The sequence below is a fragment of the Phalacrocorax carbo genome, chromosome 4 (assembly GCF_963921805.1).
Source record: "Phalacrocorax carbo chromosome 4, bPhaCar2.1, whole genome shotgun sequence".
In the NCBI taxonomy this organism is placed as follows: domain Eukaryota; kingdom Metazoa; phylum Chordata; class Aves; order Suliformes; family Phalacrocoracidae; genus Phalacrocorax; species Phalacrocorax carbo.
The window spans coordinates 1458836-1522361 of record NC_087516.1 but is presented as its reverse complement, the minus strand read 5'-3'; the positions used below and the strand labels follow the sequence as shown (position 1 = coordinate 1522361).

At 51.9% G+C, this 63526-nt stretch overlaps 1 protein-coding gene across 1 annotated transcript; it reads left to right on the top strand.

The window, feature by feature from the left end:
* Positions 1–18985: 18985 nt before the first annotated feature.
* LOC135313008 (cytochrome P450 26B1) lies at positions 18986–42694 on the top strand. Its single transcript, XM_064448798.1, has 6 exons — positions 18986–20088; positions 22228–22452; positions 35101–35376; positions 36414–36569; positions 37655–37936; positions 38886–42694. The coding sequence occupies exons 1-6, from the start codon at positions 19885–19887 to the stop codon at positions 39276–39278; spliced, it is 1536 nt and encodes a 511-aa protein (XP_064304868.1). The 5' UTR covers positions 18986–19884; the 3' UTR covers positions 39279–42694.
* Positions 42695–63526: the final 20832 nt, after the last annotated feature.

Below are 63526 nucleotides of genomic sequence, written 5' to 3'. Positions count from 1 at the left end.
TTCTGCAGCGCGGACACGGTCAGCCAGGCTCCCATTTAACAAACCTACAGCTTGGATAGTTACCAACCATGCAGCCGTGAATACCTAAGTGATAGTAATTAATTGTAATTGCAAACGTTCGTATTAATTTACAGTAGCGTCACTTTTAATTTTTCTTTTTTTTCTTTTTTTGCCAGGATGCTTATTTTTGCTGATTAAGGCCATGCCTGCCACAGCTGGTATTGTCACCAGGAAAGGCCTAATTCCTGGGAGCAGAGACAAGAAGAAGCCCTCACCTTTCCACCAGCTGGCGAGACACAGTCGGCTCCTGCCGTGCCTCCCAGCCCTCCTGGGAAAGCCGCTTACCCCCGAAACCGGGACCCGGCAGCGCATGTATCAACCGGCACCGGAGAAATCTCCGTCGCCACCCGAGGCTGCCCGAGCTGCCTGCTCCTGCTCCTCCCGTGCCACGCACCTCATAAAACCTTCATCCTTCCCTGGAACTTTTGATCTGCCCGTCTGCCGGGGAGGTTGGTTGGGCAGGCAAGATTTGCATGCTGGAATTGCAATGAGGAAGCTTCCCCCGTGCAGAGGGGGCTGACTTCTTCCTTGCTTTTTGGCTTATTATATTTATAGTTGTTTTTCTAGTCATCTAGCAGGCAATCATTTATTATCCCCCCCCACCGAGGACTACTAGAAAGCAGGTGAATGTGACGTGGGACATCCTTAACCCCCGAGTCATCCTGACCCTGTTCCCATGTAGATAAGCCGATGGTGAAAGCACGTCTTGGGCTTTCTGAGACACACCTAGTTGCTTGGCTCCCTTCTAAATATTTTTTTTTGCAGCCATCCTCCCCCCCCCCCCCCGGAGAAATTGCACCCAAGGGAAGCTGAGCCTGACTGCGTCTGGGTAATGCTATGCCCAGGAAGAGCCAGGGAGAACTGATGCTCAGGAAAACCATTCTCCTCATCAAAAAATCATGGCAGAGGGAAGGTGTGAGCTCGGTTCTGCTGGGCATGGTCCAAGCATCCAGCCTCTCTCTGCAGCTTGGTGCCACTGAGCCCTCTGAGCCTGAATTTGGGGGCTACAGCGCTGGAAGGGCACAGACCTGTTGGAGGGAATCTGGAGCTGGGCTGCAAAAGAGACCAGAGGTCTGGAAATCATGGCCAAGGAAGGAAGATCAAAAGGCTTGCAGTTGTTTAGTTTAGGAAAACTTTATAACAGCCTACAAATATGTAACAGGCTTGTGCAAAGAGGAAGGGAATGAACTGTTCTTCGTGTTCACTAGGAACGGGACAGGAGGTAATTGGCCTAAATTACATCCAGAGAAGTTGAAGTTAGGAAGAACATTTTTCTATGGTGAGGACAGGCATTTCCATTGGGGGCTGCGGCGAGGCAGCCTCTCTGCCCCTGGAGGTTTGTGAAAACAGAGCACCAACGTGTGTCGGGAGCGGTTTGGGCTGGAGCAGATGCTGCGCGGGGACCCCTGCACAGATCTGGGGTGAGCCATGGGCTGGATGCCACGCCGTGCCACGCCACGCCAGAAAAATGCATCTGGAGGATTTTTGAGTCATTCTCAGCACTGCGGAGCAGCACAGGGAGGAGGCAGCTCAGGTCCCCCCAGCTTCGGGGCCGGGAGGTGGTGGGAGCTGCTGCCTTTCGGTAGCAGGGGCGCAAGCTGGATAGTCGAAATAATCCAGAAACAGAGTGGTTTTAAACACTGCTTTCAGGGTTTTCTTTCTTGTTTGTTCAAGCAAGAGCTTTTCAGTGATCCTGTGTCTAAGCCAGCTGGGAACAGGGCTTCTTAAATCAGTTTTGCTGCTGCAGGCGAGTAGGATCATCACCCCCCCTTCCCTTGAGTCTTCCCCGACATGCACTTCCCTTTCACAAAATTAGAAAGTAAGCAGTTTAGTGCTCTGCTCATGAAATCTGGGGCTCCCTGAATGAGGTTGCCTTTGAGGTCCTTCCAGCCTTATCGCAGGGGTATAAATGAGGGGTTTGCCTGTCCCCGGTAAATGGGTTCCAGCTGGACACTGGGCAAGATTCAGCTCCCAGAATCCCACACCTAAACATAGAGCTGCAGATCAGTTGCAGACATCTCCGAGAGCAGAGCCGGTTTTGGAGACCCGGGAAGCCCACCTGGCCTCCGGTTGTTGTTCGAGGAGGACACAGTTTTGTCCCGGGGGTGCTGGGCTCTTACCATCGGCTCCATATCAGCCACCTGGATATCCCAAGCACCTCAAACAGTGCTTCGTACCTCTTTGTGGGCAACCGCGACCTGCCTTCAAGATCTACTCTGTGTAATCAACGCAGTGGAGAGCTACCAGCTGCTGAAGCGTAGGTTGGCATGAACTGAAGACCTCCATAGACTAGGAAATACCCCAGGAGGTGGAATAAGGAGGAATTTGCTCCTACCTGCTGCTTTGCCCATGACCACGCTCACCCATAAGGTAGCAGGAGCATGGGGTGTGGAGAACCCTCTTAGACGTTGTGTGGCACACAGAGGGCCACCACAGCGCACGCTGGTTTTCTGAGCGAGGTGCAGCCACCCTGGCACGGAGATACGCCGCACTTGGGGAGGTTGCTGGGGCTGTCAGCATGAGCATGAACACGGGGCTGAAGGTCATTCTTGGTCAGATAACTACTCCCAGCTCTTTATGCGTTGTCTGCAAAGGAAATGCCATATTCAAACACGCTCCTCCATTGGCAAACAGGAAAAGAAAAGAACCAAAATAATGCTGCTTGGGGCTGGGAGTGGAAAGCTGCAATGGCTTGACAGAGTTGAACGGCTCTGAGGTGGGAGGGAAGGTAGCAAACAAGAGTAAGCCTTCAGATGCATTGAGTGGTGGCTAGCATGGAAGTAGCTATACATCCTTGCACCTCTGTCCATCATCCCTCCTCCCTGGTAGCACGCACAGTTACAAAACTCCTTGTTTCTGTGAACAGAGCGTGTGGTGTGTCCTCGTCTCTCCCGCAGGACTTTGTGAAGCAGAGAGATGCTCGAGCCATCTTTGACCCCAAGCGCAGATGAACTGTGAGAGAAAAATTCATTTGCTCTGTCCCATTTCTGAAGCTTTGAGGTGGGGCTTTAGGTAAAAGCAATATTTTCTGGAGTAGAGTTGGACATGTTTTCAGGCACGTGAACCTTTCTGTGGGCCCAGAGTAGAGCATGCTTCAAGCCAAGTCCTGGCTGAGGATGACTGAGTATGACTTAATGATGTCAGCTGGGCAATTAGGCAAAAAAGGTGGTTGTCAGGCAGAACGATAGGTTAGGAAGGGCAGAGGTGATATGGTCATCAATCCCATAAAACAGAGAGAAAATAGAGGCAATAATTACCTGTGAAGCAGAGGAGCTGCTCTCAGGGAAGCCTGTAAAACGGTGTGAGAGCACTACTGCTCTTCAATCCATCATCTTTAGTGCCCAGCAGTTACAAGCTGTATTTTTTGGTTTTTTTTCTTTCCAGGGTGTGTTTGCTGGTATGAACAAAGCTGAGGGGTGAGCTGGGATGGTGGGGCAGAGGGGACCGTGGTGATTCTTGTGGTGGCCAGAGCAGGGGCTGGTCCTCCTCAGGTCACCCAGCCCTACCCAGGGCTGAAAGGGAAGGGATCACCCCTTTCTCCACGCTTTGTGTACCCCTCTGCTGGGGCTGGTGTTGGCATATGGCTTAGGACCCCCCAGACAGAAGCAGGGGAGGAAAAAAAATCTGAGAAAAATGGTCCCAGGACTGATGAGAAGGGATAATATCCACCCAATTCCTTCATTACTCTTGGGAAGACGATGCCTGTGTGTTGAGGACCCTGAATCCTGCTTGCTCATCTAAATGTGGGAGAGGGACTAATCTCACCCAATGTTAGACCCCTGGGATCTTTCTAGAGCTGGAGGTTAAGAGTAGGCTTTCCCACCTAGGATTCACCTGACTGATTTTAGGTGGCTAAGTCAGAATGAGATGACTTGTGTCACTCTGAGTACAGAGGAAGGCAGAACAGATGCTTTCGGGTGAAATGGTTATGTTCAGCCAAAAGAAACCCGTATGATGTGAATCTTAATGTCCTCCCAGTGAATGTCCTTGCTAGACCGGAGAGTGCTGCAGTCTCCTATCACACTTACTCCAGAGTTCCTTCCCCCTTTATCTTCTTTTTATTGCCTTCTCTTGCTGAAGTGGGGCTGTGCCAGGCCATGAGGCACCTCCAGGGAGAGATTCATCCCGTCCTAAGACACGGGCACTTCCATGGGAGAATGGATCCTGCACCTCTGAAACACCAGACCTGGGAGGAGATGCCTCTGTCTCTGAAAGTACCAGGGGACTTCCAAAGTCAGACGCCTTGTTTGCCGACAGCTCCACGTAGGTGGGATGAACCATGCCCACTGTCAGCGGTGGGCTCCCCTTGGGATTTCTCCAATGTAAAGTGATTCCTCCAGCTCATGAAATGTGTTGCCGTGTGGGCTCCTCCCATTTCAGACGCTGTCTTTTTGATGCTGAGAGGACTGCTCTGACAGACACTGGAAGAAGCCTTACAGAAGTGGGAAGTACCTGATGAAAGAAGAAATTGCTTTTTAGGTGTGATATTCTTGCTCTCCACCTCCATCTCCAGGGACGTTGCGAGACCCTAAACACAGGAACACTGAACCCCCAGGCAGCACAAAGTGTGCAAAGTGTTTTTAAAAATTTAGTCTTCTCCTTTGGTGGTGCAAAAAGGTAGGTTAAATTTGACATCTGACATCTCTTAAAGGCCTGGTCTCCCTGGTTAGTCTTCAAGGTGTTACTTGGCAACAGACTTTGTTGCCTCTGGAAGCCACCAAGGCTCAAAAATTTATCAAGGCTCAAAAATCTATCATGGCTCGAAGAAGAACTGTGTGTCTCTCTGGGTGATCAGGGAGAGCTGGGGCAGCTGCGGGTGCGTTTGAGGAGGGGGTTTCAGAGAGCTGCTGATGGGTTTCAGGAGGGATATGGAGGCCAAACCCGAGGTCTCTGTTCACGCCGTAAGTCCTTGACTGCCAGTACTTGGCTGCCAGGAGCATCCTTCACGGAAGAGGTGGGAGAGCATCCAGTGACGATTGTGTGACATCCCTGAGCAGGGCAGGCGGTGGCTCTGTTCCTCAGCGTCACACCAAGGTTTGTAGAGGGCTTTGAAGGGGGGAAACTTTCAGCATGTTCATGGGAGGAAACCTTGAGCAGAGCAGGGAGGGTGAAGCACCTCTCCCAGAATGAATCCCCTCGTCGGAAGCAGGAGTGGGCCTCCAAACAGCTAATGCCGGCAGGTAACATGGAGACCGGTGATGGGGGCTGAGCTTTGAGGCCAGACATCACCCATTTCATCTTCTGCCTAATAGGGTTCCCCTCCTCTTTAATCTGCCTCCGCTGATGGGTATCTCACAACATTCATTTGCTTTTTCCTCCACCCTCCCCTCGCTGCCCACTCCTCTCCTGGAGCTCGGCTTCTGCAAAGGAGCAGAGAAAAGGGGGAAAACCCCCAAAGCCCGTTTTTCGCTCTGCTGAGGGCAGGTGCTGAGCAGGGTCCCACCACCCCGGGATGCTCGCGGGGCCGGTGGCAGGGTGTGTGTGCGCGGGCAGGGAAGCCGGGGAGAGGAACAGTAGCTTTTTCTCTTCCCGGCGACGCCGACGTGGTGATCAGAGGAGCTGGCCAGAGTCCTAATGAAGATAAATGAATATCCCCTCTCCTCCGCTCCTCCGGCTTTTATTGATGGGCTGCGGGGTGAAAGGCGAGAGCCTGAATGTTCATTTAAGCAGACGTCACGAGTTTCTTTGGAGGGGAAGGTGTAAGAAAAACCGCCTTGTGCTTGAAAGTTACTCCAAGATGAGCACGCTCGGCTTTACAAGCCTTTCTCCATTCCTTCCCCATCCATCACTTCCCAGGAGCCCTTTGTAAATGCAAATTGCACTTTGATAGGAATAATGCACTGAGCCTCTATTAGTGTCTGTGTAATGGAGAGGGCTATTTTAATGCAATCATTCTTAAAAGAAGCTCCTCTGTGCCTTATTTTAGGCTGTGTATCAAAAACCAATCTGAAAACACGCTCCTCCCCTGCCCTCCGCTCCCTCCCATCTCTGGCCTTCGCAGGTGCTGGGATACTTTTTCTTTTGGGCTTGGGATTCATGGGGCAGCCTGGGGGTCTGACTGTGTGAATGAGAGCTCGGGCGGACACTTGGCCCCCAGGACGAGGCTTGGCGCCCCAGGCTGGGATGCCTGGACCACGGGATGGTGATGGTGAGCATAGCGGTGGGACAACCTGCATCCTTCGGAGAGCTTGCCATCTGGGGAAGGTCCGGCTGTGATTTTAGAGGGATGAGAGATGCCTCATCCCCTGGAGCCATTTCTTCCCAGGCTCTCGTGTGTGCTTCCTTTTCTTTCAGGAGGGAGCTTGCTCAGTCCCAGCTATGAACATCTCATCGTGTGATGGAGAGTGTGGATTTGCAGAGCAGCCCCCAAGATCCCTGGTGTGTTTCTGCACTCAGCAAACTGATTTTTTCTCATGTCCCAGCCTGATCTCTCCCTCCCAGGGTGTGCAGCAGCAGCTCCAGCACTGAAATCAGTTTAAGCTGCTTTAAAAACAAGAAGAAGAAAAAAAAAAAAAAAAAGAAAAAAAGGAACATTTTAAGCCATTGAGATCCCCCTCCACACACACACTTTGGGAGGTCAGAAAAAAACTGCTTTGAACTGTTTAAAAACAAATCTCAGGCATCATTCATCTTCATTAACGAGATATTTAACCGTTTCCTTTTAATACCTTTTTGATGCATATGCCAAATGAAAAAAACATATTTTGGTCTCATTTTCTGCTTAAAAGGCTCCATGCCCCTTCCCACCTTAACCCCTAAATCCCTTTTTTTTTCCTGGTATTATCATCACGCTCCCTCGGAGCGGCGCAGGCTCCTTTTCACACCCCCCATGTGCACCACCGTGATTTGTGCTGGCGAGGGTCTGCCCACCGGTCAGGGAAAGGAGGTGTTTTTACCATCCCTCCTGGGTCTTTGACAGCACTGCCGTGCAGGATTTAATGTCCTGGGGAGGTTAATCCCGGTGGATCTGGCTGTCAGCCTCCTCCTACCTGTTTGGGTGTGAATTATACTGGGTGCTGGAGTGGATTTTCTCCCACTACTGGAAATCAAAGCCATTCAGTAGCATAAATTTGAAGCCCTCTCCCAAAGGATAGCTCCAAAGGTGTGGTCCTCCAGCACCTTCCCAGTGGAGATGAAATATTTCATGCCAGTCAGAAACATCAGAGCAAGCCACAGAGCGGCTCTTCTGAACTCCGGGGTGGGGACCACCACTTTTTTGGGGGCCCTTGACTCCCAACAAGAAAGATACAGGGAGAGAAAAGTCCTTTCATAAATCAGAGAACAAAGGGAGGAAACATAGAAAGCAGGGGGGGTACTTTCCTCTTTCTCGAAGAGCAGAAGAAGAGGAATGGGGAAGGCAGCGTCGTTAAAGTGAAATCCCCGACTGGAATGACAAAAGGAAAAGAAATTAAAGCCAGATTTGTTCCCCTGGGCTGAAGGAAGGAGGATCCCTTTTGGTTTGTTCCTTCTTTCTTGTTTCCTTTAAAGACAGGAGATCAATTGCGGGCCTTAATGAGAACCGTCTAGCGCGAGAGGTAGACAATGTGAGACTGAGAAGGATGTCCCAGCGCCCTGCGGATTTTACAGCAGCTCTGAGCATCGGGATGCGTCCCTGTAAGCCACAGCCCATCTCCGGGCCACGGCTTTGTGCAATGTGAGCATCGCGCGGTGCTGAGCCCGCGCGGCCCGAGCGGGGACCGCCGGCAGCAATCCTGCTCCCTCATCCTGGAGGACCACCGCGTCCGTGGGTCCATCCTCCGGCGCACACCCACGTTGAGAGCTGGTGATGCAGGCGTAGGGTGGTGCAGGACCAGACGTGGTCCCCCTGAGCTGCCTGCACCATCGCTGCCCACGATGCCTCATCAGGATCCCCCTCATTCTCCTGGTCAGGAGGATGTGTCCGATTTGGCTCCAAATGCAGGAGGTTTTGGGGCACTGATGTCATGTTAAAGGTAACCTTGGGTGCAGAGTTTCTATCAAGAGCTGAGGAGTACTTGCCAGGATGCTACTGTGATGTCCCTCTGGAGGGAGGGGAGAGCTTCTCCTGGGGAAACCTCTCGGGGAGAGCATCCCAGGGAGCACCTCAGCACTCCTGGAGACCCTCAAGGGGGACAGGGGGTTCCCACAGGAGGCAGATGCAAATAAACTTGCTCTTTGCAAGCTAAACTCATGCCAACCCAGATGCCCCATCTCTCCTAGGTTTAAACCCCATCACCCATCAGAAGGCAGGGAAGGATGCGGTGAGGGGAATAAAATCCCTGATCGTTTCCCAACTCATCCCAGGAATCCCCACCCCCTTCCCCAGTTCCACGGGCAGCAGCAAGAGCTGGAAGCACTTGGGAATACGCCGTGCCTCTCCCGGCAGAGCAAAGCCTCCCGAATCAGTGCGGAGCCGCCTCTTTGGAGGCCTCAGTGCCCGGCCCTGGGGATGCATCCTCTTTCAGAGTGAATTATTTGCTCTGTCACTTGATAGGTCTTGAGCCCAGCACGATCCCTTGAGCTTCAGCAGGAGAGAGGGACCTTTCACGGGACAGGTAAGGGGGACGGGGCGGGGGACGGAGAGGAGGGGGAGCGGGTCTGCGGTGATAGCGCTGAACCTCGCTCGGGACTGTGAATGAATGCAAATGAACTTTTAGCTACTGGGTCACTCCGCGGTGTTTTGTGCAAAGGTTTTGTGCTCTTAACCGTAACCGTTCACGTGCCCGGCTTGAATGGCGAGGGGCACGGCGGAGGCTGAAAGGATGAGCAGGTACCTTCTCACACCAAAATGTTAACAACTTCCTCCCCACGCTGCTTGCCAGCTCTGGAGATTTGATACGGTTTCACCCGGGCCTCGAAAAACGCTTTGCAAAGGTTTTGGTTTTTTTTTTTTTCCTTTTTATTTTTTTCCTGGGGCCTCGTCACCCTGGCTGTTTAATCCTCATTTCTGGGTTTGCTCACCGTCGTGCAAACAGGAGGCGGGGATGCAGAAGGCGGGCAGTGCCTCCCAGTTATCCTGTCCCAGTGCAACCAAACCAGCCCAACGGGGCGCTCCACGAAGCACCTGCTAATTGCTGAGGCTACCAATTTCTGTTCCCTTCATAAATCCAGGCTATTTTATGCAGGAAGATGCATTTTGCCTTCTCAGAAAACCTAAATGTGGCTTAAACCGGGTATGAATTTCTTTCCCTGATTTTTAACTGGGAGCAGGGATCGATTTTGGGTTTAAGGTGGTTTTCCTTAAAAGAAAACTGAGTTCTGCGAGGGGAATGGGAAAACCTCCTTGAACACCTCAGTGATCCTCAGTGATCCTGGGATGGGCCAGAGAAACCGTCGGTGGGTGTTTCAGGAGACAGAGAAATACTCGGGGCCAGCATCACCCTGCCTCATCCGTGGGTGAAATACCATTTTATTCTGTGGGTTTCCTTTTATTTTATTTTTCATTTATTTTATTTGATGTTTTTTTAAATTTGTGTGTGTTGTTTTTTTTAAATTTCCTTTTATTTTATTTATTCTGCAGGTTTCCTTTTAATCGTAAGGTCACATAAGCAGTTTGCAAGATTCAGGCTGGTGCTGCTCGAAGGGCGCTGAAGCATTTTTGCAAGAAAATAAGCCGTGTTGCTTCGAGCTTCGTTCCATGTGTCCGTGAGGGAAGTGCAAAACTTCCCGAAACTTCCCAAAAACTAGAAAGACCTGTTCTGGGAAAAAAAAAAAAAAAAAAGAAAAAAAAGAAAAAAAGCTGTTTTCTTCCCCTTCCCCAAACCCTTTCCTCTCTCACGGACCTCCCTCTCATTTTCGGGCCACAGAGGGGGAAGATGTCCCTTCTTCTTCCTTTGCTAAAAAAAAAAAAGTAAATTGAAAACTGCTGAATTCTGAATTCTGAGGGAAAAAGAGCTGGTTTATGGCTCTTTTTTTCTCTTTTTGAAAAAAATCTCAACCACCTCTTGAGCCACAGTGGGACACAGGCCTGGCGTTGTCTGACTATGACAACAGACACCCATCCCTCCCCTCCCCTGCTTTTTGGTGCCACCTCTTGTCCCCGGGGCTGGGTGAGCCCCCAGCACCATCCTTCGGCCCAGGGGCACCATCCTGCACCTGTGGGCACCCACTTCTGAGCAGGTTGCAAACCCAGGAACCCCGAGTGGGGTTTCCACCCCGCGGTCCCCCTCTGTGCCACCGGCAGGTGCCTGGGTGCGTCGCCCAGAACTGCAGCAAAGGGGTGGCCCCATCCCAGAGCATCTTCCCTCTGTTTAAGGCTTCTTGGCCCGGAGGGATGCAGGTGCTGCAGGCTGGGAGGGTGCAGGGTTAGCGGGGGGTGTCCCTCACCCAGCGTGGGCTCTGCTGGGTGCCCTAAATGCTGGGTGCCCCAACCACCGGGCGCCCTAAACACCCTGACTGCTCCAGCCTGTGGGCAAGCTCTGGAGCCGGCCGCCGTTCTCGGATATTTGAGCCAAAAGAAAAGAAATTTTTAAAAGGTACGGAGGGGAAAAGGTGGGGTTTTTTGGGGGGGTCCTTTAGGAAAGCATCTCCTCGGCGGGGAGCCCCGCTCCGCTGCCGGGCTGTGTCTCTGGATGGCAGCGTGTGCCCGGCACAAGCCAAGCCCTTCATTTCGGCGCTTGGGGAGACAATGAATCCCACGCTGAACTTCCTCTCGTTTGAGGCTTGATGTGTTTTTCATTTGGGTTGTGTTTTGTTTTCTTTCTTTTCTTTTTCTCCCCCCTTTCTTCCCTGTTTTTCCCAGTGGGATTTAATAAGCGGAGCAGGCAGGGCTCGAGGGACGGGAGCTGGCAGTAGGGCATCGCCAGGGGTAGGTTAATGTGCGCAGCAGCTCCAGCCCTTAAAATCACGAGCTGCTGTGCAAAAGCTGATGGTCTCCACTGCTCTCTTTCTACGAATTATTTTTTTCACTCTTTTTCAAAGGATTTTGAAAGAGTTTGGGAGACGGGGAAGGAGCAGGGAGGGGAAAGGGAGACAGTGGGAATCTTTAGCATGGAGAGAAGGGTGAAAGTCTGGGATGATGGCGTAAATCCCAGCCCCCTTCACGTGCACCCGGCGTTTTTAGCGAGGAGAACCTGGCCTTAGAAAGAGGTTCCTGAGCAAACTTTGACTTATTCCAACTCAGCGTGTCCTTGAAATTGCCTCTTCGGCAGTGTTTTGTATTAAAAGGTCTGGGATAGAAATAGCGTTTCAGCAGCATCTTCAAAGTCTCATCTCTTGAAAATATATGCAAGCATACGTGTACCCCTCGCTCCCTCCCTCCCGGCCCGTCCCTGTCTCGGATTACCCCGAGACATTTTCTTTTGAGACGGAGAAACTTCAACGTAGTTTATTTTCCTTCAGAGCAGGGTAAGATGTTTCTCGTTATGCCTTTTTAATTTTCTAAAAGGCTGCATGGCATGTAGAATAATAGCGGCTGTATTCTTGCAATGATGCAAAAATCCTTCGCAGCCCACCCTTTTGAGTAATTATCTGCTGCTCGCAGAAGACCCAGGCAGGGGAAAAGCCAGATGGTTTTCAAAATGGGCTGAGATTTGGGAGAATTGGTTTTGCTGGTAGCAGAATAAAAAAAGGAAGTTTGTTAGGAAAGAGAGAATAAGTACCAGCCAGGGCTGGCAGGCTGGGTTGTCAGAAAGGCATTTAAACCAGATTTTTTTTTTTAGGGCAATGATTTTGCAGAGATACTAGAAAGGAAGATAAAATAGGAGATGATCCAGAAAGCAAGCAAGAAATTTGAGGACACTTGGGAAAAGAGTCTTTTCTTCTTCAAAAGACATTTCAAAGCAGCAGATATTTAAGGAAAGGCTCTGGATACCTGAGATTATTCACAACGTACAGAAAATATTGCCAGCTCGCAGGGAAAGGCGGTCGCATCCCGGCATATCTGACCCACCGAGGAGCTTAAATCTTCCTATTTTCATAAGTGGGGAGACAAAACATGCAAAATATTCCTAACTGAGCAAAAACCAAGGCAACAGAAGCTCAAAACTTGCTGTGTGCAGCCCCCGCCAACGCCCCCGAGCGGGGGTCCCATGGGGGTGCCTGCCCGGAATTCGGGATGCTCCGAAGGGGCATCGAAGCGTTTGGCCACTGGCTTATTGCCCCGGCGTTTGGTTTTGAAGAAGGGATGGAGGGCCGGGATGGCTTTTGGGGAGGTAGAAAGGGGCTGAGGGCGACCGCAAAAATGCTGTTGCAATGTGGGGGTGGCACCTTGGGGAAGAAAATGGAGCGGGGATGGGAGTGAAGCGGTGGGTGGGATAACCCCGAGGGGCTGCGGGGAGCGTGTTCCCGCGGGACCGCCCAGAGCTCGGCGCTGACAGCCCGTTACGAGCGGACCCAGACGCCCCGCTTCTCGCTCTGCGAGATGTAAAAACAAAAAACATGAGTCGAGGGATTTTATTTCCTTTGTGCGTGTCTCCGGAGCCACCCTCCCTAACGCCTGGAGTGGGACGAGGCCGCGCTGCTCTTCCTTGGGAGAAGGCGTATGCACAGAAAGGGGAATATCAACATGATCGCGTTTCTGTCTCTCCTCGGTCTCATATTGAACAAAGGATGGGAACAAGAAAGGAAGAAAAAAAAATATCACCTGTTCCCATCCAGTCTTAGAGCGATCGCAGTCATTATCTCGGCAGCTTCACGTTTCTAAAGGGGCTGCATTTTTCATTTAAACACTGGCATCTTGTTAAAAAATAAACGAGAGGAGGCTTCCCCCCATTTAAAGTCGTCCCCCCCCACCCCAAAACGGAGCGGCTTTCCCTTGCCCTCCCCACAGCCCCAACTTTAACACCTGGGAAAAGAAAGTCAAAAGGCAATCCAACCAAAACAAAAATAAAGGCCCCCAACCCTGGCTTTTCTCGATGGCGTTTCTCCATCTGACAAAAGCCTTTGGTTTTCTGTCATTCTTTTCATTTCCTTGATGGCTCCCCAATTGTCAAGCCTTCAAGAAAATGCACTTTAGCTCTTTGTCCCCAAATGTAATTTGATAAACTCTCTGCAGAAACATTCTGGTTTCGGAGGCTTTTCAAAAAAAAAAAAAAAGAAGGAAAAAGAAGGGAAAAAAGAAGCATTAAAAAAAAAAAAAGAACCCCCCAAGCGGCTCCTGCAAGGGGTGCGAGTGGGGGAGACGATATTTGAGAGCCTATTTGAGCTTTTTAAATAAAAATGAGGAGTTTTTGCAGCAGAGTGATGGAGGAGAGGAAGAAGCGGGCCGGAGGGGCCCCGGCCAGCGACGCGGGCGGGCGGGCGGCAGCGGGGGCTTGGGGGAGCACGGAGGAAGCTTTACATTGTCATCGTCCCTAAAAGCTTATGAATACTCATTTTCAGGCAGCACCCTGTGGGCGGGGACCACCCCAGCTTTCACGCTATAAAATGCTGCGGGTTTCCCCGGTGCGGGGAGCGGTCCGCGGGACCTACGGCTTCGGGGTGGCTGAAGTCAACTTGGGCTTCAAGGTTTGGTAAGTGGCAAAAATCATACAGATTATTTTATTTTATTTTATTTTATTTTATTTTATTTTATTTTATTTTATTTTATTTTATTTTATTTTATTTTATTTTATTTTATTTTAATTTAATTTATTTTATTTTAATTTAATTTAATTTATTTTTTTTTTCCACCCCCCTGATGGGAGCTGGTTGCTTAATCAGGTTTTCAGTACCAGGGAGCTGCACCCAGTCGCCAACGAAATAGCTCTTCCCCATCCTTCGCTGCCCTCGGGTTTTACTGAACAGCTTCTGCCCAAGGGGTTTGTTGTTGTTTTCTTTCATCTGAGGGGTGAAAAAACCAGTGATGACAACTTCGAAATTTCATTGCAGGGCTTTAGAGGCGCCTGGTTAAAAAAACAAAAACCAAAACACAGAAAACAAAGCAAAACAAAGCCCTAGACCAGAACCAGGGGCCTATTCCCAGGTGGGGGAAATGGTGTAACCCCGCTCCAAGGAGGACACGCTGGCTGCTGGGCGCCGGCTGCCGGGACCCTCCCCCGGATTCCGGCACACTTTTAGGGGGAAAATTACCAAAAGTGATGAAGGAGCAAAAGTTAAACTGCAGATTTGGTTGCAAAAAAACAAAATTGCGGATTTGGTGGGAAAAATTAAATTGCAAATGTGGTTATTTCCCCCCCCACCGCCTCACCCCCCCCCATTATAGCCTGGCAGGGGCTGTGGTTAAAATACAAAGGAGCTGGCGATGGGATTTCTCGGCCATGGAAAGCTTCCGTACGTGCTGGCTGTCCCGCGGTGCCCGTTTGCCGGCCAGGTGGTTGAGCGGTTAGAAAGCGTGTTGCGGTCCGTCGCAGCGAGGTTATCGAATCAGCTGCAAAAGGGCTGTCAGGGGAGAGAATATTAGCGCCCACAAGAAATAAAACACACCAGCAGCCTGAAAAATAAGTAGCAACATTTGTAGCAGAGCTTTAGCAGGGAGTCCCGGCTCAAAAATTATTTGGGTGAATTTGAGTTTTTAAAAGCAAATAGATTTTTAAAAAATCAAATAGATTTTTAAAAAATCAAATAGAAGGAGGCCCATGCACCATGGTGTGAGAGCAGTGCGATAAAACCAGTCTCTGAATGGGATATGAAAATCCAAAATCGCGCTTGTGCGTTTCCAGTTCCTCCCAGTTCCCCTTTCGGTGGGTTTTGCCTGCGCTGGGTGAGACAGGGACGAGAACGATCAGCGGGTTAAGAAAAAGGGATGGGGCACGAGCAAGCGTTCAACAGTGAGAAAAAGAAAAGGCAACTTCAGAAGCAGCTGCTCCCTTTGGAAAAAAAAAAAAAAGAAAATAAAATGTTACCTAGGCGTGCCTCCGGGATTATTTCAGGGCATCCACTCTGTCCGTGCGGCCGAGGCGGCTGCAGCTCGCTCTGCCGGGGACGGCAGCAGCCGTGGAAGAGGGGGAAGGCAGATGCACGTAGGGAGGTTATGTGTGCAGGGAGCAAATCAAGCACCTCTTTTTACCCTCCTGTGACAGAGGAGCCAGGGATGACCCGGAAAGGCAGAACAACCCCGCATTCACTAATAATGAGGATATCCAAGTAATGCAGCGTTGCATTTAACCTACGGGACTCTCTGCTGCTCTCTCCAGCCGGGATTTAACAGCGCCGGAGTTTTTCAGGAGCTGCAGGGAGAGCATCGGCCGCTCCGGGGAAGTCAAAACCCTTTAAATTTGGAAAAGAGAGAAATTTGCCGCTTTAGGGCACAGAGCGGCGTCAGGCAGCCGGGGAGCCCCGGGGGGAGCCTTGCCTGGGGCAGGTTGTTCCCTCCTTGCCCTGAATTTTCCTGCTTTCTCCTGGCGTGGGAAGAAGCGGGGAAGTTCATGGTCCCGTTTGTGTTGCAGAATTGGACTCCGGGGTCCGACCTCATGGGGAAGGTGGGACTGAGCCCCGGGATGTGGGATCCGGTAGCGTCGAGCCCCAAACCTCCTGCTGCTGCTGCTGCTGCGTTCGGGCTCGGCCGCATCCCGAGGCGATGGGTTCCTTGTGTTCGCCCCTTCCCGGTGGGAGCAGCATCTGTCACCCGAACGCTCCTTTGGGCTGGTTTTATCAAAATTTTATCAAAAATATCACCCGATGGCGCCGTCACCTCTCCCTTTCTCCTGAATAACTGCTCCTCCGTTATGTTCTTGACCCCATTTGCAATTTCACAGGCTTTTGGCTTTATTTGATGATAAAATTATTACAGTAAAACTTGGGGCAAAGCCGGGAGTGTCTGGGCAGGGCCGCGGCAGCGCCCTGGTGACCTGGTTTCAGCTCTGCCATTGACCTTGGAAAAGGCGTTTTTTTTTCCCTCTGGACTCTCATGGCTTTATCTCCAGAGAGGGGGAATTCTGCAAAAAAAGAGAAACCCCTAAAAACCCATTTCTTTTTCAGGCTTTTCCCCCTTATTCTTGAATTTCCACCAGCGGGAAAAGAAACAGTTTTCTTATGAAAATATGTGCTGGTGGCTTATTTCTGTCCCTCTCCCAGCCCCTTGTAGGGGCATTTTCACACACTTACAAAGCAGCGGGAGACGTTTCGGGACACGAGCTCTGTTCACACCCGCTGCTGCTTTGGGGGGGGCCGAGCCCATCTCGGGGATGGTGTTTCCCTTGGGAAAGGGAGGAGGAGAGCGAGGCAGACAAGGCCTCCCTCTTTGCTGGGCATGTCTATGGTTGGCCCTGCAGTTTGGGGGTCCCTGGGGGGGGTTCCGTGGCAGGTGCTGCCATCAGGGGCCGAAGCAAAGCTGTTGGAGGTGAATGTGCTTCTCTTAAATGTTTTTTTTTGTGACTCTCAGCCTGCCGTCCCAGCCCAGGTCTGGTGCAGAGCCTGGCGTCACGCTGGCTGTCACCGCCCTGGGAGATGCATGACATCCCCCTCTGCGCCGAGTTGGGGGGGACAAGGGGAGAACTGAGCCCTCCGTCCCCCATTTTCCTTGCTTAGTGGGGGGTATCTGAGCCCATTGAGGTGTACGGGCTGGCCGGCCCAGGGCAGGGGGTTCAGCTGGGCTGGCTGGTGGGATCTGGGGCTGCAGCTGGGGCTCCCCACTCTGGGGGGGGGGGTCCCGGGGAGCCCAAGGATCCCTGTTCCTTGCTCAGCGGGGCAAGGAACGCTGGGCAGTGCGGCAGGAGGAATTTGGGGAAGGTGCTTTCGGAAGGCACTTAGGAAGGTGTTTAGGGAAGGTGTTTTGGAGGGGCGCTTCGGGAACGGACTTCTGGGAGGTGGTTTGGGAAAGTCATTTAGGAGGATGCTTTGGGAAGGTGTTTTAGGGAGATGCTTTGGGAAGGTGTTTTGGGAAGGTGTTTTAGGGAGATGCTTTCGGGAGATGCTTTCGGGAGATGCTCTGGGGAGAGGTTTGGGGGGGGTGGGGGGCTTCGGGCCGACCCGGGGAGGCACCCTGCAGGGAGGGGGTGCTTCGGCGGGGTGCGGGGCGGTGCGGGCTCGGCGGCCACCTGCCCTCGCCGCCTGCAGTGCCGCCGGTGGCCACCGGGTGGGGCGACAGGGCAAAGAGTGAGCGCGGCGGCGGCGGGGGGGCGGGGGGCTGCCGGTCCGCACCGGGGACGGGTGGGGGGCTTCTGCACCGGCATGCAGGGGGATGGGGGGGGGGCAGCAAGGGGTGCGCGGGGGTGGGGGACCCGAAATGGTGGGGGGTCCCTGCCCCTGGGGGCGGGGGGGGGGATCGCTGCACCACCCCCGGGATGCTCCGGGAGGATCCCCGCACCCAGGGTCCATCCCCGCACCGAGACGGGGGGGTTGTAGGAAAGGGGGTCTAGTCTTGGGTCACCCCAAAGGAAAGGGGACCCCCACACACACCCTCTCCCGCGGCCGCAGCGGCAGGGGGGGCAGCCCCTCTCGGAGCTCCCCAGTCCCCCCGGGCACCAGACTCAAAGCAGCTGGGGAGGCTAAAGGGGGACGCGGGGGGGGGGGGGGCTGGCGGGGGGGTGGCGAAGGAGAAGGGGGGAACTCAATGAACTTTTGTTTTTCCTGTAATCTGAAGCAAATGCTTCGCAAAACTGCCTGTAACCAGGCAGCCCGGATACCTGCCTCCATCGCTGCTGGGGGGGGGAGCCGCGGGGCGGGGGGGTATTGCAGCCTCCTGTACAAATCCCCCAGCCCTGGGAAGTACCGGGGAAGGGGGGGTCAGGGCAATCACAGACAAACCCCCCCCCCCCAAAGAAAATAGGGGTGTGTGGAATATAGCAAACCGGACAAAAATATTCTGGGAGCAAAGGGTAAATCACTGCAAGGGGGAAATCACTGGGAGCAAATAATTGGAGGGGGGGAATCAGTGCAGGTGGGCAATCTGGGGGGGTGGGATCATTGCAAGAGGCCAAATCATTGCAGGGGGTAAATCATGGCGAGCGGGGAAGTCGGGGGGGGGGGGTGGGGTTAGGGGGTTGCAAGTGGGGAAATGGAGGGGTCCTGAATCGTTATGGGGAGGGTAAAGCATTGCAAGGAGCAAGTAATGAAAGTGGGGCAAATCAGAAGAGGGGGTAATTTATTGGGGAGGGGGAGAATCATTGCCGGGGGCAAATTATTGTGGGGGGTAAATCGCTGAAAGAGGAACTCGTCGGGGAATAAATCTTGGGGGGGTGGTGGGGAAGAAGTCATTACAAGGGGGAATCGTTAAAGGGTTGAATATGGGAGGGGGGCATTTTAAGGGGAGGTAGGTCTTGGGAGAGGGAATCATTACCGGGGGAAGTCATTTGGGGTTAAATATTGGGGGGTTTCATTGTAAGGGACAGTCGTTAAGGGTTAAATATTGGGGGGCTGATCACAAGGGGAAATCATTAAGGGTTAAATACGGGGGGATCACTGGAAGGGGGAATCATTAGGGGTTAAATTTTGGGGGGGCTCATCGCAAGGGGGGGAATCATTAAGGATTAAATATTGGGAGGAGTCACTGCAAGGGGGAATCAAGGATTATATACTGGGCGATCATCGCAAGGGGGGGAATCAAGGATTAAATATTGGGGGGTCATTGTGGGGGGGAATCAAAGATTGAATATTGGGGGGCTCATCACAAGGAGGGGAATCATCAAGGGGGGTGGGAGTCATTGCGAGGGACAAATGTGAAGGGGGGATCATTGCAAGGAGGGCATCACTGAGGGTTAAATTTTGGGGAGCGGGGTGATTTGGGGGGGGGGGGGTAAATCATCGCGGCGAGGGGAGCCGGGGCTGAGCCGCGCTTGTCTCTCCGCAGGCCGGCGGTGCGGACGGCGGCGGCGGCGGAGGAGGTGGAAGGAGGAGGAGGAGGAGGAGGAGGAGGAGGAGGATGAGGAGCGCGGCGTGACCGTGCGGCGGGCGGCGGGCCAGGGCTCGCACGCTCCAGCGCCGCGTCCGCCCGGCTCGGCCCGCCCCCCCCCGCCCCCCCGCCCCCCCCGGAGCCCTCCGAAGTGGGGGTGGGGGTGCGGGGGGAGCAGCCGTGCTGGCGGCCGGCCCAGCCCCGGCTTCCCCGCCTCTATATAAACACACATTGACTTTCTTTTTTTACTCAAACTCAACATCGAGAGGGGCTATGCCCAGCAGCCCTGCCTCCCGCTTCACAGGGATCTGTCGAAAAGTCTGGGGCTAACAAATAGCCGGCATATAGAGATATATATATTTATAGAGATATATTTATATATATATAGATAGAGATATAAACCGATCCGTCTCGCTCTGTATGTATAGATACATATATATAGCTATTTAATTCTTCCATCTCTCCAGGTCGTGGCTGAATTATTTTATGATTTTTTAATATTTTTTTTTTTAAATCTCGCTCTTCTTTTTTTCTTTCATTTTTTTTTTCCCCCTTCTGGTGTGTGTGGCTTTGCCTTGAAAGCGAGGGAGAGCCAGAGCATCCGCATTTGGACTTTTGGGGGTGTCTTTTTTTTTCACCCCCCCCTTGTTCTTTAATTTTCTCGCGTTTTTGGCTGCTCAGTTACCCCCCCACCCCCTTCTTTTGGGGGTCTCTCTTTTTCTTTTTTCCCTTCTCTTTTTGTGTTTTGTGCGTGCGTGTGGACTTTTTATTTTTCCCCTCCTGTGTCACTCTGTCAAGTTTATTCCAAACAAGAACAAAGTTTTCAGAAAGGGACAGAGGAGAAACAGCTTTTTGCCCCCCCTTTTTTTCCCTTTTTTTTTTTTCCCCTCCTTTTTCCCCCCAAATTTCCCGCTGCTTTTCTAACCTGCCAGCGGAGAGGGGGGCGAGCCCGGCCCCCCCAGAACCCCCCAAGCAGGTTTTTACCAATCTCCGCAATATCCCTCTTTTTTTTTCTTTTTTTTTTTTTCAAATTTTATTTTTTCCCACCCCGGGCGCGCGTGTGTGTGGGTGCGAGTGTGGTGCCTGTCAAGGGGCTGTTTCTCTCCCCACCCTCCTCCTCCTCCCTTCTTCCAAATATGCTTTTCGCAAGTTTCGACCTCGTCTCGGCACTGGCCACCCTCGCCGCCTGCCTGGTGTCGCTGACTCTGCTCCTGGCCGTGTCCCAGCAGCTGTGGCAGCTCCGCTGGGCCGCCACCCGCGACAAGACCTGCAAGCTCCCAATCCCCAAAGGCTCCATGGGATTCCCTTTAATCGGAGAAACCTTCCACTGGCTCCTGCAGGTAAGGAGGATTCCCTTCCCTTCCAGCCCTGGACCGCCTTTTTTTTTTTATTTAAAAAAACCCTCTTTTTAATTTTTTTCTTCTCTTTTTTTTTTTTTTTTTCCCTATTCCTTTACGATTGCATCATGCGGGTTCCCGGCGAGCTGGGGAGGTAGCTGGGGCCGGGGGGTTGATTGCGGCTGGGGAGAGCGGAGGGTTTTTTTTTTGCGGAGGGGGGAGGACAGGACCGGTGAGCCCGGCCTGGCTGAGCTCGGCCCTGGGCGGCCGCCCCGCTGCGCTCCAGGCCGGGGCTTTGCGGGGTTCCCCCGGCGGGGGCTGCTCGGGGCCGGGGAGGAATCTCGGGGGTCTCCGCCAAGCTGCCAAAAGTCTCCATTCCCCCCCTCCCCAGCCGAAATTCTTGCTTAAAAATTAATTTAAAAAATTAATAATACTAAAGCGGGGGGTGGGAGGTAGCCCCGAGGCGAGGGTGGGTGTCTCCGGGGCACGGAGCGGGGGGTCCCCGGGTCGTATCCCCCCGCTCGCACCCCACGCCAGTGTAATGGGGCACGGGGAGAGCTTCTCGCCCCCCCCCCCCCCACCCTCCCGACCCGCCCGGCTCCGGTCCGGTCTTGGGGGAAGCCCGCGGAGGTAATCGGTAGATTAACCCGGGATTAACCTTGCTAAATGCTGAACAGCGGCGGGCGAGGCGGGATCCCCTCGGACGGCGTTGGGAGAGGGTGACTGCCAAAAAGAGAGGGAAAAAAAATATTAAAAAAAAAAATTAAAAAGAGCGAGGAGGAGAGGAGGGAGGAGGCGCCCGAGGGGTGCCCCGGGCTGGGGACACCCGGGGATCGCAGCGTCCCAGAAGGGAACCCCGGAGGAAAAATTAGCCCGAGGGTTTCCCCCCCCCAGCCCTCTTTTAAGGCAAAATAAAAATAATAATAATAATAAGCGACCGCGAGCCCGGTGAGGATGCTCCGGTTGCGGTTCATTGACGGGAGCGCCGAGGGGGCGGCAGAGCCCGCGGAGGGGCAGGACAGCCCCGTCCCGGCTGCGGGGTCCCTCGGGGTGTCCCGGGGCGTCCCGGGGTGTCCCTCCACCACCCCCCCCCCCCCACGCCGCCGGGGAAGCCCCGACGTGGGAGCCCGGCTCCCCGGGCGGCCCCCTCCCCGCCAGCGGCGCCGAAGGGGTTAACCGCACGCTCTCAATAGGGCTTTATTTTTTAAAGAAATTTATCAGATTTTTACAGGGGGACCAGAAAAGGGTTCTCGCTTTTCCACAGGCTCCGTCCAAACAGAGTCCAGGGCTAAAAATACAAAAATTTTGTATAAATTGGACTCCATTCGAAACTTCTCCCACATAAAGGTCCTCTTTGTGCTGCCCTGGAAATGGTGTACAAATAACTCTTTATTAATGCCACAAAAAGGACTTTAATTATATTTACGCAGATCAAGAAACAGGGTCACCTGAACATCTAAAAATTCACAACCGCGCTTTTGTTTCAAAATAAACACACACGCACTCGCAGCCCGGCACCGGGGCGCGGAGCTGCGGCCCGTCTCCCCACTCGGGATGGGGTTTTTGGGGAACACTCCCCCCTCCGCGCGGTTCCAGCCACCCCCTCGCCGACAAAAGCCCCCGGAGCATGTGGGAAAGTTATTAAACCCTCTCAAATCTGGAGATTTACTTAAGCAAATTGCAGCCTTTCGAGTAAATTCAGCCCGAGCGAAAAAAAAAAAAAAAGAAAAAAAAGAGAAGGTTTAAAATTGCCAGGGGAGGTAAAAGTAGAAGTAAGAGGGGGGAGAAGGAGGAGGAGGAAGGGGGGAGGAGGGCACCGACCCCCGCCGGGGCGGCGGGAGGAGCGGGCGCGCCGTCGGAGGGAGCCGGGCTGTGCGTGCGTGGGTGGGTGGGATGTCGGGGTTACCCCGCTGTTCCCCCCCTCCGGTTTCCCCCAGACCTGCAGGCGCGATGACACCCCCCCCCCCCCCATCCCCATGTCGTTTTCCCCCCTCCCACTCAAGCGGAGGCTCCGTGGGGCTCCCCACGCGTGGGTGCGGCTACGCGGGGAAGCCGTGCGGTAACACCCCCCCCCCCCCACCCCCTTTCCACCCGTGTTTCCCCCCCCACCTCCTCGCCCTCCCTCCCCCTCCTTCCCCGCAGGGCTCCTGCTTCCAATCTTCCCGGCGGGAGAAATACGGGAACGTTTTCAAGACGCACTTGCTGGGGCGGCCGCTGGTGCGGGTGACGGGGGCGGAAAACGTGCGCAAGATCTTGATGGGGGAGCATCACCTGGTGAGCACCGAGTGGCCGCGCAGCACCCGCATGCTGCTGGGGCCCAACACCGTGGCCAACTCCATCGGCGACATCCACCGCCACAAGAGGAAGGTGAGGTACCCACGCGAGACCGGGACGCGGGGGCGTGGGGGGGCCTGGGTACGCGCGTGGGGCGGGGGGCACCCATCTTCCTCCCTAACCCTCCTCTTCTTTTCCCTCATCTTCTCCCCGAGGACACCACCCCCCCACCACCCCCCCCGTGCGTGGGAGGTCCCGCGTGGGCGTCCCCCCTACCCGTGTCCGCACTCAGTGCGTTTAAAAAGGGCGATGAGGAGGATAAAGGGTGAGCGGGGGTGTCACACGTGGGGCTGCCCCGCAGGTTGCTGCTGAGGATGGAGGTGCTGCCCCTCTCCCCCCGCCCCCCAATACCCCCTCCCCACAACCGGTAACACACGTGGAAGGGGCTGCCGTGAGCTGAGTGGCCAGCGCGGTCCCGGAGGGCTTTTAAAAGGGTGATGCGGCCGGTGGGAAGCGGGAGGGCACAGCGTGGCGTGGGGCAGAGGGGAATGGGGGGCACACACACCCCCCCCACCCCCCCATTTCCAGGCTCCGCTGGGAAGGGTGTTGCAGGGAGGCCCCGTGGGATTTGTGCTTGCTGGTGGTGGGGTTCTCACGGCACTGAGCATCGTGTTGGATTTCTGGGAAATTGGGGTGCTGATGGGGGTCCCAGGATGAAGAACGGGGGGGGGGGGGGACACACAACATGCTGACTCAGCTGGAAGGGGGCTGAGACCCTTCTGGGCCTCACATGGCCTCTCCCCCTTGGTGGTCCCGGGGTGAGACCTCCTTTACAGGCCCTGAGGCAGGCAGGTAGCCGGAGCAGGCCGGCATGGGGGCACGGCTGACGGCACTCGTGTCCCGTCCTCCCCGGGACAGGCTCTTTCCCAGCTGGATTGGGGCAGGCGGTGGATTTAGGGTGAAGGTAATGTGTCTGCCCCCGACTCTGCGGTGCGGAGGCGGCGCTGCTGGCAAGGGGAGCGCAGCACCCAGCGCCAAGAGGCTGTCCCAGTCCCTGCCCCGAGGCAAGGTCCGCTCTCCTCTCTCTGCTCCAGCAGGATTTCCTATGTTAGAGTCTATATTTCTATCTAATCCCTACCAAACCCAACCACTCGCTCTTTTCTCCTGGGGGAGAAGAGGAGAAAACAAACACGCCGTGACACCCGTTAGTCACATCCCTTAACGCGCTGGCGGCCGGTACTTGAGCGGTACCGCAAGGAACGCGGTGTCAGTCCCTACCCGGGCAAACCCGGTGCTCGCAGTCGCGCCGCCGTTTGCTTGGGCTACTTCTTTTTCGTCCTTAAGGAGGGAGATATCTTTCCCAACCTTGCCATCAAAGAGAAAGGGCGGTAGTTCATGGGGCTGCCTCCACCACGGAGCATAATTTGCGGCAGGAGCGGTGCAGGGAAATGGGGGGCGATGTGCTTTACTCTGGCAGCGGAAGGCAGCAGCTTTGGCTCCGATTTATTTCCTATTAAGGGAGGGTTAAGCGGCAGCAGCCAGCGATTTGAAGGTGACTCTATGCTCCTTCTTTTATCTTCTGCGCAGCAAGACAATTTTTTACCGCTGAAAAGCGGGTAGCTGAAGGCCTTTGGATGCGATCGCCTTATTAAACCTGTGGGATTCAGACCTCAGGCGCAGACACTTGGGGAGGCGAGGACAGCGTGGGTTATGGGAACGGGGTCACGGAAAAGGGAGGCCTGACCTCTGTGGTATCCTGATGGACTTGTAATTTGTACCGCAGCTCGGATGGGGAGTGCTGGCACCGGCAAGGAGCAATACCAGCAGTGTAGGAAGGGGAGAGCCTCTCTCCCTCGGTATTTATACCTGATGGTCTCACTTTTGTGTTTTTACCTAGTGGGAAATATATGGCCCTCCCTAAACTATGAATCCCAATGCTTTTGGGTTTTTCTGAGCCCAAAGTCAGGCCTGGATCTCTATTCTCCTCCTCAAAGCCCTTTTGCCTTCCCGATTTTTTGCATCATGCGTAATCCCAAGCTGGCAAGGATCCTAATTCCTCCTTAAGGGATGGCTAAAGCCTCCTGAGAACAGGTACTCTGGCAAAACACCCTCCCGGGCTGGCCCTTGCCAGCCGTGCCTGCTCCCGCTCGCACACCTTGCCTCTGCGCTGAGCTCTGGCGTGCCCGAGAGCAAACGCTTTCCCCGTATCAGCAGGCCCAGGGATGCCAGAGGAGCTACTTATTTTTTCAGCTTCTCTTTCAGCGGCACGGGGATGGGGATGGGCTCAGCTGATTCCCTTCCCTTTGAAAGCGGGAGGTTATTCTGATTCCTTCACGTGGTCTCTTAATCACCATTTGCATGTTGAGCATCTCATGCATCACGCACCCTTGGGTGCTCCCTGAGCCCCGCGGCCGCTGGCACTGCCTTCTCCCCCACACAAACCATCCCTCGCCCTGGACCGGGTGAGTTGTGCACCCAGAGAAAAGGGGAACCTGCTTCTAACAGGAAGGGAACAGATGATTTTGTTCTTGGTGAGATTGCAATGACCAGATTGAAGGTTTTTCCAGGCCAGGTGCCTTCTACCGGCAGAAATTGCCAGCGTCTTTTGAGTCCATTAGCCCTGAGCTTTTGTTGCTGTTAAATGGTGTTGACTTTTAACTCACCCCATCCTGCTGCTGAGACCACGAGAGGTGAAAGCACTAGATTTAAGATTTAAACTTGTTCCTTCTAGGTAGAAGTTTTTCTCTTAGGCACCTGGTCTGTACCTTCCTCTTGAACTGCTGGGGAACGGAGCTAAGATCCTGTTGGCAGAGGACAGCATTTTTCACAGACTTTGCCAGCTTTCATAGTAAGAATGCTGGTATTAATAGAAAATATTAAAAGAATTGGAGCAGGCTCAAAGCTCCATGGAGAAGAGCAGTAGTGCTTCCTGGTTGTATTCTGGTTTTTAGCCCATCTCTGAGCTTGAGCCTTCTCTCACTAGTGGTTTATCTTTTTCTGGTCTTGCTAGAAATTGCACATGAGGTATAATTTCTCCTGAGGCTGCTTGTGGTGTAGGGTGCATGAAGCCCCATGTGCTCACTCTCTTCTGCACCTTGAACCATCAGGGGCATCTCTAACTCTTGTTCCACCAACCTGTACATGGTCACCACCGGCGATGAGTCCTCGCCATCTTTCTATAAGACCTTATTTGCACTTATCTGCAGCAGCACCGGCAGATACTCTTTCATCATTCCCTGGCAATTGAGCTGGGGTCTCCTCTTGATGGGACGGATTGCCACTGAGATGTGAAGACAAGCTCTAGCAAAGATCTTTAAACCCAATGTTTTTCTTGCACAATGTTCCTGGTAGCTTGCCATTGAACTCGCCTGCTTTGCTGGCCATGCATTGCAAAGCTTTCCAGAGAGATTTAGCTCTTCAGTGTAACTTCAAGGCCAGCCAGCTGCAGCTATCCCTACTGGATCTGCTGCAGGACACTTTGCCCATGACGGCGATGGGATCAGAGATGGGTCAGACAACACAGTCTCTGGAGCTCTTCTCTTAGGTTTGTGGCTCCCTAATTCAGCTCCTTCTCGGGATCTTGTACAGATTCAGTATCCCCTTCCATAAAGCAGATGGATGTCATCCTCTCCATCCTAGAGGCTTAAATCTTGTGGGTGTTAGTGAAGGAGTCTGAGATGCATGTGTGAAAGGTGCTCAGAAAGAACAAAGCCATATTAACAAGCCGGTAACTACGGCAGCTTTCTGCTTTCCCATCCCCTATTTATTAAAGCTCCCCTGCAGGAAGCTGTCAAAGTTAATATAAATTGGAGAAAACTTCCCCCTTTTGGGAAATGAACTCTCCAGTTATTAAAGAGGGGGTCTCTGGATATTAAAGTCAACTTTGCCCAGGGATGTGACAGCTTGCGGGGCGGGATGGAGGGCGAGAGCTGGCTGGGAGCGGGGCTTGCCTGCGTCAGGGGTATCGTGTTATTGCAGATGTCATCAGCGTTGGCTCTGTCCTTGGCCCGAGATTAAGCTGGTCGATAAGAATAGTTTACAAGTAGTAAACAAAAGCAACCCAAAGCTCCTCAGCCTCTCTCCTGAGATAAATATCTCCTGAGAGGCTGTTACTGCTGTTGGGTCATGGAGTTTATGTTGGTGTCGGAGAAGGATCTGGGCCACCCGTGCTGTGGCTCGTTCCCCCACGGTGGAAGCAGGTTGCTTTCACATCTGGCTGAGCATGGGCATGTCTTTCCTCTAGCTTTTTGGTGGCAGATGCCTGCCCCTCTCCATGACATGAAGGGTGCGCATCTCCCCTTGGGGTGAGATGTGACATGTCCCCAAGGGAAGGGAGCGCCTGCTCTCCTACAGTAACTCGTTGGGAAGGGGAGACTGGGGCCGGTGCCTGGCTGAGGGTGCTCCTCGCTCCACTGCCCGGGGCTCTCCCCATCCTGCTCTTGTTTTGGCAGCACAGTCACGCCACCTCTGCCATATGGGTCATGCTGGGATCCTGTCCCAGTCTGGCGTTTCATGCTTAATCTGTCCTTTTGGACACCTTCAGTTCCAACTTATACTCATGAGCTCCCATTTATACCTGTGAAACCCCAGTGAAATCAGTGCAGTCACTCCAGATTTACAGCATGTGTCTTCTGGAAGCGTCAATCCCTGGGTCAACACGAGCTGTAACGAAGGCAAAGCAAATCTGCTTTTAGGCATGGTGATAGCCTGGGCTCTGGTTTTATGGGATATAAGGCCAGCGGGAAGTTGAAGTTCAGCAAACAGAGAGGGAGGCACTCCTGTGCCTCCGCCTGTGAGGGACCCCAGCACCGGAGTGGAGAAGGAAATGGGAATTGGAAATGGCCAGGACACACGGCCCTTAGGTTTTAGGTCGAGACTAAGCAGTGCCTGGGGCCAGGAAGGAGTTTCCCCATGCAGGATACGCGCTGCCGGCGCGAGTATGCTACGGTGCACGGGGAAGGTGGGACTCAGACTTTCCTCGGAAGCATCCAGCCTTGGCAGGAGAGCGCTGGACTTGCCGGCCCTGTGCTCTGTTCCAGCATAGTAATCCAAAAATAGGCACAGCTGGCTTAAAAAAGGAAAAGAAAGAATAAAATAAAAGCAGTCCGTGGGCCGGGTAGACATCCTAGGCCCAGAGACTTGAGGAGGAAGCAGACAGTGGTGCAGAGAAACGGCCTGTTTTGTCTCACTGTCCAAAACTACATCATTCATTAACACACCACAATTAATGTTCTGCCTCGGAGGCATACAAGTGTTGAGCTTATTAGCACCAAGTAGAAAGGTCTGAGGCTTTAATATAGTTTGCAAGAGGATTAAGAACACAAAAGGGGCCATAAATTTACAGCCAAATATAAACCAGCTGCTGTAGGCTGGACTGGGCAGGGGGGAGGGAAGGAGGGAGACGGGGGAGAGGGGCGGGAGGAGAAAGGAGGGATGGGAGGTGGCGGGAATGTACCTTTCTCAATACAAAAACCCCTGGCCCAAGTTGTTAAGAGGATTTTTTAGTTGTTTGGGTTTTGTTGTTTGTTTGTTCTTGTGTTTTTTTTTTCCTTCTTGCATTTCCAGCCCCACTGCCCTCCTCCGTGTAACTTGTAAATCCCACGGTGGAAAGGAAACCATCCCCTTCCATACGACACCCCCCCCCCCCCCCCCCCCCAAGTTGTATCAGTCAGCTCAGGCGGGCTGGATTCCAGCTGCCATCAGCTGGCCCGGCCCCAGCCCCTTCTTGGTGTGTCCGTGTTGGGCTGCTGCCCTGGGAGCTTTAACCCACGGGCAAAAGCCACTGGAGCTGGAGAAAAGGCTTCCATTGACGGAGGAGGGCTCCCGCTCGCGGTCTTGGGGAAGAATTTGTCAGCTAGGTTGGCTCATTGACTTTAGACCAAAGAGCGCTGTCATCTACAGTGGTGTAAATCCAGAGTGATTCCAATGGATTAAAAAAAAAAGCAAAGCACAGGCATTCCTGCCTGAAAGACAGATTTAATGCGTTTTTCATAGCACCTTCCACCCCAAAATGCCCTGCAAGCTCAGACCCTGCTTTGAGAAGCTGTGCTGTGTTGGAGCGCGGTTACAGCCCAGGAGCTGTGCAATACCCTGCGAGCTGAACCTCTTTAACGTAGGCTTTTCTACCTTTCCGTGTCACCTGGGATGGACGTTGTGGGATGTCCTGTGAAGCAGAGGGAAGATGGGACCCTTCCTCGGTCTGTAATGCTCTGTGCTGGGTGGAACTGGGGTCTGCAGCCCATAGCTCTGTGTGGCTCCAGGCTCCACTTCAGAGCAGGAATGGGGGATGCCAGGAGCTAATCCCAGAGATGGGTTGGGGAGCTTTTCAGGCTCAGGATCCCTCCTACACCGTCTTTGTGTAGCTTTGGTTTTCTACCGTGTCATACTCCATCCTTCCAAGCAGCTCGAGCAACCTGCTAAGTTGTGGTTTGTAATATCCTGCTCATCCTTATGGGGACCGAGTCCTTTGTTTCAGATTAACGATGCTCTCCATTGCTTCCGTTACTTCCCAGGTGGCACTTCTACTACTAAATATATTTCTCTGTCAGCCAGCTTGCTCTTCAACTTCCTTCTCCTTAATTTTGTAGGGTGACCTTGGGTCATTTCAGCCCTTGTCATCTCCTCCCTGGGCTTAGTTTAAAGCTCAGAAGAGGCCTCGTTGCTAGCCTGCAGGAGCTCGCGCGTTGATAAGCAGGGACGCCTCTGCACCGGCAGGTGTGTGCTCATCCCCATGGAGGTCTTGCAAGACCTTACTCAGGATTTCGGCAGCAGAGCTGCTGGAGGAAACACTTTTCCAAGCGTCTTCCCCCATTTCTGCCAAGAGACCACACGTGCTCAGAAAGGCATATTTATTTCACCTTCGGGATGGAGTGGGCTGCATCATGGGGCGGGTGTTTCCCTCCCATCCCCTCCCTGAGCGTGGCCATCCCTCGCGCTCTGCTCTGCTCCCAGCTTGTGGGGCACTTGGCAGGACCAAGGGCTAGGAGCTCTCATGGAAGAGCACTCAAGGCTCGTTTCTTTGCCAAGTCTGGCTTTGCCTCTAGGACAGTCCTTGCTCCAGGTTACTTAAATGCATGGGATCCACTCCCTTTGGTCCCCCCTCCATGCTGCAGGAATATGCAGGGGGTCAGCAAAAAGGGGACTTTTCTCCTCATATTTCTCCTCCATTGGCTCAGCTGTAGTGGACAGGGCACTAATCCTGCTGCCTGGGCAAGCTGCTCTCTTTAGCTCTGGGTAAACTCTCGACTCCACACCACAGATCTGGGATTATCTGACCATGCAGCCGGGTGCCTGGTGGGTTTGCAGGATGCTCCTCCATGGCTCCAGCCAAAGACACCAGCCACAGGCAGTGGGTACGTGCCCTGTTGGACTTCTTGGCCAGCTGATCCCACCTTTCTAATCCCTCCTGGCTGGACGCAGCTCCCATTTCTTTGCGATGCTCTCCCTTGTGATATTTTCTTTCTCTTTTCCTCCCTGTGTTTGATTCCCTCCTTGAAGGGCAGTGACAGTATGTAAGGTGAATTTTGCTCTCCTCAAATGCACTGATTCCTCATGAATAAGTGAGGGGAGGACACTTGGAGCAGCACTTTGGAGATGGTGTAGGCACACAGATGCTGAAGAACAGCAGCGTGTTTAGGTATCCCCATAAAGTAGGCTAATGAGCCTAGATTGCTAAATCTAGCTGGTTTCTGGTGCTGATGGATTTTTTCAGACACGAGGCAGTTTTTGAGAGGGGGGTGCTCAGACAGATGTAGGGTGTCCTGCTCGTTCCCTGCTCTCACCCCCAGCCTTTACATCACAGCCCCTGTAACCACATAGCCTGGTACAGGTTTCGGATCGAAAGCAGTGTCTCCTATGCTGGTGTGGAGGGCTTGTAGGAGAGCTGCTCGTATGTGGGGTGGTCTTTGAGCCGTGGGGGAATGGGGTGCTTGGGTTCGTTTTTATTCTGAACTCCAGTGGGAATATGAAATGGTAGAGTTTCTCACAATCCTAGGTGTTTAAAAAGATTTAAAAAAATTAGGAGTATGGGCAACCTTGAAGGGTGCATGATCATCATAGCATGGCCCAAGGATGCTGAAATGTTCTTTACATTTTTTTCCAGGACTTTTTTTATTGAGATTTATTTTAATTTCAGTAAAACTGCCTGTTGCAAAGGCACTCCATTTCTTTTCTTCAGCTGGGCCGAGTTTGGAGGGTCCAGCTACTGTAACCAGGCTCCCTTTGGAGACAGGTCGCAGTGTTTGTGGAGCCCTTGCATTTCTCCCTGGGAGAGGTTGCTGCCTTCAGCTCCACCGAGACACGGCGCTCCTCACCTGCACTCTGCGTGCAGCGCTGCGCTTTGATGGGCAAGCCCAGCATTGCTCATTTTGGGTGGTGGGGAGCCGAAACCTTCGGCTTTTCCCTCTCATTGGTCCTGGATGGAGCACGGCAGGAGACCCTGGAGTGGTCCATGTGCTCTGTTTTCCAATGACAGCATGGGGAGAAGAGGCATCAGCTCTTTGCTCTTTGCCTGTGAAGGGCAAAGCCCTTTAAAAACAGAGGGCAGAGTGTCAGGGCAGCGGTGGGGTTTTGTGGAGGTCCTCTCCTCTTTGCGGTGCCTTGCGTAGTCTTCCCAACTTTTTTTGCTGTGTTTTCACTTTGCTTGTGCTCCTGATGCCAGGGGAGCCTCTTGCCCATGAGCCTTCTCATCCCGCTCCAAAAATACGATGGTTTACAAGCCCGCTGGAGCATGGCAGTGGGCTCCATGTCTGGCAGCCCCGCGTCTGGTGCCGGAGAGAGGCAGACATCCATTATAACGTGGCGACAGGACAGGGTTGGGACAAACACTGCCTGCCCTTTGAAACATTGGAAGAAATAGTACGCCTCCAGGTTGAGACATTGCTTTGGATGCTTCCTGACAAGTCCTGCCGGCCAAGCCGCCGCTGGGTGCCAAATTGGTTCGTGAAAACGTCTCCATGCTAATCGTGCCTTTGTTTGGTCGAGCCAGCAGCTCTGGCCGGCACGGGCTGGACAAGACGCAGGTGTCTGATCCCAAAGCGTAAGTTTTAGTCCTGGAGGGGAGGAAGGAAAAGCTCCGTTCCCTCTTTGCCGAGCTGATGTGCCAGGTGGGACCAGGGGAGACCGTGGCCAGCAAAAGGCAGGGGCTGAAGCTTGCGTTTGGCATGAGGAGGCTTGGCCAGCACCAAGAAGGGGTAACACAGTGAAAAGCATCATCTCTGCTAACTCCTCTCCACCCCAGCCTCCAAATGAAGCCTTTGCTATGCATGAAAATGCTGAGGGTTGAGGTTCAGGGCTCTTCATTCAAATGTCTTCTCCTCTGTGGTGTGGTTTAAGGACAGGGCTGGGGTATTCTCCAGCCAGCACCGGGGGCAGTTTTGCTGTCACAAGGAGCTGGACCTGTCCAGGAGATCCTGGAGCTGAGACACTGGGAAGGAATTTTCTGCCTTAGGAAAACCATAAATCTTTAAATATCCTGTTTCCACTACGAGACAGAGTTGGAAGTTTCCAGCCAGGCTCGCTGGGTGGTGGTGTCTCCCTCAGTGTGGGGTGAGCATGTGTGTGTAAATGAATGCCCCCAGACAGAGCAAATCCCCAGACTTTGTTCTTTTGGGACATATCAAAATGTGAAAAAAACAAAAGGGTGCTTCTTCTAGCATCCCTGAAAATTCCTGGCCACCGCCCCGGCACTGCCGCTGAGGCCACCCGGACGGACCCCACCATGGCTGGGCTATTGCATCTCGGTGTCAGCAAAGCTGAGCATCCCCTTAGAGCTGATTTTGCCTCTTGGCAGCTCTGGAGCAACTCTTTTTGCGCCGATGCTCCTTGGCATTGCCCGGCCTTGCTTCGGTAAGCGGCCGAGATGTTCGGCTCGGCTTCACTAGAGGGCGCAGGAATTTTAGGCTAGAAACGCGCGGAGGTTTGTCGGGGAAAGTTGGCTGCCTTTTCCTCCTTTTTAATCAACTGGAAAGATGCAGGGTTGAACTGGAGGTGACTGGAAGGGGATCCAGACTTGCGTCTGGCTGGGGAAGGATCTGCTGACATCTGGGATTAGGCGGCGTGGAGTGCGGCGGCGGCGAGTGGACGGGACGTTGCAGCGAGCTGGCAGCGTGGCCAGGGCTCGCGATGTTGGCTGGCCCCGTGGCCGGGAGCTGCAGGCTCCGGCAGATGTGGGGTGCAGCCGGCTGGGGCGGGAGCAGCCTGATAACAAAAGGACAGCTCAAAAAAGAGCGAAAATAGAAAAAAAAAAATGTCACCAAATCCCCCGTGCTAAATGCTCCCACTTTTACAGGCTGGGCAGGTGCTGTGTTGACCTCCATAGGGGCTCAGTCTTCTCTTTCTGAGGGTCTCCTCTGTGCTTTTGCTACACATCACTCTTTGGGACAGGCATTCTCCTCTTCGGAGTCTGGCTTCGTCCGTGGGGTGTGGATCTGGCCCCAGGCTTGTTCTCTGCACCACCGCAGCAGTTTCTGTGCAGAGGCATTTCTTGTGCTGCTGTACTTTTTGCAGGGTTGGCGGGGTGGTCCCTGAGCACTCTGCCACTGGGAGATGCTGGGCAGAGCTGGGGGAGGATGGGGATTGCCCCAGGTTGGGACCCCCAGGGGCCATCTCCGTCAGGATGGTGGCTCTGAGCAGGGCTGCAGCCCTGGCGCACCTTAGGCAGAGGCTGTCCTACCATCAGCTCTGCTTTCAGCTGGAGAAACTGAGTCACGGGAAGCATTTGGGGAGAGAGCAGCGTGATTCACTGGGGTCCTTATCCCAGGCCCTGCAGCGTGGATGAAAGGCAGATGCCAGCTGGATGGGGAGACATGGATATCCCTTTTCCGGCCCCACTCAGGAGGTCGGTCCTGTCCCATCCCTGTCGAGCAGCTCACGGCTGCCAGCTCTCCTCCAGCTGGCACTGCATCAGAACCTGGTGTCTTGCTCACAGCCACCAGGAACTGGCCCTTCGTACCTTCCCCAGGCAGCTGAAGGGCTCAGCTTTAGCACCTCCAGCTTTTCTTTTCCGAGCTGCTGCTTTTTCGCCCCCTCACACAGGCAGGTCTGCCTGAGCATTGCTGTCCTTTCCAGGCTTAAAAATAGCTTGTGAAGCACAGAGAGGCAGCAGAAAGCAGCAGCCGCACCGTCTTGCATGCTTGCCGTGATCTCACCGCGGCCCCGCTGTTCGTTCATTCATTCCTCCGCTCCGTTCATTCATGCCTCCCCCTGCACAGCCATCTGGGGACGGCTGTCTGTCTGCAGGCAGATCTGTCCATCAGGCTGCTTGCGTTTTCTCTCCCAACCCTCCTACCATTCTGCTTGCATGCTGATATTTCCACGGGGAGCCTCAGAGCTCTGCCCACCGTGTATTGTGTGATGAATTTTACTCGGGACTCAGCCCGAGCACAGCTCGTTATGAAGTGGCTCTTGTCGAGCCTCCTGCCCGGGGCTGTGAGGGGACAGTGGTGTTATTTCACCAAACAAACTCCCAGCAAATGATGCGCGTTAGCAATGAGGGGTCGCAGCCAGGAAAATGTTACCTTTCCCTCTGAGTGCTGACTGCGGAGGAAATTCTCACATTTACAGCTCCAGTGAGTCCAGCACTCATGGAAAGAGGGGCGGCTTTGATTTCTCTCCTCTTGTTGGTTTGATAACTTTGCAGCTCCCCCACAGTGCATTGAGCCCCTCCGGGAGCTGGCCCACCGGTGGAGGCTTACGCAGGTTTGCAGCTCCCTCCTTGGGAGCCTGTTCTAATTTGATTTTCCTGGAGGCCTGGCATGTGGCGGTGCATATGTGTGTGCTGCCGTGTGTGTGTGTGTGTGTAGGTTAATAAAAAATAAACAAACAGCACTTTTTCCTCTGGTGCACTCTGGGAGGGATGCGGCGGGGATGCCGAATGAAAGCGTGTGCTGTGGGCTGCGCCGGGGAGGGCTGAAGGGACATTCCTGGCATTGCTGAGCTCCTCGTGCAATGCACGGGCCCTGGCCCAAATTGGAGTAAGGAGCCGTTAGCATCAGGGACCTGGGGAGGCCCACTCCCGCGCAGTGTTTACTCGCAGAGCTTAAATTAATACTGTCTACTGACATCAGGTTTTTTGCCCGGTTTCCCAAGGAAATGAGCCGTGTGCGATCGCAGCCTCTGGGTACGTGTGTGTGTCTCTTCCCCACTTCAACCCTTGTCTAAGTTCAGCCAGATTTTACAGAGATCCTAAATGCCTCAAAAAAAATTTGCTTAATTTTTTACATATATGAAAAAAGGGTGGTTCATAGGTGGGAGAAACTGCTGATGCTTCCCATTGAAAGAAAACTTGCGTGTGTCCGCATGCATGTACAACTGTAATCTTAGACACTAGAGAATCCCCATGGAAGACGTTTATTGGTAGCATCCAAATCATGTGATGAATGTAACTGGGAGCCATGAGACACAGACCCGTGGGAAAGCCAGCTCCATCCGTCCTGCTGCGTGGGGGGTGAAGCGTTCCCTCCCGTCTCTGGTTTGCACCGTGTTATTGCCCGTCATTCGTGATGGTTGTGGTGGGGGTGAGCCGGTGGAGGATCCGTCAGCTGATATTTCTCCATTGACCCTTTTTGGCAGCTATTTCAGGAATCAGTGATTCTGGGTGATGAATTCTGGATGATGACGAGTCTTCTGTTCAGCACAGGAGACTTGTGATGTCTATTTTGGTGGGCAGAAGCTGGCTACTAGAGAAGGCAAAGATGAGGGTGTTGGGGCTGTGTAGAAATCTCTGCTCACTCTCTTTTGTAGGTTTTCTCCAAAATCTTCAGCCACGAGGCACTGGAGAGCTATCTCCCCAAGATCCAGCTGGTGATCAAAGACACCCTTCGGGCCTGGAGCAGCAACCCCGAGTCCATCAATGTCTACCATGAGGCCCAGAAACTCACCTTCCGTATGGCCATCCGTGTCCTGCTGGGCTTCCGCATCCCTGATGAGGAGCTCAACCGCCTCTTCGAGGTCTACCAGCAGTTCGTGGAGAATGTCTTCTCCTTGCCCGTGGATCTGCCCTTCAGCGGCTATAGGAGGGTAAGAGATTTGGGCTAAATCCTCCACCAGCTGATAACACCAAATTAGTGGGATTAATGGGGCAGTGACTAATCCCCACCTCCGCTGGTTCTTGGTGGGCTGTCTTGTCACCCTCCGACCTCTAGCAGAGGGTCCATTCTGGGATACAAAATCCTCTTTTGGTAGAGAGGAGAGGGAGATCCATTCATAGGTTTTTAGAGTGTGCGGTTCAATGCAAGGGAGAATACACTCAGGACTTGCCCTAATTGAACATGTAATTTTCCCTCACTTGCAACTGGCAGTTTTGCTGTATATTTTTGTTTGTGGGACCCTTCTCCTGTTAATTCCCTCCTGCCCCCAGGGTGAAACAGGTCAGTGGACCTTCTAATTCCAAGAACTATTCTACTTGATGAATGATGATGCAAAATGAAAACTTAACAAAAAACACAGACAAAAATATTGTGTTTTTTTTCCATGGGGAATTTTGATAACAGAGATACGGGGTTTTAAAATTTATTTTTGTGATTATCACTGTAAATTTTGTTACTGCGATCTGACCACATGAGTGAGCCCAACCATTTGCAGACCCGAAGCATTTGCAGCAGCAGGTTAGCCCGGTGCAGCTGCACTCAGATAGGAATTGCTTTACTGAGACCAGGTGATAAAATTGCTTGGGAAGACTATTACGCTCCCAGGAAGAGGATCCTTTCAGATGAATTGACTTTCCTTTGAGAGACAATTTTCCCAGGGGCTGCCATACATCCCAGGGTGAGCTGGAGGCCTGTGAACTGGTGCAGTACTGGGGCTCCCACATCAGCCCTGTCATTTGCACATAGGTGCTGATTACTCTTGCCTCTAATCTCGCCCGCTTGGGACTTGCTCCTCCTGCCCAGGGAACAACTTCATCATCTTTATTCTTCTCTTTGAGCATCTGCAACTGCAGTTGTATTACTTAGACGTGTTGTCCTGAGCACACCTCCAGCTCCCGGGGATGCTGGGCTGGGGATGGTGGAGCTAGCGTCGTGCCCTGCGTGGTCTGATGGCTTCCCACTCCGCAGGGCATCCGGGCACGCGAGACGCTGCAGAAGGGGCTGGAGAAAGCCATTCAAGAGAAACTGCAGAACACGCAGGGGAAGGACTATGCCGATGCGCTGGACATCCTGATAGAGAGCGGCAAAGAGCATGGCAAGGAGCTCACCATGCAGGAGCTGAAGGTAAAGGTCTTCCCCATGGCCACCTTGTCCTTGCTGTGGTCAGGGCAGGGCATCCCCAAAGAGTAAAGCCTGAGCTGCTGTGAGGAGGACTTTTTTGGGCAGATCTGAGATGGCCAGTGAGAACTGGGGGGACACAAGGTGTTGTTGGAGCTGCAGATGAATCCTGACCTGATGGATCATGGTGCCAACCAGCCAGTTGCTTTCCTATGAGAGGTTGAGGGAGCTGGGGGGGTTTAGCCTGGAGAAGGGGAGGCTGAGGGGAGCCCTTCTCGCTCTCTGCAGCTGCCTGAGAGGGGCTGGAGTGAGGGGGGGGTCGGTCTCTGCTCCCAAGTCACCAGGGACAGGACGAGAGGGAACGGCCTCAAGCTGCGTCAGGGGAGGTTTAGGTTGGAGATGAGGGAAAATGCCTTCCCTGCCAGAGCAGTCAGGCCCTGGCACAGGCTGCCCCGAGAGGTGGGGGCGTCACCGTCCCTGGGGGTATTTAAAAGACATGTAGATGTGGCACTTGGGGCCATGGTTTAGGAGGCCTGGGGGTGCTGGGTTGGTGGTTGGCCTTGATGATCTTAGAGGTCTTTTCCAACCTTAATGGTTCTATAATTCTATGGGCCATATTTATTTGTAGATCATGTTTATCCCTTTCTAAAAAGCATTTCCAGGGAATACCGAAAGACTGTACAGGTTTGCTGAAGCTTTCAGCCTTGACCAGCTTCACCCCATGACCCATCCAGTTTTATGGTTGCCTCCTTTGCAGGGCAAATGAGCCCTCGGCAGATTGTTATCTGCAGCAGGGTCATGGCATAACTTGACCTTCATGTGCTATCAAGAGCCATCCCCAGGGTTTTTTCTCCTGCCCGTCCAGTTCTCAGCATCCTCCAAGGCTTCCTCTGGGAAGCTCCTTGTGGAGGATGTCCAAGAGGTGTGTCTGCACAAGGACCTTGCAGTTAGACATCACCAGGCTGGAGAGCTGTTGGGGAAAAAAATGCCCCATGGCAGCCTGCGTGCCTGTCCCTTGACATGCCACAGTTCCTGGCCTGTCTGTCTGTCCATCCCTTGTGTCTTACCCCAGCTTTGCTCTTGTCTTTCAGGATGGCACCCTGGAGCTCATCTTCGCCGCCTATGCCACCACCGCCAGCGCCAGCACCTCTCTGATCATGCAGCTCCTCAAACACCCCCGGGTCCTGGAGAAGCTGCGGGAGGAGCTGCGCAGCAAGGGCATCCTCCACAACGGCTGCATCTGCGAGGGCTCGCTCCGGCTCGACAACATCAACAGCCTCCACTACCTGGACTGCGTCATCAAGGAGGTGCTTCGCCTCTTCACCCCCATCTCCGGGGGGTACCGGACGGTGCTGCAAACCTTTGAGTTGGATGTGAGTGTTGCCATCTCTTTGGGGTGCGGCTGCACCGTGAGCTCCCCAAAACAGCCTTTTGCATGTTGTTGCAAAGTTTGCTTGAGCTAAGCTTAGATGAGACCTCAGGGAGGACAAATTAGGTCTTCCCGTTGATGGGAGGTGGAATTGCTCTGAATTAAGAGGAGGGTGATGGGATCTGGCCCATGGCAGGGAAGGGATGAGCTCGGGCTGTCAAAGAGAAAACAGGCATGATCGTTCAAAGAGCAACTCGTGGCAATGTTTGATGCCAAAGACTAAACTGGGGTGTGACAAGGGAAAGGTTTACTGCAAAGGGCATCTCCAGGCTGCTGGATGACAGGCGGATTACTCACCGCAATGGCTGGAATTTCCTACTAGCAAAACAAAATCTTGAGACCTGGCTTGTCAGTGTAAATCCTCCTAATGTGATGATTTGAGTCGGAAACCTTTCAAAGTGCTCAGGGGATGATAAATCCACCCCGTTTCTCATTGCCCAGGCCCTGACATGTGCGTTGGGCGTGTGGGACTGACAGGTGGCAGGGCATGAGCAAAGCCACGGGATGCTCTGGGGAGGGCTGGCCGGTGCATGGGGCACAGCACGGGCACGAGAAAAGCTGCTTCCCTTTGCCCTGCGGCAGTCAAGCACCGCGGGGCTCCTGGTAGGAGACTCCTGCCAGCGACAGCAAAGCAAATAAATACCGACGGATCATCCAGCGGGTCCCTGGGATAGAGGCAGGAATAACCCCAGGTTTCCTACCTCCCGGCCCTTTGTGCTGTGCTCTCTGGTTTTCCTTTAAACCTGCATCATGCTCGAGTAATAAACATGAAGAAAAATGGTAAAAAGCAAGACAAAGCAAAATGAATTTATCTTCTTCTCCCGTTCCCTCTCCCTTTGCAGTAGTGTTGACTCACTCTGGTTTTCTCCCCACCCCTTTCCTCTTCTCTGCAGGGTTTCCAAATCCCCAAAGGCTGGAGCGTCATGTACAGCATCCGGGACACCCACGACACCGCCCCCGTCTTCAAGGATGTAGACGTCTTTGACCCAGACCGCTTTGGGCAGGGTCGAAGCGAAGATAAGGACGGCAGGTTCCACTACCTCCCCTTCGGAGGAGGCGTACGGACCTGTCTGGGCAAGCACCTGGCCAAGCTCTTCCTCAAGGCGCTGGCCATCGAGTTGGCCAGCACCAGCCGCTTCGAGCTTGCCACCAGGACTTTCCCCAAAATCACCCTGGTGCCTGTGGTCCACCCAGTCGACGGACTCAAGGTCAAATTTTTCGGACTGGATTCCAACCAGAACGAGATCCTGACGGGGACAGATGCCATGCTGGGGGCGACGGTGTAAAGCCCACGCCGGCGGCACGAGGGACGGGTGGCCAGGGGACGGAGGGGTGGGGTGGGGGCAAGGGGACGAACAGAAGGGAAGGAGAGAGGGATGAGAAGCTTCTCCACGATGCTCACTTCGCAGAGCCTCCGGGTCAGGACTGCTTTCTCCACCGGTGAAGCTGCCAAAACAGTTTTGTTCTTCCTGTGGCGGGGTGGAGAAGGTTGGGGTGTCATCGTGCGTCTTGTTTCCTTCGGAAGGAGGAAGAGTTGCAAAGCCCGAGTCAAGCTGGGATGTCTGACCATACACAGTATCTAAATATTATAAATATATATATATAAATATCTATAAAACACTTCTGCTGCGAGGAGGAGCGCTGCAAAGGCCCGACTGCGGGAAAGGCTTTGGAAATCAGCTGGCGATCAGAGGTCTGGTGTCCCGGGTGGCTCTTGGGTGGCCTCTGATCTTTTTTTTTAACAGTGTTAAATTAGCTGGTGATAACAGTGTTTTTGTGGTTTGTTTTTATTTTTTTTTTTTTCATTTGTTCAGTTGTGTTCTTTGTTTCAGGGCATTGGAGGCTTTCCTTGGTGAGGGGGAGACAAGCGATGCCCATTCCCGTTCCCTCTCCCGCTGTGCTGGGGCAGGCTGGGGTGGGGGGGGGGGGGGGGGCTGCCATTTTGCCTCCACGGCGGGACCGAAAAACCCTGTGGTGTCTTGTCCGGGGCCGAGCGGACGGTGAGCCGTCCCTCCGAGGCCTCGGACGAGTGCATGTTTGCATTTTGCAAAATGCATTTGTGGTCTGGGTGTTGGGGGTGTCTTTTTTTTTCTCGTTGAGTTTCCTGCTGCTGCTACACGGCCTGTGTGCACCCATTCCCCCGCCGCAGCCCCTCACCGGCCCCTTCCTTGTGCGGAGGCACCCGTTTTGGGGCATTTTGGTGCCTTTGCTCTCCCTCAAGGTGCAGGCACCAGCCTCCAAACTGCATGGCCCCGCCGACCCACCACGGCTCCGTGAGCACCGGGGTGCTGAGCAAAGCCGCCCCGCTCAGAGCTGCTCGTTTCAGTGCGTCGTCTTCGATGGGAGGCATTTGCATTAAAGGTGATCTCTATAAATAAGCCAACGTATGCATTGTTTGTCTCGTATTTGGGTTTTGTTTGGCGATGGGAGAGCTCGTCAGGAAGGAGAGCGAGCAGTGGGCTTCTTGCAAGCTGTCTGCCCTGTCCCACCCGGGAGAGGGGCCCTGCCCAAAGCTTCTCCGGCACAAGCAAGCGTCCACCAAGGTATCTTGCATTTGAATTGCTGGGTGGATTTATGTTATTTTATTTTATTTTGATTTTTTTTTTTGCATGCAAGAGGCTTCTGGGTTGACTGTGAGATGGGTGGGTTGTGTTGAAAGTGGACATGGCCTTGCACGTGGGTGCAGAGCAAAAGCTCCCTGAGTGCCCTGGGAGGCACCAAGCACCAGGCTGGGAGATCCCTCTCTGACTTGAGGCATCTCTGCCCATCCTGCCCAGTCCCAGTCCTCTCCCATCTCCTGCCCTCCAAGGTGGAAAGAACAAGACAAAGACCATGGCTGAGACCTCTCCTAACCGTGATGGGAAAAGATCTCATGCTTGGGTGGTCAGCTTGGCTTTCTGCTTTAAAGGTGTCCAGATAAGTCAGAGGGGTTGAAATAAGAGAGGTGAAGGGGCAGATGTGGCTTACCAGGTTGCTTTGCAGGTTGTGCTTTTGACGAGCGGGTGCCTCTTTGGAAGGTCGAAGGAAGTGTGAAGCGAGAGATGGTGATGGCTGCCTTCGCCAGCCCATCGTCTGGTGGGGGCAAGGAGGAGGGAGGCAGTTTTTTAGCCAGGGGAAGCACTTGAGGTTGGATTGCCGTCAGCCAAGCTGCCAGAAATGCCCCCAGGAACATCCCAGCGGATGGTCTCCACTCCTATCAGGGTGCATGGCTTGATTTTCGGGTTGATTTAGCCTGAAATAACACTCCTGATCTTCTAGGGGATGCCATTCAGATCCAGACCTTGCCTCCTGGTTGGTAAATCACGTGCCAAACCCAAAAGCAAGGTCTCAGGAGCCTCTGGCTACGTGCACCATGCCGCCGGAGCAGAGGCTCAGCTAGTTTGCCAGCCTGGAAATTTTGAGTGAAACACCACTAGCTCAGGTGCTGTTGAGATTTCAGGTATTTTCCTTGTCCCTGATGGAGAGAAAAGTTTCCCGGTGATAAAAGGAGCTTAAGCGCAATCAAAATCCTAAAGGGCAAAGAAGCAAAGAACATAAACCTGAATGTGGTGGGAAGGGGTGAGTCTCCCAGGGGCAAATATTTGGGGGAAAGGTAAGCGGCACTGAGGGTGTCCATGGTCTTTGCTGATGATGAGCCCTTGCAGGACATGGGGGCGGGGGCAGGAGGTGGAGGATGCTCTGCCAGGGAGGAGCTGCGGGGTGAAAACCCAGCAGAGACCCACCACCGGGTGCTACCCAGCAGCCCCCCATGTCCAGCTGAGACCAGTCGGGGCAATAAAACTGTGCTCGGGGGGAAAGAGGAGGCTGAAAAAGGGGGAAAGCTGGAGAGAGGAACGGACAACAAGGTGAAAAGGTCCAGTTAAAGCTCATGGGTGGCTTCGTGCCGTGCTACAGCAAGCAAAATCTCTTGGGCAGACTTTTCCGAAAGGGCTCGGTCCCGCTTGTGCTTACGGGAAATCGGTGAAGGGTTTCACTGAAATCTTTATTTTAACTTCCAATGTCATTACAACGTGAAAACCAAACATGCTTTTGAGTGAGTGGTTGATTGGAGAGCGGTAATGTAAGATGCATACATCCATTATATATATATGCTTACGTCATGTGTATATATAATGTTTGTGTGTGTGAGTATTTAATCTAGGCATAAGTAAGTCATGCTTTTGTTTTTCCATTCCTAACTAATATAACTTGACTAAAAAAGTTGCTGCAGTGGGTTTGCAGAATAAAGCACTTTGAATCTCAGAATTGTTTGTTTTTGTTTATTTTTTTTTATTTTAGCACAGTCCAATTTGCTATAATATTATTTTATACACTTTTTTTTTTGGTCTGTCTTTATAAACTATTATAAGTACTATTTTTGTTATAATTCAAAATAGATATTTAGTATAAAGTTTTGCTGTTAAATATTTGTTATTTAGTAAAATATGAATTTTTTTCTCTTTATTGTAAACATTGTCTGGAAAAATATTAATATGTTTTATCACAGTTGTTTTTAATATTAAAAAAAAAGAAAAAAGCACTTGTGGGGTTTTTCGTTATGAAATTGGTGCCGTGTGAACATGTGTTTCAGTCATGTGGTTTTTAATATGTATATAATATTATGTGTCGCATATTAAAATGAATGTTGTGTATTTTGTGATCTTAAAAAAAAATAATCCATGTGGCTATTTTATAGACTTCCATAATAAAAAGAGTCGAATCTCCAATCTTTTTGTTTCATATTCAGCTGCATCTCCTCTTGAAGGGCCTGTGACCTCCTGGTTTGTGGTCTCAGGGTAACACCCCCCTCCTGGGAACTGGGGCACCCCCCAGGTGGGATTTTTGCACCCACTTGAGGACCTACCGGTCTCCACGGCCAGGGTGGAGGCTTTACTGGCTGGCACGGATTAAAATACAGGAAATTCCACTTAAACATAGGAAGGATTTTTATGGGGTGGATGGGCAAAGGTAGAAGCAAGTTTCCCAGAGATGTTGTGGAGTCTCCATCCCCGGAGATACTGAGAGCCCTGCTGGACACGGTCCTGAGCAACCTGACCAAGGTGCCCCTGCTCTAAGGTCCATCCCACCCTGAGGGTTTGTGAGCTCCAGGACACCCAGTTTCTGCCCAAAGCTTTTACCCCTCCCCAGCGGGAGACAGAGGCTGGACAAAACAAACAGGAGGGGAGGGAACGGTGCATATCTCCAGTTGCGTATGTGTCCTGGCCTTTGCTGCTGGCTTCTTCAGGAGCTTCCACCATATAGAGATGGCCCAGGAAACTACCATGGGTTGAAGAACATACACCCGACAGCTGATTTCATTGACGGGCTAGATGATGGGCAGGATGTGTGTGGTGGACCAGATGAGGCAGGACACACTTCCCAAGGGTAGCCCAGGTAGGAAGGGTCCTGTGATGGGCAGCAGCAGCACTACAGGCTGGGTGGGAGCAGACAGGTTGTCCCCCACCCTCCCATCATCTCCCAGTTGGGCTACTGGGAGATTGACAGCTCTGGTAATCGGCTCCTCAACAGATCTGTGCCTCAGAGTTTTCTGTGAGTGGGTCTTGTTTTGAGCCTCTTAAACTCAAAAGGTTTTAGGAACTTTTGGTGCTGGGTGGGGGGATGAAGTGCTGGGCAAGCAATGTGGCAGCCTGCGGACAAGCTACTGGTGGGAGTTTCAGCTGCACCCATCCCAGCGTGCAGGTGGGGTGTGCTGGGAGTGCTTAGTGAGTAATTAGGTAATTATTTAAGTAATTAGCTTCTGTCTCCTTGCTCTTCTCCCCATAAAAATAATAAAAAAAAAAGCTCTGATAGTGCCCTGCCTGTGGTGGGAGTGTTGGAGGACAGGCTGTTGCTGCGTTGCAAACCCTTCCTACGACCACATTCAAAGGTAAGCAAAGACTGGGGGAATTAATATAGCTCTTTGGAGTTGGCTGGAAAATATGACCATGCAACCCAAGCCTGTGTCCCTTCGGTGCAGCCAGAGGATCCAAGGCTCCTTTCCCTCCCTTTAGTACTTTGCCGCCTCTCTCTTTTCCTGGTTGCTGTTCTGGACGTGTCCTGCCAACAGCGGTCTTGCAGTGTCTGCCCTGGCTGTCGCCAAAAAACCACCCCGCAGTTGCATTCGTCCATGGTCCTGTCCCTTTCCCGGCCTCCCCTTGAGCTGAAGGGGCCGATGTGTCAGCTCCTCGCTCTTCTTTTCCCTTCCAACCCACAATGCATTTATAATACCCGCCTGTCACCTATTTAATAGCAGGGAAGGTCATTTCCTTTTGGCCTTTTCTCTTTGGGATTTCTTCCACACACACACACCCCCACCCCAGCTCCCCTCTTTTCACTTCCATTTATTTATTTATTTTTAATTTATAGCTTTTAGCGAGAAGCTGCACCACCCCTGGAGGGAGATGATGTGGCTCGCTCAGCTCCAACAGAAGCAGGGAGCTTTTTTTCGGGTGGTCTCGCGGGACCCTCTGGACGGCAGCGCAGGTCAGTCGGGCTCCGTGTACTTTCCATTCGGCTCCAGCACCGAGTCTCACGTTACTCGCTTTGTTTTAACTTTAGCTGAGCTCTTGGAAACTTGCTTTTTAAAGGTTGTGCGCGAGAGCGTAGGAAAGGTGTGTGGGTGTGTACGCACACATGGACTTTTTCTTCTTTTTGGTTTCTCCTTCTGAACGCAGCCTGGTGTCTCTTGGAAAACGAAGCAGGCCAGGGGAATGGGTTTGCATCCTCCCGGTCTGGATGAAGCACGGCTTTAACTCGCAGGGCTCAAGGCTCAGGCCCTTCCAAGGGGATGGCGAGGCAGAGCTGATCTAAAAGGAACAGTGCAAAATGTCGATGTGTAACTAAAATAACATTTATAGGAATTATTAAAAGAGTGATAGGTGGGAGAAAGTGATGGATTTCCAGGTGGTCTGGGTGGCTTCTTGGCGTCACTTTCCCCAGGATGATTTAGGAGACCTGGGAGACCCCAGCTTCAGTCTCAGCTGGCATTTAAACACTATGGATGCCCACCACATGCTGCCCTATGAATAAAATAGAATATAAAATAGAATATTTCAATTGGAAGGGACCTACAATGGGTAGGGGGGAAGGTGCCCCATCCCTAGAAACACTCAAGGCCAGGCTGGACGGGGCTCTGAGCAACCTGATCTGGTTGAAGGTGTCCCTGCTCATGGTGGGGGTTGGACTAGGTGGCCTCAAAATGTCCCTTCCAACCCAAACCATTCTATGATTCTATGATTCTCTACAATGGTCATCATGCCTGCTGTGGGATGCTGCTAGGATCCTGGAGCTGCTGATGACTTCTCCTCTCCACACACCTCTTGTGCTGGAGGCTTCAAGCGCCAGTTTTAGACGTTTGAGGTGAAGTAGCGAGGTTGGTATGCTGTGTCCATCCAGTCCCTGCTGGCCTCCTAACAGAAACAGGCTGAAAACTCCAAAAATAAATTCTACTACATCTCCCAAATGCTGTGATAATAAATTATGGTACCTGGATAGCGTTGATATCTTATAAATGTTCAATCAGTACATTTAAAAATGATTGACTGTGACAGCAAAAAGGACGTAAAGTGGCGGAATGGCAAATGGCTTTCTGGCAAATATTTCTTTTTGAAGGCCTCCATCATCTCTTGTATGTGAGAGGTTTCCAATTTATCCCAGCTGAAAATGAAAATTTTCCTCTACAGCAGGTGATCACACCGAAATCCAAACTTTTAGCATCTTCCTGATTATTGATTTAGTTGCTGATGTGATTTTGATAAGATAAAATACAAATGATAAAGGTTTGCATGAACAAATATGGGAAAGAGAGGGTCTCAGAAGCTCTGAGGCTGTGGCTCAAGTCTCCAGTGGACGTGTGTGTGTTTCCTCCTAAACAATCTGCAGTGTAGAGACGCAGAACTGGGGGCTGAACAGTGGTTTTAGCTGACACATCTCTGCTTGGCTTCACGCTTGTTCCCTCTGGGTGGTGTCATGAGAGGATTGTCAAGTTTATGGGGTCCTTCCGCAGTGGCTTGAGCTTCCCAGGGACAGTGAAGATCAGAAGCGGCAACCTCAGCCCGCAAAGTGAGGTCTCCACAACGGAGACCTTGGGAAAGGTGGGCTTTTCTCAAACAACTTCCCAAAGTCACCATTAGGTGATATGAAATTAAATTAAGGCAGTGTTGAACACAACCTTGAACGTCATACTAATGCTAAGGAGTATGGACTCCAGAAACAAAGGTTTCAGAAGTATTTCAGGCGGCAGCTTGAACGATCGATTCACTTGCACAAAGAAAATTTATTTTTAATGATGTAGAACCATCATCGAAATGACCTTGCCTGTGTCCTCTGGTTCACGTCACTATTTCATGTCCTCCTCCAGCACTCAGGAAAGTCAATCGTTGTCTTTCTTTTGACTGTGTTGGAAGTTGGGTCAGGCTTTTACACGCTTTTTCAACGTTATAAATATAGATGGAGTATATATGTATATTTGTTCTGAAGTATCATGTTTGACCGTTTGTTATGGCATGAAAAGTTCCTCTTTCAGTGTAGTGAACACAGTTTTATCTGGCATAAGAGCTGTGTTTAGTCTACAGTCACATATAGCTTTTCCTTTAACAATATTTGTCTAATCATAGCTCCATGGATTCATTTTGCTCAGTAGGGAAAGGTTGTGTTTCGGAGGTTCTTGTGTGTGATGGTGGTGGATTGCATCGAGCAACCCCAAACTGCAACAGATGTGCTCATTGGGTGCTCATGAAACGTAAGAGCAGCTGTTGCACCGCGCTGCAGCCTATACCTGCCTCTGATCATGTCCGGTAACATATTGAGGGAAAGGTTATAAAAAATGGGATGGGTGTAGACTGAATCTCTTTTCTGGCCAAACCTCAGGTATAGGACTATGGGTTGGTTAGGGAAGTCCTAGCCTGCTGGAGCACCAGGATTATTTTGTAGCTACCAATGGATATGCTCTGCATCAGCTTGTCTTGTCCTCTTCTGGAGCTCTCAAAGTAGATATTTCTCTCTTGGTGTTGTGGCTTGTAAAGCATTTAGGGAAGGAGGGATATGGGTTGAAAAGGTGAGGGACTGGTGAAATATAGCCAGCAGTGCTGTTGGTTAAGCTTGGCTGGCTCCAGGTGTTGGGCTGCAGACCACCAAAACACAGAGCCTTGTCCGGAGGCCAGTGGAGGATGTTGTGGGTGCCCCAGGCTCCCATCGTCATGGGGCTGGACACTATGGCAGCACTTTACATCCCAGAAGTCACCAGCCAAAAGCCTGGTCTCTGGCTAGTCTGAGCTGCCAGCTTCTTCTGCATAAGTTTATTTAAAAACAGAAGCCCATGAGGACTGGAATTGCTTTTGCAGGAGTCTCATTAAGACAGACATTATTGCGTCTATTAATAAAGCAGAACATTTCCTCTGCTGGATATTAATCACTGGGTGGATACACTCCATGGGGCAGTGAAGGGGCCTCATGGGCAAACCTGGACTGGGTAAATCAACGTGTCAGATTACTCTCATAAAATTAACCAGTGTTTGTCCACAGAAAGCCAGAAAAAATGGACCCAGAGAGACCACAGAGCCATCCTCCTGGTAAAGCTGACCTGCTAGGTAAGGTCAATTTACAGGAAAGCCCCCTCGAGAGCAATTCATTAAGGTTTACAGGACTTGAAATGTTGGACTTGTCTGAGTCACCCCGCAGAGTTTCAGCAAGTGTGTCGTTATCTGCTAGTGCTGATAAGGCAGCTAAGAGACCCCAAGGAGTAATTCAGCAGTGAATCCTGTGAGTCTTCTTCCCACCCCCCCACGAGTTGGCCATCTTCTATGACACGTTGCTAAGTCATTGTCCCTTCTGCTTGGGGCAGGTGGTGGGATGAGGTGACCACGGCAGGTCCCTTCTACTTTGAGTTACTCTATGATTCCTTTGAAACGGAGTTTGAATTGCTAACTGCTCCACTTTCCTCTGTCTCTTCTGCTGGGTTTCTTCTAAAGTGGCTCTAACTTTGTGCACAGAACCTCCTCAGACTATTATCCTGTGACTGTGGATGTTTCTGGTTTAGCCCGCCACAAGGCAGGGCACAAATGGGCATTTATGTGCGAAGATGTGCAAGTCTCTTCCATGCACCTGCACACAGGGCATGCACAGGGCTCATGTCCTACCTGTCAGGATTTGTCTAGGTATTGACGAGCTGATCAGTGCCTCAGTTTCCCTCTTTGCCTTATGGGACAGCCCAGCAGCTCCGGCTCCCATAGGTGCTCATTTGCAGGGGATGGAGCAGGTCTTGGAAGGGGCAAAGGGTGTTAGCGCTGATCCTGGTGACCCCCTGGCAGCAGTTTGGGATCAAGCCCTCCCTGTCTTGCCTTGTGTTAAGTGGATTAACGTTCCCCTCTGGTAACATCTGACTCTGCAAGTCAACAGAGTGAAATTTAGATATTGTGACCCCGAACTCACAAATGAACTTGAAATCCATGAGGCCTAACGGGATCTGCTTCTACCTTTAAGATAATAAAATTGGGAAGGGAGGGGAGACTGGGTGTGAAGCCCTTCCAGACCTGCTCCATGAGCTTTGTATAAACAAATGTTATATTTATATTGACCTGTTGTCAATTTTCATTTTAATTGCAATTGCAGAGTTTTCCATTAAAAAATACAAAAAGCAGTCAGACCAACATATTTCAACTGAATGAAGAAGAGACCACAGTTGGTTTCTGGACCATCCCTTGAGCCTGAAGATGGGCAGCACAGGACAAAGAATACATCGTGCTTTCAAGGTATATTTCCAGGATTACTGGGAGCTAATGTTGCTTTCCTTTTTTTATGGGGGACCATCAAGTCACCGTAGAGATGTTCATCTGGTCTCACTCCTCGGGGGGAATCATCCCTGGGTTACAGGTGAGCAAGAGGCCATGCCTTGTAAGATCTAACGTAAGGTTTTCAGAGGATTATTTACAAAGCAGAAGTTATGGGAATTTCAGGCCGAGTGAGTTAAAGTCCCTAAAAATCTTTTTATTGAGTAACATGATGGTAATAGAAAAGAATCTGGTGGTCTGATGGGTGGGGGGGATAGAAAGTTTTGTCAAAATGAGTTCCTGTGTTCAGCACAGATGATTCATTGCTCCCGGTTTATGGATGGCACAACTCCACAGTGGTGTTGCGCTCACTTAAATCTCAGTCACACTCAGTAAATCTGCCATGTTCTTGCCCAGTTTTGGTCTGAGGGTTACATTGCTGCAAGTGACCGCCACCTTTGGCCCTGTATCCTCCCTCCTGAAAACCCCTTCAGCCTTAAACTCCTCCCACAGCGATGCAAAACCTCTGATGTTCACGACATAGAACCAGCCTGAGATAAGAATAAAACTAATTTATTATAACATAAATACATTTTAAAGGCTGTGTTCAGGAATTGCTCTCTGTTGTCTGGGGAAAGGGAAGTGGCCTGGTTCACTCTGGCAGTTTAGCTGTTCTCTCCCGGTGTTCACGGGGCTGTCAGCCCCCATCTTCAAGAGTGCCAGCTCCCAAAACACCCACCGATTTACCTTGACAAGCAGAAATCTGTGTTTTTGCTAAACTAGCTGGGATGGCACTCTGCAAATGTCCAGTGGTGAGGTTTCTCCTTTTTTTTTCTTCTTTTTTTAATGTATTTTTTTGCTTTGCTCCATTTCCTGTTTTGTTTTTCTTAGCGGAAAGAGGAATAAGTCATTTTGAGTCTCGAGTGGTTCCCTGGGTCAGCCTCGTCTGAGACATCACACTGGTTTTTGGGGGGTGATTGGGATATGAAGAAGGGTTTTGTTACCATTTGGGCAATGTCTGCTCTTGAAAGAACTGCTGTCACAGAAAATTAGTGAGATGTTTTTAATAATAGGTTTTATTAAATCGAGCAAGCATTACATGTGCAGGGGCAGACTGGGGAAATGCGTCTCTGCCAACTTTCACAGACTTCTGGATCCATCTTGTTTATGACCAAGAAGGGACATTAGATCATCCTGTCTCATCTCCTGAACAAAGGCCTTAAATTTAATCTTTCTACCTGTGCATCGTTCCCTGCCATGTGAATTCAGCAAAAAAACATCTTCCAGGGAAGCATCCCATCTTGAAGAAATCAGGCGGTGGAGAATCCGCCGCTTCCCTCAGCTGTTCGCCTGGTTAATCACCCGCACTGTTTATTTCCACTTGTAATTTGTCTGACACGCAGCTATTAATTCTTGTTCTGCCTTTCACCACCAGGCTAAAGAGCCCGCTAGGACCTGGATTTTGCTCCTTGAGAAGAGGCTTACGTGAAGTCATCAAATCAGCTCTCGATCTTCTTTTTTTGATAAGCTAAGAAAAAATGATTGAGCTCAGGAAGGCTCTTGCTGCTTCAGCCTCTGAATCACTTCTCTGTGTGTTTTCCTCAGAATCATTCGTTAATGCACTGCCTTTTTGAAAATATGGGATATGAAAACTCTGTCTGGATTTCCTTTATACATCTTGTAGGTGGAGAAATCACCAAGGAGAGCTCATCTTCCTCAGAAATGTCTGCCTTCGTAGATCACACTCAGTTTTTCCCTTTCTTTCACAACTTTGTGGTTACCCATCACCAGGTAACTTGGACCCTTTGGACCTTAAATCTTTGGTGGGGTGGCTGTTTTTGGGAGATGCATCCAACACCCCTGCTCTGTGGGGAGTGGTGTGGGAAGTGGGGCAAAGAGACCTGTTATTTATGTGGGCTCAGGTTGCCAAGAGCTGCAGCTTGCTCCTTCTGCTGCCTTGTTCTTGTTGCAGTTTACACTTCTTCCAGGCTTTTGAGTTATCTGAGGGTTGATTTTTTTTTTAATGTTATGGGAAAAGGTGGATTTGCCAAACTTGATTTATTTATGTCTGAGTTATCAGAAGAGTGGAAAGGTGGAGAAAGACTGGGCTGATGGAAATCCAGGAGAGGAAGGGTGAGAAGGTGATGTGGCACCCAGTGCCTGAGCAGAAGGTGATTAGTGGCACTGGAGATGCTCACCCCCATGTTGTGTTCCCTGTGGCAGCTGGATCAGGTGGGTGCTCCAGAGCTTCTCCACCAGCAGATACAAACCAGCTTGGCTGCTGGATGCTCCCAGCAGGCAAGGTGTGTGCTAACGCCCCAGCTCCTCTCCGCTAGCCTGATGGTCTATTCAACTCCCCCAGCACCCCACAATTTAGTGACCAGAACTTGCACAAACCCATCAGAAATGGCTTTCCAGCAGGCTGTAAATTCCCATTTTTTCCTTTAGGAAAGCTCTGCAGGCTTACCCATGCTGAGGGCCTGCTCCCGTGCTTGGGAAGGATTACAACAGGATAGATTAAATTCATTAATCTGCTTGGACCAAACAACGGTTTATTGGCAAAATCTTTATGTCACCCGAGGGTGACTTGGCCAAAGCCAACATGTGCACCAGGGTCTGGTTTTTGCATGAGCCCACGATGTGGCCAGGGAAGGTGCTGAGCCCTGGGCACATATTCCCAGCTCTTCACATCCAGCTCAGAGAGGGGGAAAAGAGCAGGCAGCAGGAGACAGCGGTGGCCAAACAGAGGAGCTCTACAGCAAGTCTGATAACCCGGGCAGGTTCACACAGCCAGGTGGTTTCTCTGTCTATTAAAAGAGAGGGAAAACCAGACATTAGACATGGTCAGCCCTGCGGTGCAGACACCTAAACAGAGGAACGTGCAGTGGTGTTTCCATGACCCAAAATACCAGTCAAGCTCTCCTGGCTGCCCACTTTGGAAGTGCCAGTCTTCCCTCCAGCGTGACTCCAAGGCTTGCTCTCACTTTGCAGTTTGTGGTTTATTTACTGTCTGGGTGCTACTGTTGAGCTGGGGAAATATTCCAGGGCTGGCTGAACAGCACACTCGGGAAGAGAAGGCCACACCGGCTCTGTCTGTATTTTTATGGATCTCCTGCTATGGGACAGGCTCAGCCCCAGGACTTAATGTGAGTGGTGAAGCCAAATGTCTGTGTTGATGAAGGACACTGATGCAGCAGCAGTTCCTATCAGGACATTGAAAATGGAAGGGGAGAACCTGAATCCATCCTCTTTCTTTGCATGACAGAGAGGTGATAATGCAGTGGAGACGCGTCCGGTGCCTGCCAGCATGCATGTGCAGAGGGTATCCTTTGGTCCCTTTGATGGAACAGCATCATTAATTGCATTTTATGCCACTGTAAGTAAAACTGAAACTCAGCTATCAGCCTGGCTTCAATGTTCCTCAGCTTAAGTGGTAGATGAAAATCTCTGCTTAGGAACTTGGCTCTGGATTGAAATATCATGGGCTAATTGTAAGTGCGAAGACACAAAGACAGTGTGGACAGAAGCAACCTCTGGAACAAAAGTACATAAACTTCTGATTTCCCTGGTTATGCTCTTTCCAGCAAGGTTTTCTCTGGGTCAGCCCAGCTGTGGTTGTCTTTGCCCAAATACCTCTCACCAGCGCCCGAGCAGGCTGCAGGCAACCCTTCACCTCAAAGCCCTCTGCTTTGTCCTCCCTTGCAACTCCTAAAGCATCCCACGGCCACGAACCCATCAGGCACATCTTGTGCCCTTATAATGTGTCTCTCCTAATTTTCCCCTGCCTATCACAGCTCAGCACAAGTCCCTGAGCCAAATAATGGCCCCAAGTCCTGCCCACGAACCCAGGGAATATTGCAGTGCCCCAACATTCTCCAAGTTGTTTGTTTTTTTAGGAAAACAAACCTCCAAAAGGCATGTTAAAATAAGGTATTAGTGTGGCCACAAAGTCCAGGCTGCAAAAGCTCGGAAACCCCAAGCAGAACTGTGGTTGTGTGGCTTTGATTTTGCTCCTTTTTGTGTGTAAATGATGTTCCCGTCTTAAATGACATGGTCGCAGGCGCGGTAGTATCGTTACACTTTGTGGATCAAAGGGATGGTGTTGACTTCATGAGCAGCTCTTTAGTAACTGTGTTTTTTTTCTTGTTGACCAAGAGCAGCTGTGGGTCACTGGTTTTAGGCCATTGTTTGCTCCCAGCTCTGTCCACCTGGGCCTCCACAAGTGATCCTGACCCATAGAGATCGCCCAAATTTGCACAAGCTCCTCAACCACAGCACTGGGAGCCAGCAGCATTTTCCAGAGGGGGAACGGAGGTGCAGTTGGCATGTACAACCTGTGCCTGAAGTGGGTGATCATGGGTGTGACCCTAAGTCCAGGCCATTTGCAGGACCTGCTGCCACACCTCCTCTGTGGGCAGCCCAGTCCCACCTCACTCTGGCCATGCAAAGGTGAGCTCAAGGCATTAGAGAACATCAGGCCACCACCTGCCCACATAGAGGTTGCCAAACCCTGCTTGTGTCCTCTTTTTGCATGGCTGAAATTTTGTGTGAGGACCTTCAGGGACGCTCCAGCACCCAGGAGGGAGCTGCGCTGGGCAAGTCAGCACCAGGCAGGCAGCAGCATGGCACCCAAAGGTGGCCTTGGGGATGCTCCTGCTCCATCGACATAGACGCAGGAAGAGGTCAGATGTTCCAACATGCCTCTTGATGGCAGAAGCAAGATGCCTACAGCTCTTCCTAGATGTTACCTAGTCAATAGGATGTGCACAGAAATTTTTCCCACCAGACCTAGATGGCTGTGGACCCTCTCACCCCTGTGTGATGCTGGGAGCCAATGCTTATACAACCTTGCCATGCTTCAGTGCTACGAGATGCTCGGCACTGCTGGCATCCTTGGGAGGCTGATTGGTAGCTCAGCGCTCGTGGTCTCGCACAGCACAGAGGTCCTGTTCAGCCTCTTTCCTCCTCTCTGGCCACCCGCTTCCCTACCTGGGGCTGTGGTCAGGCGCGCAGGGCTGTGTTTACCCACTCACAGCTGAGCACACAAGCCCTGACAAGCTGACACCCAATATAGCTCTCGGCTCCAAGCTGGGATCTTCCTTCCCTGATACTTGTCCTGTGTGTGGTTGTTTTGGATGTGGGAGATGCCGGTGATTCCTGATCAGTCCTGCAGGTAGTGGAAAGGGAGACGATGCAGCCAGAAGGCTGGCATCCCTGGGGACACCCTTGCACCGAGGTCAGGATCTCCCCGAGGACCAGGGCTGCTTTGCCTTCAGTCCTTTTGCCCAGCCCGCGCCCTCCTCTCTCCCCTGTCCCCTCTCTCCCTGTGCACCTGCCTCCCCATCACACAGCTGCCTGGCTGCAGGGCTTCAGGCTCAGGGAAGGCTGTGCCAAAACCACCACCCGCTGCCTTACAGCCTCGCTTCAAAGGTTTATAATCAGCTGAACTCTGATTCCCAACCCCAGGGGCTGGGGTTGGCAGGGAGTGAGGCTCTCCTTGTATGTCCTTAAATTCTGAGTTCTTTGCCAGGTCTAATTTTCTTCCCTTCCCACTCCCCTGCTTTTTTTTCCCCCTCTTGAGGCAGAGGTTGCAAGTGCCACACTCAGTGTGGCTGCAATAAATCCCCCAACCCTCTCCTGGGGCTTGGGGTCCCAATCTAGCCAAGCGCTTGCTCATGGGCTTGGATTTAAGTGCATGAACAGGCTGTGCTGGATCTGGTCCCTCTCATGTACCATCACCTTCTTTGGACCTGGCTTCCCACCTCCTGCAGCTGGAAGTGCGGGGTGGGTGCGTCTGCATGTCCGGGTTGAGTACGGAGGTTGGCAGGGGCTGGAGCTCCCTGCTGGTGCCCCACATGTCCTCTATGCAGAGCGGGGAGGAGATAACTCTGGTCTCTGCAGAAATCCTGGGTGGGCTGTGGCAGCGAGGGTCACAGCAGTGTATTTGCAGCAGGACGATGCACAGCGGGAGCTGAGCAGGCGACATTCCGCATTCGTGTTTGATTATGTAGGCTGTGGCTAAAAGGGAATTTCATTCTGACAAACATCTGCTTTGGGAGTGCTCGTGCCAGGCTGGGGTGTCATGGTGCTTTGGGGTGAGGGGGCAGGTGGGGGTCTCCAGGGAGAGGGGCCTGATCCTGGCTGAAGGTGTAGCCCCATCCCCTCTCTGTGGCCCAGGTGGATGGAAGAGGCAGAGCACAGTGCTGCTGCTGAGGGATATGAGCTCATTTCATGCTTCACCAGTGCTGCCTGTGGTTGCGTGAATATTTTTTTGCTGGTTGTGCAGTTGCACATGGGCCTTCTTGGCAGCTGGGTGTGGGCGGTAGCGTAGCCGTGCCGGGGGCTGTGGGAGCTGCGTTCTGGCACACCTCACACACACACACATGGGCTAGGTTTGCTGGGGTACGCAGGTGCTCTTGTACCTGCTACGCTCGGTGTTTTGGGGTGAGGCCTTCCCCGGGTATCGATGTGATGGGGAGTGATATTTTTATGATGCATCTTTGTGTGATGCTTTTTGGTGCTGGTGCAAATCCAAATGCAAGGGACCAGGGGCTGCCCAGCATGACTGCATGTGTGGCCGAGGGTGCCTGTTGGTAGCTGACGGTGCTATTGAAAATGCACTTGTGCACGAGCTGGTGTGCGCTAAGGAGCACAGGAGGCTGAACTTGTTTGTGCACACTTTGCAGGGTGTGTGTCTGTTGAGCGTGCATTGCTTTTTGGGGGGGTGGCTGAATGGGACAGGGGATATGTGCACCCTAATCCTGGTTGCACCCATCCAAGAGCTGTTGGAGCTGGACTCCAGCGCTGGACATCGGACTCCCCGACACAGCACTTGGCTGTGCTCCCTTGCTGCCCTCTGCAGGCAACAGCCCCTCGTCCATGGCTCCACAGAGCAGACGCAGCCCATCCTACAACAGCCAAGGAACAGCCTTGGCCTGGCGAGCCACGCTTTCCCCCCTCCCAGGACCCCAAAATAACCATGCTCTGTTGAAAATGCAGCTGGAGCCTGAGGGCTGCTGGGCACAGGAGGAGCCGCCGTGCTCGCTCGGGGTGGCCAGAGCCAGCTGTGGCAAAGGGCACCCGCAGCCTCCCCCGGTGTGGCGGGACGGCCGCCCAGCTGGGCAGCTCTCTGATGGCTTTGGCTGCAGCCGCTGCCGGAGGAGAGCGTAGGATGGAGAAATGTGAGTCAGCCCCAGGAGCCCCGCACGCCGGCGGCCGCGCAGAGGTGCTTGGCGGACGCTCCCGGAGGGGGGGTTACGTGCGCGGTGGGTGAGCGTGGAGGGATGTGGGCGCTCGGGTGTATCGACCTGGCTGCAAAGAGGCCCCCGCAATGGGGCGAGCTCGTGGAGAAAGAGTTGTCTCTATAATTGTCACTGTTTTCTTTCTAAATCTGCAGGCAATTCAGAGGGTTGCTTTGGGAGTGCGTGCTTTTGCCTGCACAGGCTGGACGTCTGTACCGTGGCTGGACCTGAAGCTTTCTCTTTCCTCCCCTCTGCCTTTTCTCCACTGGGTAAATCAAGGTCGCAGCCTGTTTGCAGGAGCTGCCTCCTGCTCCCACACCGCAGGGCTGTATGAGCCACCCCCACTCTCCGTCAGCGGTCTCTTCTCTCCCAGGATCAAGAGCTGGAAGTTGGGCTGATCAGAATATCTAGCCTTCAACCTGATCCTGACCCAGGTTGGAATAAGGGTGTCTGTAAGTCTGTCTCTGACCTGAAGCAGCAGCACGTCGGGAACCTGGACCCCTAGCGCCAGGCTATTTATTAGCGCTGGCTCCAGAAGCTGTGATCTGATGGGATCCAGAGAAGCCCCAAACACAACTCCTTGGGCAGATTGGGTTCTGCATGCACTGAGGAAATCAAAACATAAAAAAAAGGAGGAAGAACTTGAAACCACCCTGGTTCTGCAACACTTCATTTTTCAGTTTCTGGGCAGGATTTATATTTGGCATCTAATTAATCTCAAAACACACAAAAATCACAGAGTTTTGCAATTCCGCAGCGCCATTTACCTGGGAATTTTGAAACACCTTGTTAGGAAAACGGGCTTTGCAGTTATCCTGTGTCCAGATGGAAAAATTGAGCTCGGCTGTGTGATTTCGCGAAGGCTGCGCAGACAGTCAGTGGCAGAGGTGCGAATGAGGTGGTAAAGGCACTTTCCTCTTCATAGAAAATCCAAGTTAAAGTGCAGGACAGGATCACTGCTGAGCTTTCCGGGAGCAAGCCCGGCTCCAGCCCTGTTTCCCAGAGCCCGTACTCAGCCTGACACTCCAAAACTGTTGCAAAACTATACAGCAGCTGAGTAATGTGATAGTAGGTTAATTTGTGGTTGCAAATGGAGATCAGGAGCCCTGATTGATGGTAGCTTACTCTGACCACCAGACCCCACAGCCCTTTATAATGAGACCATAATCTTGTACAGTACTTGGGAGCTGAAAGCAGTTTTGGTCTCTAGCAGGATGACGAGATCCCACCTTGTAGGCTTGGGGGGCTCCACCTTCCAGGATCTGGAGTTCATAATTTGTTACTGGGGTCACATGCACCAGATTTTCATATGTATGGTGCTTTTTTGTGGCTAAGTATCAAAGCTCTGCTGAGTGGGACTCAGACCCTGCTCTGTAGTAGTTTGCACTGGCAATGTGGGAGGCGGAGGATTGCAGCCTGCCTCTGCTTCATGGTGAAGAGTCTAAACAGGAGGAGCTGATGGGTCAGAACAGGGAGATACAGGATGGTGAATTGGATTGCTATTCATTTATGGGCCAAGAACAACAGAGAATATCTGGGTTTTAGACCATGGCTTAAAAAATTGAGTTAACGGGATGAGGGAAGCAGCCAGACTCTGTTGCATATTGGGTCAGGGTGACAAAAAAAAACAGGGGAAAGGACATCCCTGTGGTTAGAGGGCTGGGAGATGTGGTTTGGTTCCCTGCCTTGTGCTCCTGTGGATGCTGCCCTTGGTTTGAGGGATGGGGAGGCTGCATACCTGGGCACGTGTTGTTGTATTTGAGCTTCTAAGCTGAGCAGACCTGCACCTTCACACTTCTCAGGTCCATAAGCGCCTGTTTTCAGCTGATGGCTGTGTTTTAAGTCACCCATTCCCTGAATAGTCTTGCAGTTACATTTGAGGCTTTGCAATGTTCAGGCTGATGCCAGAGGCTGGTGCTGTGAATGGCTGCCTCTGCATGAGGGGTATTAGAGCCCTGCTCTAACTCATGAAGGTCCTGTGAAGCTGAGAAGCTAGAAACCATAGTGAGATGCCATAGATGGGGAAGCAAATAAGGACCCCCAAAATTAATAAAACCTCCACCTCTAAAAGAGAGGATAAAGGCTGCAGGAAGGAGGGAGAGCACAAGAAAGGATCTCATCGTGGCTGAAACGCTGGATCTGAAATGCTAGATCTGGGTTGAAGTATGGGCTTGGCATGAGAGGCAGAGGAGGGGGCAGATGTGGTGAGAATCCTGCGGGCAGTGCCTGCCCCGTAGCTTACTGGTACCTTAGCACAGGTAAGAGGTCATTTGAGCTCTGGCAGCAGCTAAAGGGAGCGCCAATTGGAACCAGATGTCAGGAAGTGTGAGGCACCACAAACGTGTGGAAGGGCCTCCCAGCCATGGCGGCGGAGCCCCTAACACTGGGGTCATTCACGAAGCAATTATTTGGCATCCTGTGGTTTTGGCCTGTTAAACGGGAATCAACCTTCAGGAGCTAAGTGGGGCTGCAAGGAGCTTTTCCAGCGCGATGGGAAGTGCTGGCATGGAGAATTAGAGTGAGCTCTGGATGGTAGGTGCCGGGAGGTGGGATGAATGGACCTACCGTTGACCGTGGGAAGACTCCCGTTGAGTTCAGAGGGCTTTGCCTCAGGCTGAGTGCCACAGCTTTGAAAAAAGAAATGGAAAAGGGAGGCCAGGATCTTTACCTCTCGTTCAGCTTTCCTGCCGATACATCCATTAGAGCTTCTATGAGTCGTGTCTTCTGCGTTTTCTCTTGGGGAGCTGTTGCCTGTTGAATTGTCGAGGCAATAAGCCTAAGGTCATGGTGGGTCCATAGGCACTTCAGGCCTTTAAAACAGGTTTGGGAGACTTTGTTAAGAAAATCACCCGAAAGTTAGGGTTGAAGCAGGAATATCTGGGTGAGATTTTCTTGCCTGGCTTTTGTAGGAGGTCAGACTGAATATATGCAGTTCTTCATGTGCTGTGAACATGGTGATGCACCCCATTTTTACCCTTTGTCACCACACATTCATCCAACTTACATCAGCTTCGCACAGTATGGAGACCCTATGAGGAAGTGTTGTAAAAAGACTCTCATATTTACTCTCATGCATAAACCATAAAGAAAGATGGGGGAAAACAGATCTGAGACTGGAATTTCTATCTTATGCTTTTTCTACTTTTTTTTCAGACTTCCTTTCTTCTCCACTATTTCTGGTCTATAGAAAGCCACCCCAAAATTTCAGCAGACATCTTACACTAGATCAGTTTTGCAAGCGCAAGAGGGTCAAATGGTTGTCTGTTTTTCTGGCTGCATACATACTGCATCCCTCTGACATAATTTGAGTTTTTCATGCCCTTGATTTACTGCAGGAGGAGAAAGGCTGAGCTACAAAGTCATCCTGTGTTGGCTGTGGAGAAGCATTTATGCAGGTGAGTATTTGGAGAGTCACCAGCTCCTGCTGCTGAGCACCCACCAGTAGTGATGACCATATGCTGCTGTGGATCAGGAGAAAGATATCCCAACCCCTGCTTGCTAAGGTCTGAGAGCTGCTACACTAAGTCTCTGTCAGGCTGTTTCAGGGTCCTCAAGGTCAATGGATGCTGCTCTACTGAGCTCAGTAAGCTACAGGATACACCCGGAGGGAGATGGTCTTCAATTGAGTCACAATTTATTAGTGTGGTTATGGAAGCCTGTTCTCTCAGGAGCCATAATGCTGAGTAGTATTACATGAAGAGGTGGTGGTATATTGTACGTCACGGGACGCCAGCAAATTGAGCAGCCAGAGCCTGGATCAGTCCATTATAAGTATCCTTGTACGAGGGGGCACTTTGTCAGGGCAAGTGTCCCTGAGGCTTGACTTGAGGAAGGTGTGTAAGACTTGACACTGTGGCTGGTGTCTGCAAGGTGAATGTTTAAAGCCCGATCAGACCGTCTCCTCTTGCTTGCTTTCACACACCCCTGGAGCATGTCACACCTCGGGAGGTGATGCTCCCCCTCCATGGCTGTCAGGACTGCTGGCTGAGTCGGTCGGACTAACACCTCGCTCCGAGATGGTTGGAGAGAGGCGAGAGGATTCCCAGCTCAGGGGATATGTTATGCTGCTTATTGCATTTGCCCTCCCGGGAGGCAGAGCTTTAATTGCTCTCCCAGCATCTTTCCTTCCCCTAGTGCAGGACATTGCAAACTTTCTACCATTACGTTTCATGCTTGGAGCTGGAGCAATAGCACAGAGCTCTGAGTTTCCTCTGCTTTGCAACTCTCACTTAACATGAGAGCCAAACACTACTGCTCAGGATTGCAATGGGGGAATCCTGTCTCTGGTACTTCTCTTGGGTGCAGGAGGCCATTTGAAGGGCATGGGATGCTGTAACACCTCGCCCAGTGTCAAGGAGAGATAGAAAAGCTCATGCAGGCTAAAAAAAAGAGCACTTTCACTCAGATTTTCTAAAATGCTGCAGGCTGCATGAGGGTACGTAGGTAGAAGTCAGAGCAGTGGGCTTGGGAGGGATATGTGGAGCAGGGGAACACCCTTTACTGCCCTCTGCTTCCTCTGAACCTCACCAAGTGAAAAAGTCCAAGAGGCTATGGCTTTATAACTGCTCACTTAACGGGATCGGAATGACTTCCTAACCATCCCTATCTGAACAAAAATAACACCATAACATTCTCTTTTCTCCCCCCCCCCCCCCCCCCCGCCTCCCAGGCCTCATGACTTTAAAAGGATTTGTGACAAGCCATGAGCCTTGAGAAAATAAACCATGATGAATTCCCATCCACAGAGACAATTCTGAAGGTATGTATCCCCTCCTCCCTGCTCAATGGAAAACCACAGTCTTGGCCAGGACTGGAAGAGGAGCCATTCATTCAAGCCCAATTTCCCAAATTGTATCACAAGAAACGGTCTCAGTCGCTCTTAAATGAGCTCCGTGGGGACTCTGCTTCCCCTCGTGTGCCAGGTTAGCTCTGCGGAGCGTGCGGGGCTGGCCGATGTCCTCAGCACATGCGATGGGAGGGCAGCACATTGGGGCAAGCATGTAACCAAGGGATGGCTGGGAAGAGGATATCCCTAATCAGTGGGCTAATCACCCTCTGGAAATACCCAGCTTCGCCTAACTGTTCCACTGTGACTAGCTTGGGAGAGGGACTTCAGAGGAGAAGACAGTGCCTTAACGTTTCCTTTTTTTCTAAACAGCTAGTGGGTTTTGAGTGCCATGCTTCGTGTTTGCAAAAGGATGTTGTTTTGAGGGGCTGGCATGGATTTTGGATTCCAGTAAAGGCATGTAGGGTGCAGAGCTTGCCCTGTTTGCTGCTTGCCTCTCTGGAAGTGATCTGGAGAAATCTCACTGACTCGGTGGTGACAAGTGTGCTAACCGACATGGGCGAGGAGGCTGGTTTCTGCCCCAAGCAGCTTCAGGCTATCAGGGAGCAAGGCAAATAGCCATCTGTGGCCTTAAATCAGAGGCTTGACCCTGGTCTTGGTCCAGGAGAGAAGTCATCTCTGCTCGATTCCTTGACGTACGTGATTTTCTTGCCTGTGCTGGCTCAGCCGGTGCTTTGTGGGGAGCAGAGCCATGGCTCCAGCCGCTTCCTGCCCACCAGAGTGGGAGGAGGAGCACTGGGTGCTTCGAAGCTACTGGTTTCCCTCGCACTGGTCCCCACAAGACATGACTTTGCTCTTCTGAATGCACACATGAGAGGATTTGCGCTGGAATATGCTGCTGGGAGGGATGAGGTTAGCACGGGGCCGGCTATGTGCTGCGTAAAGCTCTGTGGGATGCCTGTAAAATACTGTGGTTTGAGCTGGTCAGAAGAAGGATAAGGTTTTGCATGCAGGAATTGGAAAGGTTGTTTTCTTTCTGTGCTCCAGAAATCATCTGTTTGGTTGGTTTTTTTGAAAACATTGGCAGAGATGTGCAAAAAAAAAAAGTTCTTATCGATGGCGCGGTGTTTTGCATTTTGGTGTCATGGTTTGCAATTGTTAAACTCACGGTGATTTTCTTTCATACTCCTTTTGCATGCTGGAGTTTTATTTAGACCTGGGTGAAAAACTGAAAGCAGAAATAGGTTTCTTTGAGTAATCACATTCTTGGGGAAAGGCAGAGGGGAAAGACCGCTTTGAGCTCTTTCCTCAGTTAAAAATTACCCCTAATTCCAAGTTATACTAATAAAGTTCTGGTGTTACCTCATACAGATGAGCAGAATGGTTATTGATTCCCAACACCTCTTTCTGCAACAGGCTCAGCATATTTTCCTGCCTTTTCAGTTGGAGCTGGCACACCTTCGCTTGCCTAAGTGGTCCCACAGTCTGCACATATTTTATGAGCAGGACCAGAAACAGGTATTTTCCTGCAGTCTTGTGTGTGCACAGAGCAAACTTTGCGTAAGGAGGCCCTGTGCTGCTCTAGGGCTAACCAGGGCGGGCAGCAAAGGGGAAGGGCCGTGCAGGTGTGAAGTTCGCTGGGAAATTCTCTTGCGATGGGTGGGGAGGGATGACACATCAAAAGAGACGGGGAGAAGGAAACCCCGTGATATCAAACACATGGCAAGATGAACCACCTACTGTTTAATGAGGGAATTAGGACACATGAATGTTTTTTCTCAGGCTACTTCAATCTGTTTCTAATCCTGGCCTAGGGAAGAGTGGATGAGAAGCAGGAGGCCAACATATATATATTTCAATGTTTCTCATCTTTAGTAAGTTTGTGTGTGTATTTATATTTACCATAATTGCTCACAAAGACATGTTTGACACTGTTATTTCTGGTGTTCCTTGGCAGCAAGAGGCTTTTTACCATCAACCTATTGATACCACATGGTGGGTGAGAGCACCTCCTACTCTCCCCTACTCTCCCTCCCCTCTTTGCTCCAGAGTGAAAAGCACTGGGTTGCCTCAGCCTGGCAGAAAAAAAAGAAAGAGAGAAGCCAAGTTATCAGTTCAGCTCCAGATCCCTCCTTGTTTCTCCTGAAATGTGGGTCCCTTTCCCAGCAAGGGTACGTGCGCATACGTGCTGGCTATAAAGCATTCCCATGGCAGAACTTTCACAGCGCTGTATTTATTTTGCTGGGTTCTTGCTCAGGTCAACCACGATCCTCTGAAGCATGGTGGTTTGGACTTGGAGATGGCTCATGTGGCACAGGAGATCACCATTTAAATAAAACCAGCTTTGCCAAGGCAGACCAGAGCCTCTCATTATCTGACAGCTTTCCCCAAAGGCGGATGAACTTGGAGCCTTCTGGGAGAAGGGTCTTCCTGGTCAATGCAAAAAATGCCGAAGAGCCTGTAGGATCAAGGATGAAAAAGGAAATAGTTCCTTGCTCCTCCAGTGGTGATAAAGGTCTATGCTTTGACGGGGAGTTTTGCTTACACAGATTGCCCACTCACAAGTCCTTGTTTCTCTTAGGGAGTCACTACAAGTAAAGAGAATTTGTGTCTGTGGGAGCTGGTGGCCCTTTGGAGGGGCTTGTGGAGGGAAGACCATTTCATACTGTGTTAAGCAGATTTACACAATCTATTTTTCTTCACTGAGGGCTCTGCTGTGAGAACCACTGCTGATGCAGAGCTCTGCTTTGGAAGGTTAAATC

Bases quoted from the DNA above. Each gene is read 5' to 3' on its own strand.
- LOC135313008 (XM_064448798.1), top strand. From the start codon at position 19,885: ATGCTTTTCGCAAGTTTCGACCTCGTCTCGGCACTGGCCACCCTCGCC. The intron at 20,089-22,227 runs GTAAGGAGGATT...CCTTCCCCGCAG, and splicing joins CCTTCCACTGGCTCCTGCAG to GGCTCCTGCTTCCAATCTTC. The intron at 22,453-35,100 runs GTGAGGTACCCA...TCTCTTTTGTAG, and splicing joins TCCACCGCCACAAGAGGAAG to GTTTTCTCCAAAATCTTCAG.